Below are 72,089 nucleotides of genomic sequence, written 5' to 3' on the forward strand. Positions count from 1 at the left end.
TTAAAAAAATTTTGTGAATCTATTGAGATGATCATATGGTCTTAATGTGATGTATCAGATTGATTTTTTGTATATTTTAAAGTAACCTGGCATCACAGAGTTAATCCCATTTAGTCATGGTGTATGATCTTTTGAATCCATTGATTTCAGTTTGCAGAGCTTTAGTTCTTGAACAATTAAATTTATGAGTCTTTGTATGTTGACAATCTATTTATTTTATTCTTCTATTTGAATTGTGTATTGCATGATACGGAATTAGTTGTTACAGTCCTTTCCCTTGAGAACATTAAAAAAATTTTCATTTTCTCCCAATTTCTACTTTTGCTGGCAAAAATTTTGATGTCTGTCTGATTTTTAAAAACTTCTTTCATAGCCTGTTTTTATTTTATAGGTTTGGTGTTTCACTGAGTTTCTAATAATAGACCAACTGACATTTTTAGAGTTCTATTTTTTTTTTAAAGTGATGGCCTGAGGCACAGGCATTTTTCTTTTAAGATTTTATTTATTTATTTGACAGACAGAGATCACAAGTAGGCAGGGAGAGAGGGAGGAGGGGGAGAAATAGGCTCCCTGCTGAAAAGAGAGCCTGATGTGGGGTTCGATCCCACGACCCTGAGATCGAGACCTGAACTAAAGGCAGAGGCTTAACCCACTGAGCCATCTAGGCACCTCTAGAGTTCTATTTTAGGATCAAAAAAAATTTTTTTTTGTTTTCTTTCTAAAAATATCAAAATGGCTATTTGATAGACCACTGAAAACCACCCATAGTTGACCAAATCACACTCTCCATAGCTGATCTAATACTTCTATGTTTTTTTTAAAGATTTATTTATTTATTTGACAGAGGGACAGAGATCACAAGTAGGCAGAGAGGCAGGCAGAGAGAGAGGGGTAAGCAGGCTTCCTGCTGAGCAGAGAGCCTGATGTGGGACTCAATCCCAGGACCCTGAGATCATGACCTGGGCTGAAGGCAGAGGCTTAATCCACTGAGCCACCCAGGTGCCTCTTCTTTTATGGTTTTATTGGCCATCTATGTGTTCAAATTTTCTACATTTCTGTGGCCTACATCTTTCTGAGGATCAGAAACATATATTTAATTGTACATTGTTACTTAAAGATCATCCAACACATTAAAAAAACATTAATCTTTTCTCTGTTCCATGTATTTGGTAATCTATTCTAGAAACTGGGTATCATCGATGAATCCTCTCTCAAATCTTTATCCTGCATCAAATTCTTTTATTTGTAGTACCAAGTATTTCTTGAACACTTTTCTATCTCTGTGTTAGTTTGGGATCCCCAGATGCAGACTTTGAGATGGGAATTGGACACAGTTGTGTCCACCAAACTCTGCCTCCTCACTGGCACCATGAGACTTCAGACATCAATCCTTTTGCACCCAAATCACCACTGTGACCTCTTACTACTCTCCTGTGGGTAGTCTCATCCTCTTCAAACCATTTCCCACACTGTAGCCATAGTTACCATTCTAAAACTCAAAGATTTTTTTTTTTTTTTTTTTTAGATTTTATTTATACATTTGACAGAGAGAAACACAGCAAGAGAGAGAACACAAGCAGGGGGAGTGGGAGAGGGAAGCAAGCTTCCAGCTGAGGAGGGAGCCTGATGCAGGGCTTAACCCTAGGATCCTGAGATCATGACCTGAGCCAAAGGCAGACACTTAATGACTGAGCCACCTAGGCTCCCCTTAAAGCTTTTTTTTTTTTTCTTTTTTAAGATTTTATTTATTTATTTTACAGAGGGTGACTGAGCACAAAGCAGGGGGCATGGCAGGCAGAGGCAGAGGGAGAAGCGGACTTCCTACTGAGCTAAGAGCCCCATACAGGATTTGATCCCAGGACCTTAGGATCATAACCTGATCCAAAGGCAGATCCTTAACCAACTGAGTCACCCAGGCACCCCCACTAAAATTCAAATCTAACTGCATCATTCACTAGCTAAAATCAAACTTCCAGTGTTTTTGAATTGATTAACATATTGAATTGGTAAGGTTTCCTGTGTACTCTTTTTCACCTCCTGGCCTTTGTTATGTATTCCATCTTCTAGGACAGTCCACCAATCCCATTCCTATTCATTGTACCAGCGGACTTATTTTTACCACTGCTTTCTGTTTTTTACATCTTTTCATCTAGGCATCTTCTTTTGATCCTGTATCTCTCCAGTGTGGTTTCATAGCACCTTGTGATTCTGCTATCTTATCATTTAAGCTTGTTGTAATTTTCTGCTTCATCCTGGGAGACTTTCAATGGATTCTAAGCTCTGTGGAGGCAGAAACTGTTTCTTTTTTTGTTCACCACTGAGGGGCCAGCAACTATCAACCTGTCTGATACATTTCTTGGGCTCAAAAATATTTGCTGATTATGAAGATACGACAAAAGGGGTGAATGGAAAATATCCTGAGATAGTTTTGTGTGTAGAAAGAGCCACATATTTTAATAATGCCATGGTACCAAAAAGTAAACTGATTAACACAGAAACATAATATAAGCAGGCCACATTCATAAGGTAACAAAATGTCACTGAAAGCGGGAGAGTATCAAGTTAAACTATTTTGCATATTGTAGTTTCATATGCTGTGAAATGTAGTTTCAATTTCATTCTCATCCTTAGTATAAGCAAGAGTGAAAACAAGCTAGTCTAGTTTCCCCAAGAGGTCTAGCCAGAATTCTCCTTACAGTTGAATCAGATAAAAGTGGGGAAGAATTCCCCAGTCTCCAGTACTGCTTTCTTGCTCTTTATTTTTGAATTTATTCATCTTCCTTTATACTTTTAATTAATTAAGTAATTAATTCAATATTTACTGTGCAACAGACATTATGCTACCTTGGGGAGACTATTGTTACACAGTAGGTAAGTACTTTACAGAGTATGACTGTATATTCAGTAATAAGGAATTTCTGTCCAACATCAAAATTTTTGAGTCATTACTCTTTCTGATGGGGTATCAGCATAAAATGAGTGATATGAACAATGCAAAATGGTTCTGAAGCCTACAAGAGACCTGGAAACCTGGAATAGTCTTTATTACCTACCCTTCAGAGGTTAAACTGCTAATGGTTTTATAGCCCTAAATAGTTACCTACCATAATGTTATAGGCAACATATAAAATCAATTGTTATATGTAAAAACCAAGCAGTTATACATGAAAAATTATTAGGTTTTTGTTATAGATAATGAACTAATATATATATTGTGTCCAGTGCTGTCTCTGGCTCAGTAAATGTTAACTAGTATATTTATCGGTTCTTTTGATCATCATTGCCTGGCAGTTAACAGCAGTTAAGGACATGATCTGGGAAATCAGTCAGTTCTGGTTGCTGGTTTTCCAATATATCTGCTTTGGTACCTTTCCATTTCTATCAGTTTCCTCACCTGTAAAGTGGTGATAATTTCAGTGCCTACCTCCTTGGATTGTTAAAGAGATTATTGCTTGATAGCAATAAATTCTAGTATTTCTTTAAGTTGTTATTAGAAGGAAGGCATACGAATCCATATATTTGGTTGAAGCTAGCAAACTAAACTCCAACTTGGTAGAATTTTCTGAATAAGCAGTGGTCCTTGTTTATGTTTTCTCTCTTTTCTTGCATTTATTTCTGTTATCCTCAAAGCAAAATTTATGATTAATAGTGGTTAGTTTATTTCTCCATCCTTTAACTATTACTTGCTGAAATCATGCAAAATGTCCTTTTGAGCTTTCTTTCCACTGGATCAGTGTTGAGCTCCAGGCACATTTATTTGTCACCTGAAACAGTTTTCATACTACACAATTTCTTAATGGCATTTTTCATTTGGGCATTTCTCAAGGTGTAGATTAAGGGGTTTAACATGGGAGTTATAATAGTGTAGAACACTGCGACTGCTTTATCAATAGATAAAGTAGCTGCGGGTCTCATGTACACAAATATGCAGGGCACAAAGAATAGGACGACCACTGTGATGTGGGAGACACAGGTAGAGAGGGCTTTGCGCTTTGCCTCCAAGCTGTGATTCCGGAGGGAGCGCAGAATGACCACATAGGAGACCATTAAGAGGAGGAAGTTTAGCAGACAGATGAATCCACTGTTGGCAGCAACAAAGAGCCCTAGAGTGTGGGTATCAGTGCAGGCAAGATTGAGCAAGGGGTTCAGATCACACATAAAATGATCTATGACATTAGGGCCACAGAAGGGTAACCGGAAGATGAAAAGGATCTGTATGGTTGCATGAAGAAAGCCTCCCACCCACACTACTCCCATTAGCAGGCTACACACTCGCCGACTCATGATGGTTGTGTAGTGTAAAGGCTTGCAGATGGCCACATAGCGGTCATAGGCCATCACAGTAAGCAGGATGCCTTCAGCACCTCCAAAAAAATGTTCCCCAAATATTTGGGTCATGCATCCATTGTATCCTGTAGTCTTCTTTTCATGGAGGGAATCTATAATCAGTTTGGGAGTATTGACAGAGGAATAACAGGCATCAATAAAGGAGAGATAGACCAGGAAAAAGTACATGGGGGACCCCAACAATGGGCTGGCAGTGATGGTGATCACAATGAGCATATTACCTACCACAGTGATGGTGTAGATGACAAAAAACACGACAAATATAATTTTCTGCATCTTTGGATTCTCTGTAAGCCCCAGTAGAACAAACTCTGTCACATTGTTCCTATTCTCCATGTGTTTCACCTGATAGTTAATTACATTGCCTGAAAAGAAAATAATTTTTATTAACATAACCCTGAATTTACTAAACTTCCCATTTTAATATATAATGCATTCTTGGATTTTATTGAATCGTGAATGCTTTTGAGGTTCTGTGTGTGTTGGCAATAAAGATTCTGAGTTATTGGAAATTAATCAAACTACCCCCACTGAAGTTATTGTCAAGATTATGGACATGAAGAACTTTTGTAAACACATAGGCAGGAGGCCATATGTGCACTTAGTCATCCCAAATGACCAAGAGTCTACGTTGTAGTAGTAGATTGTACACATTGTGCTAGCCAAACCTGAAAAAGTGGTAGTAGATGGATGTAGAGCTTCCAAATGCAGAGCTTCAGAATTTTCCCTTTAATCTCTAGGAAATGGGGAACATGGAAGATAATTAAGAATATGAGTGGGAGGATAAAGAAGAATGTGAAGGGGGGAAATTTAGACATTTTTTATTCTCCTAAAGATCTTTGTGTTCTTTGGCTGAAATGGGTTGAAGTTCAGTGAGGGGGTGGAAGGAAGACACAGGAATCCCAGTAGCAAACTATTGATAGTAGTTGAATAAAGAGTAACAGGGCATCTGTGATGGGAATGTAATCGGATACAAGAGCTACTTAAAAGTACTCATAATGTATGTTTTCCAAGTCGAATAACTTTAAAATAGCTAGTAATATATACGTTTGAATGACTGATTGCTGTGTGCGTGGCATGTAACAAATGCTTTGTATGCATGGTAACTTTTCGTATGATTACCTGTGTGGATGGTATTATATCACTCATTTTGCAGAAGAGGAAACAATCTCAGAGACTAATATTTATAATTATAATAATGATGGCAATATTAACTAAAGCTTACTGAAAAGTTAGTAGTGTACTCTAAGTATTTTTGCAGACATTTGGTTATTTGATCCTCACTACAAACCTACAGAGTGGTTACTGCTATCATTTTTATCCCTATATTACACATTAGGGAATAAAAGCCTAGAGAAGAAGTTAAGGACCTTGCCCAAGATGATGAGCAGCTAATAAAGACTGGAGCCAAGAAAACTCAGGTTATATTTGCTAATTGTTTTACCTCCCAATTTTTAATCCATGCCCTATATTGTTACTTTATAATAAACAATGTTGAACTAGTAATCTCTTTTTTGATATGACCATGATACCTGTAATTACTTTAATACTACTTTAGAGTCAAGCCCATGTGGAGCAGTTTCATCGGAAGACACACAGCACACACAGTGGCATATTGGAACTCTCGAATATTAAGAAAAATGTGGCACAGCTTTCATCGAATAACCCTTTTATCTTGGCCTCTCCCCTAGCCCTAAGTGTTTCTTATTGTAATATCTATATCTATATCTATATCTATCTATATCTATATCTATATATAGATTTTATCTGTATCTATATATAGATATAGATATAGATATAGATACAGATAAAATGGGCCACCAGATTCTTCTGCAAAAATATCAAAACAAATGATCCCGTGGTTAATTGTATTGGTTTGGAAATCAGAAAGACTGAAGTAGATTCCTTGTTCTTCCACTTGTAGTTTCTTTTATCTGGGCTGCATTACTTTAGACCTTACAACTCTGTTTCCTCATCTATAAAGCCAGAATGATAATACCCACCTAAAAGTTATCACAACAATTATTTGAGACATTGACCACACCTGTTTAGGATGTACACAGGATTTTCATTTAATTTTATGACTGTGAATGCCCTTATAAGATAGGAAGAATTGGCAGTTTGGGCAATAATACAGAGAAACATTTAACTATGCAATTGAACTTAGGAAGGTTCATCACCAATTTTACTCTCAAAGGAAAGATAAAGACTTGTGCAAGACCTAGCAGTGGATCCCAGAAACTGTTCTCTATGTTTGTGCTTGGGTGAAATAGCTGGTGACCTATATCATTTAATTTTTGTATTTGTGTGTTTGAAATGTAGTAATTTTTTGTTTTCATTCTCATGATTTTTTTTTTCATTATTAGGAGGTGTCTCCTGGCCAAAGCATGGTATCTGGTGTCAGAAAGCTGGGTCCTACCATTTGCTTAATCTCTATGAGCCCCCAATTTTTTAACTGTCCAATTAGCTAATGATATTCATGAATTATCTTTTGAAGCATTGGGATAAGGATAAATTATTTTATTACTATGTCTGAAAAGTTGGAAAGTAATGAGTAGTATATGTGGAAAGTAACAATCTTTAATAAAGCATCAGCAGTATTGAAAAACTTACCTCAGCTCTCTTAGATGATCTTAATGATGTTTGAGGGTATTCAGAAATAGCTCCGTCTTCAAACTGGCCTCTTCTTGTAATAAGTAATTTTCAGTATGAGAAATGTGTCACACTTGGGAAGAGCCTATTCAGATAATTCACTCTCAACTGAATAGTTATTAAGTAATTGTATACATTGAATGTATCCACTTTTGGGAGCTATATATAACTCCATGAGTTTTATAACTCCACGAGTCTACTAAAATGAGTGTTCTTATGAGTCCAAATCTTTATATCTAGCCTAAAGCCTCAAAACTTTTTCACAGATAATTTGTTTGAAATGTGTTTCCTGGTTTTGAATTTAGAATGGATTCACTTAAGACACTACAGAGAAATGATCTATATATGGCTCTGGTCCTGCAGGGCAAGAGGCAAACAGTGTGGAGAAATCACATTCAGGTGGTTCACTCTGCCTACAATGAATTTTGCTCTGGAGAGGTGGAGAAAAACATTTTCACCTTGCCCGGTATGGATAGTTAAAGAGGTTTCCATCAAGGTTCAGGGACCTTGTCTTGTAGTTCTTGTTTCCTCTCCCAGGAATTAATTATCTCTTTTGATGAAGGGCTTTGTCTTAAAAAAAAAAAAAAAAGAAAAGAAACAGTATTCTAAAGAGACATGTTGAGAAACACTCATTCTTATGTGGGGAATTGTATTCTCTACACTTGGAACCTAAGCCTGTTAGTCTCTTTCCTCTATGTCCTGGATTTTTAAGAAAGCTGTGGAGTATAACAAATAGCATGGAGGACATGAGGAGTTAGAGAGGAGAAGGGAGTTGGGGGAATTTGGAAGGGGAGGTGAACCATGAGAGACTATGGACTCTAAAAAACAATCTGAGGGGTTTGAGTTGACGGGTGGGTGGGAGGTTGGGGTACCGGGTGGTGGGTATTATAGAGGGCATGGATTGCATGGAGCACTGGGTGTAGTGAAAAAAAAATGAATACTGTTATGCAGAAAATAAATAAATAAATTTAAATAAATAAATTTAAATAAATTAAAAAAAAAAAAAGAAAAGAAAGCTGAGTGCCACGTGAATAGCAAGGTGCCATAATTCCAGCGGTGCTGTGATGTGGTTTCCCTACAGGCTAATATCACAGAAGTTTCTTTTTTCTCATTTATATTAAACCTTTATTGGAAAACCATAACTGATTGCTTGACAGCTAGAGCAGTGAAAGCAAATGGAAATGGCTGCCATTTTAAAGTTCTTGGCTCTAATAGCTCTTTTTCTTTGATTTATTGAAGAATCACGAACAAACAAAATTGTGTGCATTTAAGATGTATAACTTGATATGTTAACATAAGAATGCATTGTGAAATAATCATCACAAATAAACTATTTAACATTTTCATCACTCACAGTTACTATTTGTGTGTGTGTGTTTGTGTAGTGAATAGTTAAGATCCACTCTTTCAGTAAATTTCATATATACGATAGAGTATTGTTAACTACATCACATTGCTGTATAATTATCCATTTTGCATAAGTGAAACTTTCTTTCCCTTGATCAATGTCTTTCTATTTGTCCCTCCCCCAGCCTCTGGCAATACTCATTCTGTTCTATGCTTCTGTAAGTTTGACTATTTTAGATTCCACATCTAAGCAGGATAATGTAGTATTTTACTTTCTTTCTCTGATTTATTTCACTTAGTATAATGTTCTGCAGGTTCATCCAGGTTGTCACAAATGGCATTTCCTTTTTTTAAAAGGTTATATATTCCATTGTATATATGTTTCAAATTTTCTTTATCCATTCATCCATCAAGGAACATACAGGTTGTTTCTCTGTCTTCCATATCTTGGTCATCATAAATGAAATTAGATGTAGAATAAATTCCCTAAATGTATGGTTTTTTTTTTTTGAGAATAATTAGCTATTCTAGGCACTTTTGAAATTCTACATTTCTGAATAAATTTCAGAACAGATTTATCAATTTTTCCAATAAGCCTGTTGGGGTCTTGATTGAAATTACATTGAAAATTTAGAAATAAAATGGTAAAAAATGGGTTTTTTATTCTATCAACATGGTACATCTCTCCACTTATGTATTTAATTTTTTTAGCAGTGTTTTCTAGTTTACATACACAGATGTTGAATATATTTTAAAAATGTAACCCTAACATTTCATTTTTAAAAAATAGTATTGGACATAATTTCAATTTCTAATTGTTTAATATTATTGCAGAAATATAGTTGATTTTTTATATAGATTCACAAAGTATGACTTTGCTAAGTTCACTGATTAGATCAACTATTTACCTTAGCACACTTAATATTTTCTCTGCACACAATTATGCCATCTGCACAAAAACATTTTTATAATTTTGCTTCTTCTTTTCTTATTTATTTGAGAGAAAGAGAGAGAAAACCAGTGGTGAGAAGGAACAGAGGGAGAGAGAGAGACCAGCAGATTGCCTGCTCAGTGGGGCTTGATTCCAGGACAGAGAGAGCATGACATGAGCTGAAGACAGATGCTTAACCAACTGAGACACTCAGGTGCCCCAGCTTCTTTGTTTCTAATCTCTGTGTGTTTTATTCCTTTTTATTTTCTTGTTTCAATGGCTAGACCTAGAGTACAATATATAATAGTAATAGTGAATGTATATCTCTACCTGTCTCCAAGATCAAGAGTGGCATGCTCTTAGGGAGAGAGTATTCATCATTAATGGGATGACAGTTACAGATTTTATAAAAATGTTCTTTATCAGGCCAAAAAAATAATTATCTATTGTTCATTTGCTAACTTCTAAAAGAAATCTTAAATCTGGGTTGAAATTTACCAATTTCTATGCATCTTTTGACGTGATCATGTAGTTCTTCTTTATTCTGTAGTGACTTATACTGAGGGATGGTTGGATGTTCAAACTCTGTATTATTATGGTGCATTATTATTTTTAGAAACTACTGATGGAATCGACTAACTGGTATTTTGTTAAATGTCTTTTGAACATGTTCATAATGGATATGTGTTTGTCAATTTCTTTCTAGTAATGTCATTTAGTATTTAGGGAATGCAGGGTGATATAATGAGTTGCATAATGTTTTATCCTCTATGTTTTGAACGAGTTTGTATGGGATTAGTTTTATTTATTTATTTATTTATTGGGTCTGTCAGTTTTTTTATCGAACATGTTACAAAAAAGTTTTAGTCAAAAAGACCAAAGTTCATGTCATCATCACACTCCTCAGATTCTTCTTTCTCTTCCCATTTTCTTCTCCTCAGCTGAGGCAGTGATGGAAGAGAGAGAAGGACCTCCTGCTGATGCGGAGGGAGCTGCTGGGCAGGTTCACCTGCCCTAATGTTGTTGGCGAAGCTCCTGATGACATTGTCCAGGGCCTTTACAAACAAGCCTGGCCAGAAAGGTTCTACTGACTGCTGAAATGATGTCATTGATCTTTTCCACATTCACCATATTGTGGTGCAGGATGAGGGCTGAATAGATGCAGGTAAGGCCTAAACACAGGTGATAGTGTGTGCAAGTGCTGGGTGGGCCCTGCTGGGTTTGGTGCTAGTTGCAGCATGAAGTTAGGGCCTCACCACAATGTAGACTTACTCTTTTCTGTATGACTGAGAATCTTAGCAGTAGCTAAGGAAAACAATAATACTTATTTCTATAAAATACCTAGTAAGTAAAAAAATATGTAATTAAAAAGTGAAGCCTTTGGGCCTGGAGTTGGTTTTGAGAAGGATTTTAACCACACATTGTATTTCTTTACTGATATAAGACTATTCTGGTTTTCTATTTCTTCTTCAGTCAGATTTAGTAATACTTTTAAAATAATTGGTTTTTAGGTTGTTGGATTTTTTGGCTTTAATTTGTCATAATATTTCCTACTATCCTCTTAGTGTCTGTAGAATCTGTAATGCTGTATTAGCTTTTATTCTTTTTTTTTTTTTTTAAGAGAGAGAGTGTGTGTGCACATGTGTGAGTGGTGGAGGGAAGGGCGAAGGGAGAGAAAGAGAGAGAGAATCTTAAGCAGACTCCACACCCAGTGTGGGTCCTAACCCTGGCTCTGTCTCACAACACTGAGATCATGACCTGAGCTGAAATCAAAAGGTGGACACTTAATTGACTGAGCCACCCAGGCGTCACATCTTTTATTCTTGATATGAGTAATTTGCCTATATTTTTTGCTCTTATCCTTTCTGACATTTCCTCTGTCCTTGTCCCCTCCTCCTCACTATTCTGGCTAAGACATTGTCAATTTTATTTAAGCTTTTCAAAGAACCAGCTTTTTGTTTCATTGATTTTTTTCTACTGTTTTTCATTTTTGGTTTAATCAGTTTTTATTCTTATCCTCATTATTTCCTATCATCTACTTTCTGTTTACTTTCCTCTTATTTTTCACCTCTTTAGGTCAAAATCTTTGATAATTGATTTTAGACATTATTTTTTTCTAATATATACATTTAATGGTCCAGATTTTCATCTAAGGACTTTTAATACTTTTAGATATTCTGATATGTTGTGCTTTCAATTTTATTTCCTTCAAATTTTTTTTTGTCTTGTGATTTTCTTTTTTAATTGAGGTAAAACTCACATATCATAAGAGTTAAGATTTTAAACATTTAAAACTTCACAATTCATCACAAATGTAGTACATTTACAATGTTGTGCAATCATCACCAACTACCTAGTTGCAGAACATTTTTCTCACTCAATATCAGTTAAATAGTCAATTTCTATTTCTCCCCTTTCCTAGCCCCTTGTAGTCACTAACCTGTTTTCTGTTTCTACAGATTTGTTCATTACAGATATTTTATATGCATAGAATCATACAGTATATGGATTTTGTGTCTGCCTTTTACTTAGCATAATGTTTTCAAGGTTCATCCATGTTGTAGCATGTAACAGTATTCTATTACTCTCTATGGCTGAATAATAATCTACTGTATGGGTATACTACAATTTAGTTATCCATTGATCAGTTGATAGAAATTTGAACTGTTTTAACCTTTTAGCTATTGTGAATGTTGCTGCTATGAAAATTTTTGTACAAATATGTTTGAACACCTGTTTTTAATTCTTTTGAGCATATATCTAGAAGTAGAATTGCTGAGTGGTATGATAATTTTATATTAAATTTTGAGGAACCACCAACTGTTTTTCCACATCTCTAGACCATTTATTTATTTATTTATTTATTTATTTAATTTATTTACATAGAGGGAGAGAGAGAGTAAAAGCAGGGAAGGAAGCAGGAAAAAGGAGAAGAAAGCTTCCACTGGGCAGAAAGCCTGATTCCAGGGCCCTGGCATCATGACCTGAGCTAAAGACAGATGCATAACTGATGAGCCAGGCAGGTGTCCCTCTAGACCATTTTACATTCTTATAAGTAATGTATCAGATTTCTAATTACTCCTTCCTTGCCAACACTTATTTATTTCCTTTTTTGGAAAAAAATATGGCTACTTGAAGGATGTTTGTTATCTTATTGTGAGTTTTATTTGAATTCCCCTGATTTGCAAATACAGATGGTTCTTTCTGTTCAATTTGGGTACCTTTTATTATTATTTTCTAAACCTAAATTCCATGGTAGGAACTTGTAATGAAATGTTGAATGGAAGTATTTAGAGTAGACACTCTTGTATTGTCCTGACTTTACGAAGGAGGCTTTTTGGTGGGGTGTAGTTGTTTGCTGGTTTAGTGTCTGTCTGAACTATTTTTGAGAAGACTAGAGGTCTTACTGAAATAAAGAAGAAAAAATGATATAGTTTGGAAGGGAATTAAACTATGGATTTCCAAACTTTGTGGTTTTCTATGTAGAAAAATTATGACTGCATAATAAGTGAATGTAGCCATATTGCTGTATAAAAGGTCAATATATGAAAATATGTTCTCTGTACCAAGAATAAAAACATTGGAAAATTAAATTGCAAAACACTATTGACATTAGATAAAAATGAAAACACTTAGGAATAAACTCAACAGATTATGCAAAAGAGCTTTGGAAAGTTTATACTACCTGATTTCAAGACTTCATATAAAGATACAACAATCAACATAAGATAAATATATACAAGTATATAGATATATAGAACAAAATAGAGAGTTCAAAAATAAGCCAGCACACACAGAATTAATCGATTTTCACAAAACATTGTCAAAAGAGTTATGGAGAAAGGAAAAGTCTTTCCACCAAAAGGTGCTGGAGTAAGTAAATATTCATTTGGATAATAATGAACCTTACCTTGTGAGTCACATCACATAAAAAATTAATTTGAGGTGAATCATGTACATAAGATAAGAGTAAAAGCTGTAAGTCTTCTAGAAGAAAGTTGGAGCATATCTATGAAGACTTGGGTTTAACAAAGATTTAAGTTAACATCAGTTAGTTTTAGAATTTAAATATCAATATCCAAACATCACCTATTTTCGAAGAAAATACAGGTGAATATCTTTGTGACCTTGAGGTGTGCAATTTTTTTCTCAAAGAAAATAAAAAGCCTTTTTTCATAGATAAAAGATATATAAACACCAATATTTAAACTCTGAAATGCTGTTAATTGGAAGAACCTTGAAATAAATGTAAGGACTAGAAAACATCTGTAAGCAATGATTATTGCTTACAATAATAATGACCTTATGTAAGTTGAAAACAGAGACAATTGGAAAATGGGCCAATGATACTAACAGGCATTTCAGCCAAAAGAAAGATGTGGTGAATAAACACGTGGAGTGATAATCAGCTTAATAGTAATTTTGGAAATCCCAAGGAAACCCACAATGAGATAACATTCTACAGTTGTTTAATTTGCAAAAATTAAGAAGTTCGAGACTACCATGTGATCCAGAGGATATGAACAAATGGGATGTATTTTACATTGCTGCTGGAAGTATATATATATATATATATATATATATATATATATATATATATATATTTAAATATTTTATTTATTTATTTCACAGAGATCACAAGTAGGCAGAGAGGCAGGCAGAGAGAGAAAGGAGAAAGCAGGCTCCCTGCTGAGCAGTAAGGCCGATGCGGGGCTCAATCCCAGGACCCTGGGATCTTTAACCCACTGAGCCACCCAGGAGCCCCTGCTGGAAGTATATATTAATGAAACTATTTTGGAAAATAATTAGGCATTATCTAATTATCTTGAACTTCCAATAACCTTGATTTATAGGTTCAACTCCTACATACATACTCAAGCAATAGTTGGCATGTGCCCATCTGTAATTGTGTACCAGAGTTGTCACAGCAGTCTGTCAGTAATACTGAAAACCTGGAATTACACAGAAGTCTGTCAACCAACATCAGCTGAAAACAGATTCTTAAAATTTTGGTGGAAATTTCATCTCAAGTTTGAGATTTTTTTCTTCTGGTAGGAATATGACTGTCAAATGTCTACAATAGTCAGACTGTGGAAAGGACTGAGATGTCCATTGACAGTGATGGTCAAACTGTGGAAAGAGCCAAGATTGTCCATCAATGAATGGATAAAGAAGATGTGGTATATCTATACACAATGGAATATTACTCAACTATCAGAAAGGATGAATATTTACCATTTACATTGATGTGGATGGAACTGGAGGGTACTATGCTGAGCAAAACAAGTCTGTCAGAGAAAGATAAGTATCATAAGGTCTTAACTCATATGTGTAATGTAAGAAACAGGGCAGAGGATCATAGGGGAAGGGAGGGAAAACAGAATGGGAAGTCATCAGAAAGGGAGAAAAACCATGAGAAACTCTTAACTATAGGAAAGAAACTGAGGGTTGCTTGAGGGGACGTGAGTGAGGGATTAGCTAACTGAGTGATGGGCATTAAGGAAGCACATGATGTGATGAGCACTGGGTGTTATATGAAACTGATAAATTATTGAACACTACATCTGAAACTAATGATGGAATATAAGTTGGCTAATTGAATTGAAATTTTAAAAAAGGAAAGAAAAAGAAATATGGCTGCCATTCATTCATTTATTAATTCCCATGGGTCTATTTAACCCTCAAAACAATAAGATGTACTGTTAGTCCCTTTTTGGAGATGAGAAAAATTAAGTCTGAGAAAGCTAAATAACTTATTTCAAGGTAAGGAAACACTTGACACTGCTTAAATTGGAGGCTGGGTCTGTGTTTATGTGAGGTCCAAGTGCTTTAAGTTGTCTTTGTTCCTCTTTCAAATGAGCCAGTTATAACTGGGGTTTTTCAGTTGCTTGATGTATTTTAACTCTTCTGCTCAAGTAATTTTCAGCTAATTGATAATGACAATGAAAGCTTATAGTCAACTTGAATATGTGATTGGAAAAGTACAATTGATTGGACTTACCTCTAACAGAATGAAACCACAAATGCTCTTGGTGGGCTCACACAGAGACCTTATTCATTGGTCACATTCACCACATGGTATAGTCCAGCTCAATCCCCTCTTCTATATATCTGTTCTCAACCTTGGGTAGTGGTTTTATTTTTGTTTGTTTTTTTTTTTGTTTTGTTTTTGTTTTTTTTTGGCTTCAACTTAAACATCACTTCGTCCCTGAACATTCTACCTTCACCCCAGTTTAATGCATGTTCCCATCACAGCACTATGTTCTTTTTTATAATGCTCACCACTGTTTTTTTTTTTTTAATTTTTTATTTTTTATAAACATATATTTTTCCCCAGGGGTACAGGTCTGTGAATCACCAGGTTTACACACTTCACAGCACTCACCAAAGCACATACCCTCCCCAATGTCCATAATCCCACCCGCGTCTCCCAAACCCCCTCCCCCCAGCAACCCTCAGTTTGTTTTGTGAGATTAAGAGTCACTAATGGTTTGTCTCCCTCCCAATCCCATCTTGTTTCATTTATTCTTCTCGTACCCACTTAAGCCCCCATGTTGCATCACCACTTCCTCATATCAGGGAGATCATATGATAGTTGTCTTTCTCTGCTTGACTTATTTTGCTAAGCATGACACGCTCTAGTTCCATCCATGTTGTCGCAAATGGCAAGATTTCATTTCTTTTGATGGCTGCATAGTATTCCATTGTGTATATATACCACATCTTCTTGATCCACTCATCTGTTGATGGACATCTAGGTTCTTTCCATAGGTTGGCTATTGTGGACATTGCTGCTATAAACATTGGGGTGCACGTGCCCCTTTGGATCACTACGTTTGTATCTTTAGGGTAAATACCCAGTAGTGCAATTGCTGGGTCATAGGGCAGTTCTATTTTCAACATTTTGAGGAACCTCCATGCTGTTTTCCAGAGTGGCTGCACCAGCTTGCATTCCCACCAACAGTGTAGGAGGGTTCCCCTTTCTCCGCATCCTCGCCAGCATCTGTCATTTCCTGACTTGTTGATTTTAGCCATTCTGACTGGTGTGAGGTGATATCGCATTGTGGTTTTGATTTGTATTTCCCTGATGCCGAGTGATATGGAGCACTTTTTCATGTGTCTGTTGGCCATCTGGATGTCTTCTTTGCAGAAATGTCTGTTCATGTCCTCTGCCCATTTCTTGATTGGATTATTTGTTCTTTGGGTGTTGAGTTTGCTAAGTTCTTTATAGATTCTGGACACTAGTCCTTTATCTGATATGTCGTTTGCAAATATCTTCTCCCATTCTGTCAGTTGTCTTTTGATTTTGTTAACTGTTTCCTTTGCTGTGCAAAAGCTTTTGATCTTGATGAAATCCCAATAGTTCATTTATGCCCTTGCTTCCCTTGCCTTTTGCGTTGTTCCTAGGAAGATGTTGCTGCGGCAGAGGTCGAAGAGGTTGCTGCCTGTGTTCTCCTCAAGGATTTTGATGGATTCCTTTCTCACATTGAGGTCCTTCATCCATTTTGAGTCTATTTTTGTGCGTGTAACCACTGTTTTTTTTTTAATAGTTGAATTCTTGCATGTGAGGGCAGTGACAATCTCTGGGCTATGGGGGCAGATATGTATTTAAATCCTAGTTTTATAGAGTGCCCGGGTGGCTCCATCAGTTAAGCCTCCAAATCTTGATTTTGGCTCAGGTCATGATCTTGGAGTCCTGAGATTGAGACCTGTGTTGGGGGTCTTCACTCAGTGGGGAGTCTGCTTCAGGATTCTCACCCTCTCCCTTTGCCCCTTGTCCCACTCCACACCTGCCCTCTCTTTCTCTGTGTCTAAAAATAAATAAATAAATAAATAAATAAATAAATAAACAAATAAATTTTAGTTCTGCCACTACTCACTTCTGATCTTGGGTATATTACCATACTCACAGTGCCTCAGTTTCCTCATCTGTAGAATGAAAATAAGAATAGTGCTCATCATAAAGCGCACCTCATGTAATGCATTTAATAAATGTTTAATGTATTTAGCACTCAATAGTTAGTTACTGTCATTATTAACATTGAACAGCACTATGCTTGGTACATTTTAGATCTTCCATGAACATTTATTGGAAAAAAAAATGAGACATCTAGGTTCTAACTGTAGCTTGATAATTATCTTATTCCTGTAGATCAATTCTAACCCTTGCAAAAAATGTCCTTCTGTGGTCAGAGAGAATATAGGAGCAAGGGAGAAGCATTTTGCTGCCATTTTGGCAAAGGCTGATAAAATTAACCACTCTTCCCTTGGGAAAACAGCATAGAGGTGAGTCACCACTTAAATAAAACTGGTGTCTTTTGACTGTGAGAACTGAAAGAGTTGAGAAACAGGACTCTGTGGATTCCTTGGCAGAGTGAACCACGAAGGCAGTGCCTTTCCCTGGCTATGTCTGTGGCTAGACATGGGGAGCTAGTGAAATTATGGGAGAAAGGGGGAGCATCCTCAGGACCAAAGTATGTAGCTCAGCACTGAGCATAGGTGTTCTGAAAAAAGGCTCAGAAGAATTGGCTTCAAGAGATTCCTCATCCCAGAGACTTTAAGTCAACTGCTGATGTTTTGGTAATTGGATTTTCTTTTTGGCTCTAGAAATGGCTGCCATGTTCTTATGGTCTATATTAAGTCTCTCACACCAAGTTCTGCAGAAAAAACTTAAAAAACCTATAGATTTCTGTGAATACCATAGAAATAGAAATGTGCTAAGTTGCTGAAATCTCCCCCACAGCCCCAACCCAAATTACATTTAAATACAAAGTGAATGTGTCTACTCTCTGGGTTTGCTTACTATCTGAACAAGTCAGGCCAGGATGAGAAGTCCCAGACATACAAGATATGGGGAGGATTGGTATATAAGAAGAGCACAATTTTCTTCTTCTTTTTTTTTATTTAAAGATTTTTTATTTATTAATTCGACAGAGAGAGAGAGAGAGAGAGACAAGCAGGCAGAGCAGAGCGGCAGGCAGAGGGGGGCGGGAAGCAGGCTCCCCACTGAACAGAGACCCCAATGCGGGGCTCGATCCCAGGACCCTGAGATCATGACCCAAGCCAAAGGCAGAGGTTTAAACCACTGAGCCACCCAGGCACCCCACAATTTTCTTCTTTTTGATTTTACTTCAGAATTTTCTTTTCTGGAGACACTTTTTTTTTTTTAACTTTAAGTTTACATAAATTAACATGACCAAGACTCTAGTTTTATATACCTTGGATTGAATGGAGTTTAAGTATTCTTGAGTCTGCGAAGGACCAACTATCGACAAGACAATTGTTTACAGCCCTCAGCACTGAGTTAGGCAAAAATGACTCTTTTTTTTTTTTTCCTGATAAGTTTGTATGTAAGGATAACCTATGACTTCTTGATTTGTCAGCATTTTTCTCTGATGTTGATCCTGAGGGCTATAATCAGCAAACAAGCTTGATAAAAAGTTTAGACTTTAAGTACAGCAGTTATTGGAAATTTTACAATATACTTAGTAAGTCTTTCTTAGATGACTTCGTAGTATGTCTACTTTTCTCTGCTTGTCTTTTTTTTTCTCTTTTCCTTTTTGGTTTTATGTTTTCTCCTCTTCTCCCTTTCTGTCTCTACATCCCCTTTAATGCTCTCTCTCTCAAATGCTTTCTAATATATTGGCTATCACTGTGGATGTAAAATTGAATAGGATTATAAAACTAGTAAAGCACAACACTGTACAAAGCCTTTATTTGAATAGTGAACAGGATCTACATTTAGATTCCTGTTTCCTGGAAAAATCTATACTTAGTCTAAGAGTCAAATTTGGAAGTACATTATTTTTTGTTTAGAATATGTCTTCAGCAAATCAATTAATGAATAGACAATAAATCCCCAAAACAAAGCAAGAAAATAAACAAAAAGTAAGTATTTATATTAAAGATTCTTTTAGTCACTTGCTGTAATTTTTTAAAAGATTTTATTTATTTATTTATTTATTTGACAGCCAAAGATCACAAGTAGGCAGAGAAGCAGGCAGAGAGAGAGGAGGAAGCAGGCTCCCTGCTGAGCAGAGGGCCCCATGCAGGGTTCGATCCCAGGACCCTGGGATCATGACCTGAGCCAAAGGCAGAGGCTTTAACCCACTAAGCCACCCAGGTGCCCCATAAAATTTTTTTTTTAATCTGATGACCTTTCTTTTTGACATTTGTCACTGTTTTTCTTTCTTTCTTTCTTTCTTTATTTCTTTCTCTTTTTAAAAGATTTTATTAATTTATTCGACAGAAAGAAAAATAGCAAGAGAGAACACAAACAGGGTAAGTGGGAGAGGGGGAAGCAGGCTTCCTGCTGAGCGGGGAGCCCAATGAGGGACTTGATCCTGGAACCCTGGGATCATGTCCAGAGCTGAAGGCAGATGCTAAATGACTGAGCTATTCAGGCATCCCTGTCACTATTTTTCTTATTCTCCTGTTTCTTCTAACTTGTTCAGCTTACATTTTCAGAATCTTTGCCTTTTGGAGATGTTCAGAGACAATTTTGAAATATTTCTTTGGTGATGCTCCTGTGAGAACAATAAAACCATATTAGCAATAATAGTAAATTTAAAATTATTTAACCTCACAACACTCCTAAATACAGATATATTTAGTCCCTAATTAAACAGATGAAAAAAGTTGAGGCACAAAGAGATAAAATAAATTGATGTTGTATAGTTAGTTAGTTAGGGGTGCATCCCAGATTCCAAGCTGTCTTTGGATTTTAAACCCATTTCTCTTTGCTCTTTTTCCTTTATTTCTGTCCCTCTTTCCATTGCCTCTTGTTTATCTTCTCCCTTTCTCAGAGAATGCTTTATGAGTGTTTACTTTTGGGGAATACAAAAATGAGTAAGTTACAATTTCAGTAAGGCACATTTTTGCCTTCAAGGATATACCCTGTTGAAGAAAAAGAGAAGAGTAGGAGACAATGTGGCCAGTACTCTAAGGGCCATTTGCCACCTTCTCTGATATTGGGAGGTGCTAGCAATACCATTTTTAGTCCCAAGGAAGTGGAGAAGCTACCAAACAGAGAAAGTAGGAAGTAAATATGGCTTGTGAAAGAATTTTTATATGTGTTTGAGTCTTTTCATTTGACCTCAATTAGAACAAATTAGATTTTTCACTAGTAAACATGTCCAGCAATGTTGGAGGTAAAATAGGTAAATCTTTGGGTATAAGTGAAGGTACCACATGTATGGCTATCTCATGGATTGGTTCTTCCATATTGTTGCATGATATTTTTGTGATTTTAAACGTTATACATTTTTGTTGTAGAAAATTAAAATAAGGAGTACCTGGGTGGCTCAGTTGGTTAAGTCTCTGACTCTTGTTTTCAGCTTAGGTTTTAATTTCAGGGTCATGGGTTTGAACCTGCCTTAGGTATGGAGCCAGCTTAAGATTCTCTCTCTCCCTCTGCCCATTGTGCTGTCTCTCTCTTTCTCTGTCTCTGTCTGTAAAAAAAAAAAAAATCAGGAAATTATAAAGAACAAAAAAATACCATCTATATTGTTATTTGTAATAATATAAGAAAATGAGACAGTTGATAGAATTTTGTGCTTGTTTTTGACTTCTGTAAAACTAGAAAAATAAGGCACTCCATGAATATTTATTCATTAGGTAAAGATGTCATTATTGAGGATGAGTGTGACTTTCTTTTCAGGGAAGTCACTTGTCGCTTAAACTGAATTGATGGAGTGCTTGCTTCAGCAGTGCATATACTAAAACTGAACTGATGGAGAAGATGAGTAATGTGACAGAATTCATCCTCCTGGGCTTGACTCAAAATGTGGACCTTCAGAAATTCTCATTTGTTGTGTTTTTAATTGTCTACTTGGTCACTTTGGGAGGCAACTTACTCATCATGATCACCATCAGCACTAACAGGACCCTGGAAACTCCCATGTACTTCTTCCTGTGTTACTTATCTCTTATAGATGGCTGCTGTTCTACCTCCATGACCCCTAAAATGCTTGCTGACACTCTTACTGTGAGAAAAATAATCTCTTTTAGGGGATGTATGACTCAAGTCTTTGCTGAGCATTTTTTTGGTGCTGCTGAGATTATCCTTCTCACAGTGATGGCCTATGATCGCTATGTGGCCATCTGCAAACCCTTGCACTATACAACCATCATGAGTCAACAGGTGTGTAGCCTCCTTGTGGGAGTGGCCTGGGCTGGAGCTTTTGTCCATGCAACCATTCAGATCTTCTTCACAGTCTGGCTGCCCTTCTGTGGCCCCAATGTCATAGATCATTTCATGTGTGACTTAAATCCTTTGTTGAAACTCGTCTGCATGGACACTCATATCCTTGGTCTCTTTGTTGCTGCCAATAGTGGGTTCATCTGTTTGTTAAACTTCCTCCTTTTGGTGGTCTCCTATGTAGTCATTTTGCACTCCTTAAGGACCTATAGCTTGGAGGGGAGGCGTAAAGCCCTCTCTACCTGTGTCTCTCACATCACCGTGGTAATATTATTCTTTGTGCCCTGCATATTTGTGTATCTGCGTCCAGTGATCACCTTTTCCATTGATAAAGCTGTGGCTGTGTTTTATACCATGATAACTCCCATGTTAAACCCTTTAATCTATACCTTGAGAAATTCAGAGGTGAAAAATGCTATAAAGAAGCTCTGGATCAAAAGTTGACTTCAGTGGAGAAATAATCACAATGGTGATTTGTGATAAAATGGCTTTATCTTTTAAATGGGAAAGAGAAAATATAATTTGTATGGTTCAGGGCCAAGCGAACACTATAAGTAAAAGTGTTTTGATGTTGGCATATAAATTCTCTGAGGAAAGGCCCCGGCAGGAAATTATGATTTAAAAATATCCCATTTAGATTATTTATTGCCCATTTAGTTGCCAAACTTTGATTACTTTCAGAATCAGTTGGAATTCTTATTAAAATGCACATTTCCAGGATACAGGCTCTAGAGATTTTAATTCAGTGGGACTGTTCCTGGATTGGCATATTTGCATTTTAAACAAATTATGCAGATGTTTCTAAGCAAGTGATGTATACATACACTAAGAGCAATATTGCTTTAGATTATGTTTGCGTCATTGGCCTATTAACAGATCACCTTGTTAAAGCATTTCCTGGGAAGTATCTTCCATAGCAGATGCTATGAGCCTCATGAAACTCAATTTTTCATAAGTCATACAATGCAAGATCTCTACCTTTTCCAAAAATGTAGTATTCTGTGAAGATATAAAAGCTTTCTGTATTCTTTATCTTCACTTTCCATACTTTTGAATCTTTTGCTACATCTGGCCTGATTCTCTCTTTTCCTCTTTTACATCCAAAGAGAAGGTCTATTATTCTCGCTGGATTATTTGGGCCAAAATTCATTGCTATTGTAATAGTAACTAGTCATTTACATTGGGAACATTCTTTCCATTATTTTGCTATGTAAAGGAGATTTTATATGCACATTTGGAAGAATGGGTTTAGTATATTACAATCATTAAGAGAATAGTTCTAAATAAGATAGTTCTGAGATCAAAACTCAATTTTACCACATACAGTGTGAATTTTAGCAAATCATAAAAAAAAAAGAAAGAAAGGTAAAATAACATTGCACTACCACACCACCTTCTCTAAACAAATATCTCACTTAATTCCATTCATATAGCAGTTGCCTGATATTGTTGACCTCAGGTCCATAATAAAATGACTTCTTTGGCCCTTCAATTCAGACTCTTCAGAAGAAAGTCATACCCATAAATGGACCACCCCAAGGCCTAGGAAGCATAAGGACAATGGAAATGAGAAAAACAGGAGATTGTGGGAAAGTAATGGCAAAGGATGTTAGGAAACATTCCAGCCCCCAAGAATTTTACAAGGCCAGTGAGCTCCAAGTATTATTCCTCACAGAAGGTATAAAGAAACTATGCATTATCCATTCTAATGCTTAAAAATAGACCAAGTAATTCTGTAATGTTATAGAGATTCCAGTAATAAATTTCATAATAGCTAACAGTTATCAAGAATTTATTGGTACTAAGAGATTCACAAGAATTATTTATTAATCCTGATAATATCTCTAACACAATCCTTTAACTCAAAGGCGCCCTTATTTTAACTTTCTATAACATTTTTTTTATTTGTAAAAATGGTAACAATAATAATACCTATTTCATAATATTTTGGGATATTTAAGTAGGCTTATATGTTAAGTGCTTATGAAAGTTCCTGGCACACAGTATACATTAAAAAAAGTATATTTAAGGGCACCTGGGAGGCTCAGTGGGTTAAGCCTCTGCCTTCAGCTCAGGTCATGATCTCAGGGTTCAGGGATTGAGTCCCGCAGCGGGCTCTCTGCTTGGCAGGGAGCCTGCTTCCTCCTCTCTCTCTCTCTGCTTGCCTCTCTGCCTACTTGTGATCTTTCTCTGTCAAATAAATAAAATCTTTTTTAAAAAATGTATATTTAAAAGGGAAAAAATCCTGGTGTTGGCCCTACTCTTAATATGGACAGATTTTTGCTTATATCTCTTGAACTTGCAAGACCCTTATAATGTCTGGGTCAGGACCTCTATGGATCTTGCCTTGGTCCCTGTCTTTTAGGTGAAGATGACATCTCCTTGTATGACCAATACTATGTCAGATAATGTTTCCCTTGAGCTTTACATAAGAGTGTTACTGACTTTTAGGTTATCATTCAGCCTCAGAAAGTTAGTGCTTGTGGCAGTTTTGGGTGATGTGAAGTAAACAGAATTAGTAGTGAAATCTGTCTTATTAGGTTTTTGTTACATGTGAATTTCATCAACTCTCAGGATTTTATTTTAATCTTAGTTCACATGGACAGTGAAATGGCAATACATTTTTCATACTATAGTTTTAAGCATTAGATGAGACATTGTATCTGAAATATCCAGGGCAATGCTTGTCACTCGGTTACTTAATAAATGTCATTGTCTTTGTTGCTCCCTCACTCATTTGTTTGTGTTCTATTTCTATCTGACTTAAAAAAAAAAAACCCTCTGATTTATACACATTATTCAGCTCCATGTACATATTTCTGTTAAGAGATCATGAGGCACTTCAAAATTCTGAGAGTAAAGCCTGCAGAATTACACAAGATGGATGAGATTCACTCTAAAAAATTCACCTTAAAAATGTGAATGTCTCCAAAGTTACAATTAGGTTAAGGAAGATACCAAAATTTAATACACTTTTTATGACAAATAAAAATCTGTAGTATAAAAATTAGTAATTATAGTAAAAGTGATTCCCTACTTATTACAATTTGGCTGATGCTACAAAGGCAAGTTACTGTTTAATCCCCTAAGATCTCTATGAAATAGGTGATGTTATTTCTGCTTTCTAGAAGAGCTGAAGTGTGGAAAATTTCAATAATTTATGGTAGGTCATACTAGAAAATGCCCAAGATGGGATTTAGAACTTGCACTCTTAAACACTGTGGTGTACTTCATAACAATGACAGATGACATAACACTTTCTAGTGGAGGGAAATAGGCAGTAAGCAAGTTAACATATATAAAAAATGTTACATTTAAGGAGAAAAGTGCTTAAAAATTGAAGGATGTGATGTGATAGTGAATCAGAATGCAGGGTCCCTCTCCAAGCTTTGAGTTCAAGAAAGACCTCAAAGCAAGAATTTATAGTGTTTATCTGTGTTTAGGCATGAAAGACAGTGAGCTGAAAGGTCACAAGTAAAACCACTAGAGGGGAGTTTCTGTATTCAGGAAGAGGAGTTCTATCTGACATGGGTGAGTGTCATTAACTACTCTCTTCGGAGATCACCTAAACCTTACAATTATTTTAGTGATAATTAAAATGAAGATGAAGTGAGGTGAGCATTGGTGGCTTGACGGTTAAACATCTGCCCTCAGATCAGGTCATGATCCCAGGGTCCTGGGATCGAATCTCATGTCAGACTCTGTTCAGCGGGGAGCCTGCTTCTTCCTTTCCCTCTACCTCTTCCCTCCTGCTTGTTCTCTCTCTCTCTCTCTCTCTCTCGCTCTCCTCACAAGCTCTCCCTCTTTCAAATAAATAAATAAATAAAATCATTTAAAAAATTAGGATAAGTCACTTATGGTTTGTCTCCCTCCCAATTCCATCTTGTTTCATTGATTCTTCTTCTACCCACTTAAGCCCCCATGTTGCATCACCACTTCCTCATAAGTGACTCTTAATCTCACAAAACAAACTGAAGGTTGCTGGGGGGAGGGGAGTTGGGAGAAGGGGGTCGGATTATGGACATTGGGGAGGGTGTGTGCTTTGGTGAGTGCTGTGAAGTGTGTAAACCTGGTGATTCACAGACCTGTACCCCTGGGGATAAAAATATATGTTTATAAAAATATCAGGATAAGTGAAATAAAACATCTGTACTCAAGCAGTGACCTTTCCCCAGAACTTGTGTGTGCTTTCTGGCAGATGCTTTCTTTGGTGGACTTGGTATAGTCAATGACATTGATCTCCACTTTGCCTCTTCATGGCTTCTTTATTTTCTACAATTTTTTCCCATGTGAAAGCATTTGCTTAAATGGTACATTTATGTACAGTTGTCCCACTCAAGCACATCTCTTTGACCCTATCATTTTATTTTCTCCCTTTTTCACTAGCTCCAGCTGCAATGGCCTCATTTTTGCCTTTAGGCCTTTGAACTAGTTCTTTATTCCCAGTGATCTTCCTCTAGACTTCCTATGCCTGGGTCATTATCCCCACTCAGTCTGCAACTCAGCTGCACCTCATTAGAAGTCTTCTTTAACCACCTTGTAAAGCCACTCTCTATCTCCCTGAGTTATTTTGTCACATCACTCACAACTTCTCTATAGCATCTTCACCATCTGATTATCTGATTAACTCATTTATTCTCTCTCTCTTCCAATTAGAATGTAAGTTCCATGAAAGTAGATGCATTGGCTGTTTTGTTCACTACTGTGTTTCCAGCAACTAGAGTAGATTTGACACATAGTAAATGCTTCCTACATGCTTACTAAATAAAAGGCCATCATCTCCACTTAACTCCCTTAAGAATAAATGCATTTGTAAAGGTACCCTTGTTAACTGGGAGCTCCTGAAATTGGTGACTGTTCATTCTTGGTGATAAATTGAAATGGAGAATTTTACATCAGTTAGTAGGTCAGCTGGGGTTCTTAGCTAATGATGCAGAATCTCTGTAGCTAACTTAAGTAGAAGGGATGTATAATATGCAATTAAATAACTTATGGCTATTTGGAAGAGTGGGAATCACAGATTCTAGGCTGAGCTATCAGGAAGTACTCGTAGAAGCACAGCTGACTGGACTGGCATGCTAAGGGAGCTACTGCCTGTCCCGTAATCAAGATCAGCCAGCCTTGTGATGGTACACACATTACTGACCTGAGAGCCACTCTGATGCTTGGAACCACCTAGATAACCGACTTCCAATCCAAGACTTGCACACATACTGTTGGTTGACAGAACCCACCACATGCCTGCACCAAAGTGACAGGGTGACAGGGAAAGCAAATGAGGTTCTTTGGATTTTACATTGGAAAGTGGATAATATTTTGGAAACTAACATGTGCAGGATGCTTATAAGAGATATTTGGGCAGCCACATACTCTGGATGTGCACAGTGGAAGATGGGAGGTCACAAAATGGATTTCATTTCTCCCATAGTTTTTAATTTCCACAGAATTTAAGGGTGTCCCAGTCTCTGTCCTACATCTAGGGGGAAGAGCAAAAATCAAGGACCACAAGGAAGCTGAGAGCAGGAAAATTGTTGATACCATACAGTTATTCATATCATTTATTTTTCCCAAATAGGGGCTGTGCTTAGTTGTGGTTAGTGCTGAAGTAGAAACACAAATGGACAGCATGGTCTTTCACCTTCTTCGTTAGCATAGTGTAGCATTTGATGCAGTGGCGCTTCCCAAATATCTCTTCTGCCCTAACTTTGAGCTGTTTATTAGGAGGAAGATTTCCTCAATAAGAAACAAAATGCTTGTCTTACTTTAGTGACCCTAATCCTTTAAAAAAATCACCCCCCAATATATTGTGTACTACCATGCATCAAGCACTTTGCATACATTATATCATCCGGTCATTGTAATTCCCAGAAGTACATACTATTCTCTTAAAGCTAAAAAATGAGGCTTAGAGATATTTAAAATAAGGTTCAAAATAAGTTCAAAATGGTACACTCATTCCATCTTACCTCATATCTCTGTCTGTTTGGACCTTGGCACTTAATGCAGGTCCCCAGGCCATCCAGCTTATCCACATGCACTTACATGCTTCCTCTTACTGGAAACACATCACCTTAAAAAACTAATAAACTTTATTTTTAGGAATGTTTTCAGCTTCTTGTTATTTGAGAAGAAAGTACAGAGAGTTCCTGTATAATCCTTGTTCCCACACATGCAAATTTCTCCCACTATGGACCTCTCATATGACAGTGGTACATTTGTTACAACTGATGAACTTATATTGAAACATTACTATCACACAAAGTCCATACTTTGCATTAGGGTTCTCTCCTGGTGCTGTACCTTCTATGGGTTTGGACACATGTATTATGACATGTACCCATCAGTAGTATCATAAAGAGTAGTTTCATGGCCCTAAAAATGCTCTGTGCATTGCCTGTTCATCCTTCCCTCTCTCCTAACTCCTTGATAGCCACTGATATTTTCACTGTCTCCATAGTTTTCCATATTTCCATAGTTTCCACAATTTCATGTCATTGAAATCATTCAGTATGTAGCCTTTTGAGATTGGCTTCTTTCACTTAGTAATACATATTTGAGTTTCAGCTATGTCTTTTCCTGACTTAATAGCTCATTCTTTTAGAGCTGAATAATATTTATTGTCTGGATGTACCACAGCTTGTTTATCCACTCATCTACCAAAAGGTGTCTTGGTTGCTTTCATGTTTTGACAATTATGAATAAAGTTGCTAGAAATATTCAGGTATAGATTTTTTTTCTTCTCAACTTGATTAAAATATAACTGACATATAATATTTTATAAGTTTAACATGTACAATGAGATTTGGTATACATACATATTGTGAAATTATTACCACAAAAAGGTAAGTTAAAGCATTGGTCACCACACATAATTACTTTTTTTGGGTGAGAATGTTTAAGATCTACTCTCAAATATATAACACAATATTGTTAACTATGTTACCATACTAATTATTAGATACCCTGACTTTATTTATCTTAAGCTGGAAGTTTGTAGTTTTTGATCAAAATCTTCCCCTTTTCCTGTTTCCAGGTCCTGGCAACCAATGTTCTACTCTGGATCTGAGTTTGACTTTTCTTCTTCACTTTTGAGGGATAATACACAGAGTACTAGAAATTTTGGTTGGTGTTTGTTTTTTCTCTCAACACTAAATACTTCACTCCATTCACTTCTTTCCTCCATGGTTTCTGAGGAAAAGCTGGATATAATCCTTGCCTTTGCTCCTTGTGGTGGTCCCAAACTACTGATAGTGATGATGTTGTCCAGGAATGCCTGTGGCACTCACCTGGGCCCATATTACTTGTAGCAAATCCCCACAAACATTTCCCCTGCTGAGGTGTTGTGGCTAGACTGGCTCTTGTGGTTCTTATTATGATTGCAGGATACACTTGACTGCAGTAGAAATAATCAGGGAACTTCAAAGTATGATTTATTATGCACTAGTCCCAGAGGGTGCATGGCATATCTGAGTGCCACACCACAGGTTGCAAGTAAAGAAAGCAGGAGAACACAGACCTGGTCCTCTGCCTTTATTAGGGTCTGGAGGTGGTGGAGAGGTAGTTAGGGTTTCGTGGGTTCAGTCTTTATTGGCTAAAGTAGAAGAGTGGGAATTAGAGCATGGAAAAGGAGAAGCAGGGTCATTCAAGTGGTCATTTATTGAAGTTACCCAGGGCTTTCTGAAAGAGGGAACTTCATGAATGGAGGTGACTTAATTCCTTATCCTGTTAATTTGCTAGTAGCAGTGTCATAAGCTGGCAATATGTTTATTCATGACGGATGCCTTTTGAAGTGGATGCTTCGGCAATCAAAAACTTAATGTCAAGCACTTACACTACAAGAGCTTAATGTCAGATACTCACCCTTCTACAGGTAAGAACTTTTTTCCTCTGGCTGTTTTCATGATTTAAAAATTTATTTTGATTTTCTGAAGTTTGATTATAACATACGTCTATAGTGTTTTGTTTGTTTGACATTCATCTTATGAGGTGTTCTCTGAGCTTCCAGAGACTTGGGATCAGTCATATTGCTTCAAATACTGCTTCTGTTCTTTTCACTTTTTTCTTCTTTTCCTGGTATTCCCATTACATGTATGTTACCCCTTGGATAGTTGTCCCAACTTTTTTGCATAATTTGTTCTGGTTTCTTTTTCAGGGACTGTATAGTTCAGCAGTAGTTCTTGTCCAACTTCTCCATAATGTAATAGGTCTGAAAGTATCCTTACATACAGATGCTCTTTTAAATTTTTTAAATTTGGGGGAAAATCATAGTGAATAAAATAAAGCAAGAGTCAGTCTTGGATATACTCCAAATTGTATGACTCGATGATATATCTGGTTAGAAGGTGAAAAATGACCTGTGATACTTGTCTTTACTGGGCATAAGACACTATTCTCTTCAGGACTGTTACAACTCTTTCAGGAGTAGATTTCATGAATGTCCTCTCAAGATCTCAGTCCAATTAGTTTTGCCATACTAACAGAATAAAATGGCTCCAAAATGTGGATGGTGATTTTTCTTTTTTGAGGGTACTAAAAATAAGTTCATTTCTAGGGAAAAGTTTCCCTTTTGAAAGAGCCTGTTATTGACTTCTTGTGTTACATAGGTTTGCCTGCCTTTATAAATTACCCTAATATTTTTATAATAATTATATTATCATATAATTTATTATTATTCTAATTAATAATAATGTGGAATATTTGTTTTTTCTGTTTGCATCATGGAATTCCTTTTAAATAGATCTACAATAAATAATAACAATTTTCTGATGTACTTACAGGCCTCTGTGTAGAAAATGGACATACATAGTCATGTGAAGCCAAAAATATCAATAAGGACTAATGCAGCTTTTTGTCCTTGGTAGTGACACCAAATGGAAGAGACATTGCCAGGTCTTTATGAGTTAGTTAAAAAGTCCTCTTGCTGACTGTGAACGAGTCTTCAAAAAGTAAGCCATTGAGGGGTAATAGTGGAAGCCACGTTTTTCAATTTGTGAATTATTTTATTATGCAGTAAATTCTTATAAATAAATAAATTATTATAAACTTGATTTATAAGAATTGAAAAGTTGAAAAGTTCTTTGGAATCACAGGAGATCTGAAGTCAATTGACGTTAGTTTTTAATTCCATCTCTGTTACTGAAGGGTGTATGACTTTAAGAAAATTAAATATTTTAAGCCCATTTCTTCAAATGTAAAATGGGGATGAAAATACTTGCTACTGTAAAGATAAAATGTGGTACATTAAATGTGATTCTATATAGATGTGCATATATAAATGTAGATATATATATATGTATAGGTGTGTATATATTATAAACACACATACAGTGTGTGTATTTTGTACACATATAATGTGATGAAAAATATTTTGTACCATATAATGAGATGGAGGTCATTTAGGAAGGAATAGGTTTATTGTGGAAAATGAAAAGATTATCTTAATAAATAATTAATTGATGCCTATTTGGAAATGTCAGTTACATAATTGTATACAGAGAGCCATTCATAAATTGTTCTCCCACTTTGCATATGTAAGTTACCTTAAGTGATTCTTCACTTAGGAATTACACTTTATGTACGACTTTTACATGGTGCATCTTTCATGGAATTTTCTTTTCGTCCTCTCTTGTTCTCTCATGTTTCCTTCAAAACTCAGCTAAAGCACTGAGTGTTATGTAAACAATGAATCTTGGAATACTATACCAAAAATTAATGATACACTGTATGGTGGCTAACGCAATACAAAAAAAACAACAACAACAACAACAAAAAAAAAACAAAAAAAACAACTCAGCTCAAGTATAACTCACGTAATACAATAAAAAAAAAAAAAAAAAACTCAGCTCAAGTACCGCTTTCTCTGGAAGCCTTCCCAGATCCGATGTTGATTTATGTATTCTGGCACAGGGAACCCTTAGTCTACATGAATGTACTTACAGTGACTCTTGTTAAACTGGTATGTAATGATCTGTCCCCTATATAGGAAATCACCGAGAGGAAGAAACCATTTTGTGTTCAACTGGGTGATATCAGTTATGACAGGTTTGACATAAATAGATTTTCTATGTGCATTGTTTATTGAGTAAATAAAAAATTAAGTTTATAATATAATAAACATTCCCCCCCCCCTTTTTTTTTTTAAGGGAAGCTGTTTCTGATAACTTAAATCAGCACCTATAAGGAATAGAGAGAGCCAAGGCATGGAACCAAAGAACAATGTTACTGACTTTGTCCTCTTGGGCCTCACACAGAATCCAAAGGAGCAGAAAGTACTTTTTGTTATGTTCTTGCTCTTCTACATTTTGACCATGGTGGGCAACCTGCTCATTGTGGTGACGGTTTCTTTCAGTAAGACCCTGGGATCACCTATGTACTTTTTTCTTGCTAGCTTATCATTTATGGATGTCATTTATTCCTCCTCTATTTCTCCTGAACTGATTTCAAGTTTGTTCCTTGGGGAAAATATCATATCCTTCCAATCTTGTATGATTCAGCTATTTACAGAACACTTTTTTGGTGGATCAGAGGTCTTTCTTCTGCTGGTGATGGCCTATGACCGCTATGTGGCCATCTGCAAGCCCTTGCATTACTTGGTGATCATGAGGCAGTGGGTGTGTGTTGTGCTGCTGGTAGTGTCCTGGGTTGGAGGTTTTCTGCATTCAGTAATTCAAGTTAGCACTATTTATAGGCTCCCATTTTGTGGCCCCAATGTCATTGATCATTTTTTCTGTGACATGTATCCCTTACTGAAACTGGTCTGTACTGACACGTATGTCATTGGCCTCTTAGTTGCAGCCAATGGAGGGCTGATCTGCAGTATTGTGTTTGTGCTCTTGCTCATCTCTTACGGTGTCATCTTGTACTCTCTAAAGAATCTTAGTTCAGAAGGGAGGCGGAAAGCCCTCCAGACCTGTGGTTCTCACATCACTGTGGTGGTCTTCTTCTTTGTTCCTTGTATTTTTATGTATGTAAGACCTGCTAAGACCTTCCCCATTGACAAATCATTGAGTGTGTTTTATACAGTCATAACCCCCATGCTGAACCCATTGATCTACACCCTGAGAAATTCTGAGATGACAAATGCTATGAAGAAGCTCTGGGGAAGAAATATCATATCTTGTAATAAATGATCACATCTTCCACCACAAAGAGAGTCATTTGGCATTACGGTTCATTTCCTTAGAATGCAGAGGTCTTCTTATATCTGATTCTGACTCTCCTTTCTTCAAAGAATTTCTGATAATTATGATTAAAGGATGGACTAGATGACTGTACTGTAATAAGCTTTCTTCCCTGCTGGAATATAAGGTCTATAATGTCTTCCGTATCACTTCACTTAGAATGGAGTAATGCCTTCATAGCAAGGAATCCATAACTAGGTAATGCATTAGTGAGGAAATTTTTATAAGATTGCACTAAATTTTTTAAAAGATTTTATTTACTTATTTGACAGACAGAGATCATAAGCAGGCAGAGAGGCAGGCAGAGAGAGAGAGGGGGAAGCAGGCTCTCTGCTGAGCAGACAGCCCCACGCAGGGCTCCATCCCAGGACCCTGAGATCAAGACCTGAGCTGAAGGCAGAGGCTAAACGCACTGAGACACCCAGGCACCCTTTTAATTATATCCTTGTCATTTAGATATTTTATTACACTATTTAAAATATTCAGTCATGGATGGAATGGCCTCCTTGTTAAATTTCAGTTACCTTATATAAGAAAAGCTGAAGTGTAATAGCTAATAATAGCAAAAATGAGAATCTTAGAAAATAAGATAAGGTGTAGCATAAATTTCTTACTTATTTCTCAGCATGGTCTCTAGTCCTCTTCCTCAGGGACAGTCACTTCATCAGTTTCTTAAAATTTGTCAGGTAATAATCTTTACAAATGCCTGTACATTTAATTATACCTATGTGTATTTTTTCTGTGTATGTAAATGTTTTCTTTTACTATGTAACATCTTTAAAAATATTTCTTTATTAGTTTATTTAAGTTCAATTAATTAACATATAGTATGTCATTAGTTTCAGATGGAGAGTTCAGTTATTCATCAATCCGCATATTATACCCAGTGCTCATTACATCATCCCCTGCTTGTTGCTTATGCAACATCTGCTTTTAAATACACTTTTAATTTTATGATTTTTTAATATACTTTTTATTTTTGTTTTTAATTGAAATTTACTTGCCATACTGTCTTAGGTTCAAGTAACATAGTGCTCTGACAATTATACAGATGACAGAATGCTCACTGTGATAAGCATAGTCACCATCTGTCACCATACAAAGGTATTAGGACAGCATTTATTATATTTCCTATGCTGCACTATACCGTTTGGCTTGAATATTTTATAACTGGAAGTTTGTACCTCTTAATCACCTTCACCTATTTTGCTGATCCCCTCAACACCTCCCCTTTTCCAATCATCAGTTTGTTCTCTGTATTTGAGTCTGTTTTTGTTTCCATTTTTTTTATTTTAGATTTTCAGTAAAGTAAAATCACCTGCAACATTGAAGACATTCCATACCATTCTATACAGATCTAAATCTAGTTTTCTTGTACTTGGTACAAGTATATATAAATATATACTGAAATTAATGTATGCATTTCTCTTTGGATCCTAAACTTTCAGTATGACAAACAATTTTGCAATACATATATATTTATTTTGCAATACATATATATATATATATATGTATTTTGCAATACATATATATATTTTTTTGAATATGTGCAAAGATGAGTTCCTAGGAGTACAGTTGTTGCTATATGTATTTGAGTCAATCAATGGTCACATAGTTAAATCTCATTGTTCACACTTATTGCCAAACTGCCATCCTTGAGGTGGTACTTACAGCTACACTGCTGCATCTGAGAGTCCTCCTATCCACATTCTCAAAAACATATGCCTATAAATACTTAAGGCATAGAACAATCTGATTAGAAATATTTTATTTCATTTTTATGCTTTAATCAAAATCCTTTTCTTTAAAATCCTTATTATATAATTGTTTGAACAATCTGATTAAAATTATTTTATTTCATTTTTATATCCTTTTTTTCAAAATCCTTTTAGTGTAATTGAGTTTGAGCACCTTGTCATATATTTAGCACGATTTGTATTTTTTATTCCTGTGGATCATCTATTAAAGCTTATTTCATTCAATTGTTGACCTTTCCCATGCTGATTTTTATGAGTCATTTGTGTACTAAAGAAATGATCCTTTTTACTGTTGTATATATAATTATTATTTTTCTGACTTGTGATATTTTAACTTTTTTATAGTAGATATATGTGATATTTTTAACTTTCGTATACTACTTTTTTTTTTAGTATGTTCAGTTAGCCAACATGTAGTACATTATTAGTTTTTGATATAGTGTTCAGTGAATCATGAGTTTTGTATAACACTAGTGCTCATCACAACATATGCCCTCCTTAATACCCATCACTGGGCTACCTCACCTCCCCCCTCCCACCTTTTTGTAACTGTCAGTTTGTTTCCCAGAGTCCAGAGTCTATATTTTGTCTTACGTTTTACATTTAATGTTTTTTTGCTTTGTATTTTGCTTAAAAAGACTTTCCTTACTTCTTTCATGCAAAATATTCTTCAGCTATTTCTAGTACTTAATTTTTAAGTACTTCTTTTGGTCTTATATTAAAATTGTTGATTCATTGGGAATTTATTGTGATATAGGGATTAACTGGGGTTTGAATTTTTTTTCTAATTTTTAGTTGTTCTTTTAAATAGTTGTATAATTATCTTTTTACCATTGATGTGAAATCCCGACTATTATATTCTAATGTCCCATTGGTATTTGGATCCAATTTAGGACTATTCTGTTTTATTGATGTCTTTATTCAAGTCCCAATTATGATACAATATGTGTTTCATATATATAACTCATATTGATATGTGATGAGACTAGTGGTGTCTCTTTTCTGTTCTTTTTAAGATTTATAATTAGTCTTGCATTTTTTGTGTCAAATTCAAGTTTAAAATAATAAGTTTATATGTAAATAAGATAAATGTTTAACATTAAAAATGTTAAAAAAAGTTAAAAAAAGTTGAACATGGTTTAGTTACATAACAAAGGCAGTTATTATGTTTAGGATGTTTCAGTTTAAGATTAATTTAAGAAGAGTTTATAGCTTTTCAGTACTGAGACTGTTATCCATGAGCAGGTCTTTTCATTTAACAAGTCATCTTTCATGACCTTGGGTACTGCTTCCATTTTCTTCCTGTATGAGTTATGCCTTCTAGATATCTCCTGTTTTTTATCCATGACCCTGAAATGCTGTTTGGCACTTTTGCTATAATAAAAACCATCTCTTTCAGGAAGTGTGTGACTGACATCTTTGCTGACTATCCATGTGGCCATCTGCAAACACATGTACTATATAATCATTACAAGTGACAGAGATAGGGCTGCTTCTTTGGGGAGACATGTACTAGAAGCTTTGTCCTTGCAACCATTCAGGTTCTCCTCACAGTGTGGCTGCTTGTGTGCAGCTCTATTGTCATACACCATTCATGCATGATGTAAACCCTTGGTTGAAACTCATTTGTATGGACACTCATACCCTTGGTCTCTTTGTTGATGTCAACAGTGGATTCATCTGCCTGTGAAAATTTTCCTCTTGATATAATAAGTTTATTATATTATATCTGTAGCTTGGAGTGGAGACGCAAAGCCGTGTCCACCTGTGTCTCTCACATCACTGTGGTGGTCTTAGTATTGTGTCCTGAATATTTATATATTTGCACCCAGTCACCACCTTCTCCACTGATAAAGCTGTGGCTGTGTAGTATAGCATGGTAACTCCTTTGTTAAACTTAAACCTGCAGACTCAGAAATTTGGAGGTGAAAAATGTCATGAGGAAGTTTTAGGGTAAAAATGGTAAGTTTAAGAGATATCCATAACTTTATAAGATAAATTTGTCTCTTAAATGGAACAGAGAAAAGGTAATTTCTATGTTACAGAGGCACATGAATACTATTTGTCCAAAGTGTATTTATTTTAGCATATAGACACTTGGAGGAAGGATCAGGGACAAATTATTTATCATAGTAAAAATACCCTATTTTAGATATATGTATTGTCGAATTGACTGTCAAAGTTTAATATACTGAGAGAATTAGAGTTCTCATAAAATCCAGATTGTCAGGACACAACTCTGGAGATTTTAATTTACCAGTTTTGTTGTTGGAGGACATATTTACTTTTAGAAAAATTACTCAGGTGTCTCTGAAGCCAGTAGTCTTTGCATATACTCTAGCTATTATGCTACAGTTTGTGTTCACATCATGAACCTATCAGTGAAATCAACTTAGTTCTTTTTTTGTGGTACTCTAAAATTTTTTTCCTATTTTGTGTATGTATTTTTGAAATTCCAGTATAATTAACATTTAGTGTTATATTAGTTTCAGGTGTACACTGTAGTGGTTCAACAGTTCTATGCAATACTCAGTGCTCATCTCAATAAGTGTATTATGGATTTCCTTCATCTATTTCACCCATCACCCCACCCACCTCCTCTTTGGTAACCACCAATTCTCTATATTTAAGAGTCTGTTTTGTTTATCTCTTTTTTCCCCATTGCTCATTTGTTTTCTTTCATAAATTCCACATGGGTGAAATCATATGGTACTTGTCTTTCTCTGACTGACTTATTTCATTTAGCATTATAACCTCTAGATCCATCTGTGTTGTTTCAAATAGCAAGATTTCATTCCTTTTTATGGCTGAATAATATTCCATTGTGTATACATACCACTTCTTTATCCATTCATCAATCAATGGACAGTTCCATAATTTGGGTATTGTAAATAATGTTGCAAAAAACCTAGGGGTGCATTTATCTTTACACACTAGTGTTTTTGTTGGGGTGCCTGGGTGGCTCAATCAAGTTACCCATCTAACTTTGGTTCAGGTCATGATGCAGGGTCCTGGGATCTAGCCTTGTGTCAGGTTCCCTGGTGCAGGGATCCTGCTTCTCCCCCTCTCCTAGCTCATGCTCTCTCTTGTTACTCTCCTTCTCTCAAATAAATAAAGAACTAAATAAATCTTCAAAAAATTGTGTTTTCATATTCTTTGGGTGAATTCTCAGTAGTGGGAGTACTAGATCATATGACAATTCTATTTTCAATTGTTTAAAGAGCTTCCATGCTATTTTTCACTGTGGTTGCACCAGTTTGCATTCTCACCAACAGTTCCCTTTTCTTTACATCCTTGCCAACACTTGTTATTTCTTGTGTTTTGATTTTAGCCATTCTGACAGGTGTGAGGTGATATCTCACTGTATTTTTTATTTGGATTTCCCTGATGATGAGTGATGTTAAGCATCTTTCCATCTGTTTGTTGGCCATCTTTATGTCTTCTTTGGAGAAATATCTGTTCATGCTTTTTGCTTATTTTTAGTTGGATTATTTGTGTGTGGGTTTTTTTTTTTGGCATTAAGTTGTATAAGTTCTTTATGTATTTTGGATACTAACCCATTATTAGATACGTCATTTGCAAATATCTTTTCTCATTCCTACGTTGTCTTTTAGTTTTGTTCATTATTTTCTTCATTGTGCAGATTTTTATTTTGATGTAATACCAGTAGTTTATTTATGGTTTTCTTTCTTTTGCCTCAGGATGGTCGGGTTTTAGAATATAGGTGAAATTTGGTGGGGTGAGTTCCAGAGCTGTCAGTCAAGAAAGAAATCTTGAGATGTCTCTGGTGCAAAGGTGGTTTTATTAAAACATGTGGACAGGACCCATAAGGAGAAAAATCTGCCCAGGGTTTGTGAGCTGTGGCTGATTATGTACTTCAGAGTTGGGGGAGGTAAGGAAAAAGGTGGTTTCAAAAGGATTTTTGTATGTTAAAGAAGACTCACAGGATACCAGAGGCCTTGTGAAATTAAAGTTGTTTTCCCTTCTAGTAAGGCATTAACAGTAAAAGAGTTGGGAGCTTCCTGGAGGAACAAAAATTTCACTTCACCTGCTTCAAGTTTCTGTCAATGGGCTGCAGATTATGAGGACCTTTAATTGTATTTACATTCACTTCTTGAAGCTATACCATTGATAGAAATGTTTCATTCCTGTACATTGATAAGATTTTTGTAAACTTAGGGAGACTCATGTCTTGCAGGATTGTAATCTTTATAAACTATTTTGTTTTTCCTTTAGGGCAGCCAGGAATGCCTGAGGACTGTCACATATATCCCATGGAGTGGTGGGCTGTGGACTGTCAGCTTCTGCCTGTCCTCAGTTAGTCTTCTGCTCCCTCATCAAGGAGACATATCTAGAAAAATGTAACTGTGGCTAATGCCATAGACAGTATTGCCATTGCTCTGTTTTAAAGTTTTTATGTTTTCAGTTTTCACATTTAGGCGTTTAATCTATTTTGAGTTTATTTTTGTGTATAGTGTAAGAAAGTGGTCCAGTTTCATTCTTTTTCATGTAGCTGCTGTCCAGTTTTTCCAGTTCCATTTGTTGAAGAGACTGCTTTTTCCTTACAACATATTCTTACCTCCTTTCTTATAGATTAACTTCCAATAATCATGAGTTTATTTCTGGGTTCTCTATTCTGTCTATTGAACTATGTTCTCTATTCTGTCTATTGAACTATGTGTCTAATTTTGTGCCAGTAACATACTGTTCTCATTGCTACAGCTTTGTAGTATATATTCATAGCTGGGATTGTGATACCTCATAATTTACATCCTTTTATTTTGCGAATTCCTTGACTGATTTTTATAGATATTTCATATACTGCTTATGGAAGTTATCTTAGTTTTTAAGTTTAGCTTTTAAATTGTGGTAAACTATATGTGGCAAATGTACAGTTTTAGCCATTTGTATGTTCATAGTTCAGGGGCATTAAGTTACTTCACTATTTTATAATAACATAACCACCATGTGTTTCTGGTTCTTATTCATTTTCCCAAACTGAAACCAGACACCCATTAAATACTAATTGCCATTCCCTCTCCCTGAGGCCTAGGCAACCACCGTTCTACATATGCTCTGTGAATTTGATATGCTAAGTACATCGTGTAAGTAGGAACAGACTGTGCTTGTCTTTTTGTGACTGCCTTATTTCACTTAGCAGAATCTATTATAGGTTAGTATGTTTTGGTGTGTGTCAGAATTTCCATCATATTTCAGGGCTTAATAGTATTCCACTGTGTGTGTACACCTCATTTTATTTATACAGTTACCTGCTAGTAAATGCTTTAGTTGCTTCTTCTTACTGGCTATTGTGAATAGTGCCATGAAAATGAGTGTAGAAATATTTGACTGAATTCCTAATTTCCATTACTTTGGGACTATACCTAGACATGAAATTGCTAGATCATGCAATAATTCTTTAAGTGTTTGAGAACTACCATAACATTTTCCATAGAGCAATATCATTTGACATTCCCAACAGTAATGCACAATTATTCCAGGTATTCCACATTCTCTCCTACATTTATGTGTGTGTGTGTGTTCTTTAATAGTTATCGTGTTGGTCTGAAGTGATATTTCATTATGATTTTAAAATCCATTTTCTAATGATTAATGATACTGAGATCTTTTCTTGTGCCCACAGGCCATTTATATATTTTCTTCTGAGAAATGTCTATGCAAGTTCTTTGTTTTAATCTAGTTGTTTATTTCATTATATTTTTAATTTTATTTATTTATTTATTTTTCTTTAAAGTTTTTTTATTTATTTGAGAGAGAGAGAGAGCTCACACAAACTAAGGGAAGAGGCAGAGCAAGAAGCAGACTCATCGCTGAGCAGGGAGCCTGATGCAGGGCTCAATCCCAAAAGCCTGGGTCCAAGACCTGAGCCAAGCCTAAGGCAGATGCTCAACCAACTGAGCATCATTGTGTTTTAAGATGCAGAAATTCCTTATGTACTCTGGATATTAATACCTTATCAAATATATTATTTGCAATTATTTTCTCCACTTTTATGTGTTGTTTCACATTGTTGGTGGTGTTGCTTGATGCACAAAAGTTCTTTATATTGATAAAGTACAATTTATCTATTTCTTTTTGTCTGTGTTTTTGGAATCATTGCCAAATCAAAGGTCATAGTTTCTCTTCTATGTTTTCTTATAAGAGTTTTATAGTTTTAGCTAGATTTTAGATCTTGATCTATATTGAGTTAATTTTTGCATATGATATGCATTAAGGGCTCAATTTCATTCCTGTCTATACGGCTATCCAGTTTCACAGCACCATTTTTTGAACCACCTGTCTCTACCCCATGACTACTCTTGACATCTTTGTTGAAAATCATTGAATACATATGCAAAGGTTTATTTCTAGGCTCTGAATTTTGTTCCATTACTATGTCTGTTTTTATGTCAATATCACACTCTTTTGATTACCATAGCTTTGTAGTAAGTTTTACATCCAGGAAGTTTTCCAACTTTGTTCTTTTTATTTTCCCTTTTTTTCTTTCCAATATTATTTTCTCTGCTTGTGTTCCTTGACATTCCATGTGAGTTTTTTAATGGATTTTTCTATTTCTCAAAGAACATTTCCTTTTTGATGGGGGGTTTATAGGGATTACACTGAATCTATAGATAAGATTAGGTAGCATTGACATCTTAATGGCATGAACTATATAAGTCCATGAAAGCCTTTCCATTTATTTGTATCTTTCAGATTATCTTTCAGCAACATTTTATAGTTTTGCACTGTAGAAGACTTTTGCCTCCTTACTTATCTTTTTTTCTTAAATATTTATTATTTTTGATGTCGTAAAAGGAATTGTTTCCCAAATCCTCTCTGGGCTATTCACCGGTAACATAGAAATTCAATATATTTTCATTAAAAAAGTAACCTCTCAACAAATTGGGTAGAGAAGGAATGTACCTCAACATAAAAGGCCATATATGACAGATCCATGTGTAACATCACTCTCAAGAAGGAAAGGTTGAAAGCTTTCCCACCACACTCAGGAATAAGATGAGAGTGCCCACTCTCACCCCTCCTTCTCCAAAAAGCATTGGAATAAAAATCCCTGTGATATTTTTTAGCAATTTCTACATGTATATCAGGCCATCAGTGAAGTGACTTCACTTACTTTTTACTTAAAATTACTAGCTGTGACTATGTTTCTTTATTTTTTTTCTTTTTAAATATTTTATTTATTTGTTTGACAGAGATCACAAGTAGGCAGAGAGGCAGGCAGATATTGGAGGGAAGCAGGCCCCCTGACCATGACCCCAGCTGAAGGCAGAAGCCCCAACCCAAAGAGCCACCCCCCCGTGACAGTGTTTCTGATGTTGGCAACTATCTCAGATTAAACATTATCTTTGAAAAAAGGCCTTCAGTGATCATCTTCTTCATAGTAGAATTCTCCCTGAGTACCTTGTTTTCCTTATTATTAGCACTGAAAAGATTATGAATAGTATGCTAAATTGTTCCTTTATTTATTGTCTGATTCTATTATGAGAAAATAAGGTCCATGGAGGAAGGACCTTTGCATAATTTTTGCTTATTTCATTAATTGCTGTGTCCTCACTCATAGCACGGTTCTTGGCAGTAAATAAGTGCTCCAAATTTAAAATTAAAAATTTTAAAATAAAAAAATAACAATTGAATAATTATTATGTCTAAATCTGTGAATAAATATCTAGAACATCTATCCAAACTGCAAGGTAACATAAATTGACTATTAAATGAAAGGAAAGAAAAACTTGCTATGACAAGTGGGGAAAGACATGATAAATTAATTTTCCCTAACACAACATGGCAGGGCTGAAATTTTATTCTTGATTGGTGGTAGTCTTACAATGGCTCTAAGGATATATATATTTTTTAATCACCCTAACTATGTGATTTGACTTAATACCTTCCTCCTAAAGATATTTTTAAAGTTTTTGTGGAAATTCCCAGCGAATTTAATTAAGTAAGAATTAGTCTTGGACACTTCCCAATTCTAGAACTTAATGAGGAGTTTGGTTAGAAGGCATAAAATGTTCAGTGATCTTTGCTTGTATTGGGAAGAAGATGCTATGCTCCTAACTACTGATATATATTTTTTAGGGGGGTTCTGTTAGGCTTACAGCATTACCTAAAGAAAAGCACAGAATGTCTCTTAAAATATCAAGTCAGCTAATCTGAGCAAACTGACAGGACAGAATGAAGTTGACTAAAGAGCTGAATGGTATTTTTCCATTTAGACATTAGTAGGAGAGAAGTTACTTGAGAAAAGACTCCCTTGGGAATGTCTGGTTGCTATCTCCTTATCTCAGAATAGGAATTCCTTGTATTTTTGGTAAATTCTTCTAATTTGCTAAATTTTTGATTTCTGTGTGGATCCTGGATTTCCTAGGAAGTATTTTACAGTACAAATAAAAGCAAACTTCTGAATAACCAGAAGACCCCACGGAGAGAACGAACAGACAGTTGAATGAAATAAAATATGTCCTCAAGTAATAATGCAACTTTTTACCTTTTCTTGTCAGACTGGATGATAGAAGAATTCCATATTCCTGTGAATGAGTAAAAAGTGTTCCTTCAGATTGTGGACTTTCCTACCTAAGGTAAGAATAACAGTAAATAGTGGAAACCAGGCATTGCAATTGTGTGAGTATATTTATTCCGTAAAAGATTACTTTAGATAAAGCAAACTTGGATTGCAATTCTAGCTTTATCACTTAAAAATGAATGACTTTGGAAAAATTAATTAGATGTTTTAAGCCTCTGTTTTTCAACTATAAATGAGGATTATAGTTCCTGTTACTATAATAGAAATGTGATTCCTTAAGTTGTGAGCCTGTGAGTGAAATCCCCTATAGTTGTTGTGAGCAGTGGCATTATCAGATCAGAATCAGATTTAAAAAGGATCATTTGGACTGCATCAGGGCCACAAACTGATGGAAGCCAGAATGAAAGGGGAGGGATGTTGTGGGAGGCTAGTGCAGTGGACCAGAAGTGGTGCGGGGAGGGGAATGATCAAGTAAGTGATCTATTTTAGAGGGGGTGAATAAGATTTATTAAAGGTATCAGTAAGCGATACAAGAGCAAGAATGGCATGAAGGACATGGCGATATTTCTTGTCTGAGCAATGATATGGGAGGTGGTAACATTTAATTAGATGGGAAACACAATACGTTTATTGATGAAAACTAAAAATTTGGTTTTAAAAGTACTGAATTAATATCCAAGTGGAAATGTTCAAAGTTGGAGACTATATATAGTCTCCAACTCTGGAGATATCTATATCTATATCTATATCTATATCTATATCTATATCTATATAGATAGATAATATGTATTTTTATATATAATATGTGTATAATAATATGTGTATAATATATAATATAATGATATGTGTATAATATATAATATGTATATAATATGTGTATAATTTCAGGACTTCTTCCTGAAAGAAGTCTCAGGAAAGATGCAATCCAGGGCCACAAACTTCCATTCCTAGTTTGATCCACTCACTTCAAATATGTCAGTTACCTTAAAGGGGCCTCAAGTATTTAGTTTTATGACTTTATAAGCTGTGTATCTTTGCATGGAATTCCCTTGCCTTCTTTTCTTGTCCTTTCAGTTTTCCTTTGCTACTCAGTTAAAGCGTTGCTTCCTCTGGGAAGCCTTCTCTGACTGCTGTTTGCTTATGACCTTCACACTGTGCAACTATTTTTATAGTATCACTTATTACATTGGTGAGTATTACGTATGTTATCACTGAGTGTTGAAAACCATGGCTTATTCAACTTGGAAATCACAATGTCTATGACACATGTGACATAAACAGGTACTTCTGCCACAATCTTTTAATTGAATGAGTCAAAAAAGAGTAATCTTATAATGCATTTAAAATTTTCCCCTTTCTTTTGTAGATCACTTGCTTCTAATAAAAGAAGTCAGTTCCTAATGCAGATAGATGGAACCAAATAGCAATGTAACTTACTTTGTCCTCTAGGGCCTCACCCAGGATCCAAAGGAACAAAAGATCCTTTTTGTTATGTTCTTAGTCTTTTATATTTTGACTGTGGTGGGAAACCTGCTCATTGTGGTGACTGTAACTGTTAGTAAGTCCCTGGACTCACCTATGTACTTTTTTCTTGCTAGCTTATCATTTATGGATGTCATTTATTCATCTTCTATTTCTCCCAGATTGATTTCAGACTTATTGTTTGCAGAAAATACAATATCCTTCCATGCTTGTATGACTCAGCTATTAACAGAACACTTCTTTGGTGGATCAGAGGTCTTTCTTCTGTTGGCAATGGCCTATGACCGCTATGTGGCCATCTGCAAGCCCTTGCATTACTTGGTGATCATGAAGCAGTGGGTGTGTGTTGTGCTGCTGGTAGTGTCCTGGGTTGGAGGTTTTCTGCATTCAGTAATTCAAGTTAGCACTATTTATAGGCTCCCATTTTGTGGCCCCAATGTCATTGATCATTTTTTGTGTGACATGTATCCCTTATTGAAACTTGTCTGTACTGACACATATGTCATTGGCCTGTTAGTGGTGGCCAATGGAGGGCTGATATGCAGTATTGTGTTTGTGCTCTTGCTCATCTCTTATGGTGTCATCTTGCACTCTCTAAAGAACCTTAGTTCAGAAGGGAGGCGGAAAGCCCTCCAGACCTGTGGTTCTCACATCACTGTGGTGGTCTTCTTCTTTGTTCCTTGTATTTTCATGTATGCAAGACCTGCTAAGACCTTCCCCATTGACAAATCATTGAGTGTGTTTTATACAGTCATAACCCCCATGCTGAACCCACTGATCTACACTCTGAGAAATTCCGAGATGACAAATGCCATGAAGAAGCTCTGGGGAAGAAATATTATATCTTTGAGTAGATAAATGTATCATTCACCATGAAGAGAATTATTTGCCTTTAGGATCTATATCTTTGGACTGTAGAAGTCCTCTTAAGTTTGATTTTTACTTCCTTTATTGTAAGAATTTTAAGTAAATTATTATTAAAGTGAAAAATTTCCCTTGAGGCTAGAATGTAAGGTCCATAACACCTTGTCAATCTCTAATTAGAAATGTGTGATGCCTCTATAGCAAGGAATTCATACTAGGTAATGAATCACTGAGGACATTTTTATATGATTACACTAATTTTTGGTTATTTAAAAATTTTTTAAAAACATTTTTTCTGACACAGTATTTTTTTTTTAGATTCAATCAGTTAAGTTTATCCTTTTTATATTATTTGAAATAATGCTATGTAGAGTTTTCCTTATTAATTTTTGGTTGCTTTACATAAAAATATTTAGATTAATACTTTTAGTTTACATAAGAAAAATTGAAGTGTAATAGCCAAAAATAGATAAAAATAATAATATTGAAAGCCTTACAAAAAGAGATACAGTGTAAGATTAAGTTCTGTTTTACTCTCAGCATTGTTTCCAATTCTCTTCTCCAGAGGCAGTTGCTTGATCTGTATCTTTAAACTCATCAGGTAATCTTTACAAATGCAAGTGTAAATTTAAATATTTATGCGTGAGTCTTTCAATGTGTATGTAAATGCTTTCCTATAGAAATTTTTATAAATCTATAAAATTTTATAAATAAAAATAATTTTATTATTTTTATTATTATATTATTAATTTATAATAAATTATAAATTTATTATTTTAATATTTATTAATAAATATTTGTAAATTCTAGAAATAAAATTTATAAAATTTTAATTTATAATAGCTTTGTTAATTGATTTATTTAAAGATTTTATTTGTTTATTTGGCAGACAGAGATCACAAGTAGGCAGAGAGGCAGGCAGAGATAGAGAGGGGGAAGCAAGCTCCCAGGTGAGAGAGAGCCTGATACAGGGCTAGATCCCAGGACCCTGAGATCATGACCTGAGTGGAAGGCAGAGGCTTAACCCAGTGAGCCACCCAAGCACCCCTATTGATCCCTATTGATTTATGTTTAATTGAAATATAGCTGACATACAATATTATACTGGTTTCAGGTTTATACCATCGTGATTCAACAGTTATGTACATTATGATAGTGTGTGGGATGAGGGAGGGAGAGAGGTGTTGAACAGTCTCTTGGAGAGCCCTCATTTTTCCAGACCCCTTGGTTTGGGCTCCTTCTGTTCCCCATGGCAGGGGAATGACTTGGCATTCTTGTATCCACAAGGGGATGGGAGTGGACTGGATGGGCCAGGAGCGCTAAAGTCCTACTGGGTTGACCCTCTCACCTGGCTGACCATCTGTTACCCTCCTGGTGGGTCAGGAATAGAATCAGGGTTTAGGTCAGATGTGGAATTTTGGGGGGTTCCCCTATGCCTCCCTGCCATATGAGTTCTGCAGAAGGACAGCATTCTGTGGCCATGAGGTTAAGGTGGAGTGGGTGCTTCAAGGCAGCCTGGAGACCTCTCAGGCGGAGGGCAAGCTAGGAGCTGAAGTGGAAAGCCAGCTCCAAGGATTCTTTCCCTGAGCAGAGGAAAAGCTGGAGCTAAATCCTGCAGAGTCCCAGGACATCAAAGTTCTGCTGAAAGACGTGAAACAATTTGCCAAGCCCTTGAGGCAGAAGAGGATCACTCTAGGATATATACTCAGGCCCATGTGGGGCTCACCCTGAAGATTCTTTTGGGAAAGTGTTTCGCCAAATAATCTTATCTGACCCTTTGAGCCTCAGCAGCTCAGTTTCTACAACACATGTACGCTGTGGCCCCTGCTGTAGAAGTGGGTGGTGGAAGCTGACAACAACAAAAATCTGCAGGAGATATACAAAGCAGGGACCCCTGTGTAGGAATGAAAGCACAAGTGAACAAGTCTGGAGCACCATATGAGGTAACCTGGAGAACATGTTCCTGTAGTGCCTGAAACCCACCCAGGTGCAGATCAGCCCCATTGCCCAGAAGCTGGGGCGTGAGAAGCATGTGGTCTGAGTATACATCTGCAATGGTCTTCAGTAGGGACTACTGGCCAGGATAGGATTTTGAGGGTGCTGGGTCTCTTTTTTCAGGGGTACCCGTATCCTTTCTTTCAGCACCAGGGCCCGGCTAGGTACCCCAGGCCATGGGACCCCCACTTCACTACCCTATACTCCTCGATTTGTTTCCCTGAGGGTGGAGCCTTTCCCTCAGTATCTGTCACCACTCTGGGCTCTCCCATGCTTTCAAACTGAGGTGCCCTTCCCAGGATTGGGGGGGGCAGAGGAGAGGGGAGAGCTAGGGAACAAGTACCTGGGGTTTGTCTCAGGTCTTTGGGATCAAGTTCTTCATTCACTGAGAAAGGATTTGGGAACACAAAAGATGTGGGGGCAGGAAGTTTGAGAGGTCTATTTGGAGGGAAGTCAAAGTTCAAGGATGCTTTTTTTTTTTTTTTTAATCCCTGCATCACTCATCACTTTGTTCTTAAAGAAACCTGGGATGCAATAAAACAAAAAGTACATTACAGAATGCTGATCATGAAAAGCGTAGCTTCCATCTGTTACCATCTGTTATCAGCCAAAGTCGCTACAACATTATTGGTTATATCCACTAGGCTGTACTTTTCATGCTTGTGAGTTATTTATTTTATTCCCCAGATATTGTACCTTTCAGCCCCTTCACCTACTTCCCAAATCCCTCCTCTCCCTTCCCTTTGGCAGCAGGCATTTGTTCTCTGTATTTATGAGTCTGTTTTTGTTTTTTGTTTGTTTTGGTGAGATGATTAAATTCCACATAAATGTGAAATCTTTTGTAACATCTTGAAGATATGCCATACTAGTCTATATAGATCTCTTCATTTTTCTTATACTCCTTGTTACTCACTTGTAAATATATACTAAAAAAATATCTCCATTCCTGTTCATGTTATTACTTTTTTCTGTAATGAAGATTTTTATAATTGTGTGTTTGTGAATATGAGCAATATGAGTTTGTAGGAGAGGACTTTTTAGGAATGTATTTGAGTCAATGTTCAGATAGCTAAATGTTGAATTTCATAGTTATTGCTAAACTGTTGTCCTTGAGATTGTACTAATAGCTACCCTGCTGCTCAGTCTGTGAAAGTACTTCTGTCCATATTCTCCACAACCACTCCCAGATACATACTTATGGTATAAGGCAACCAGAAAACTTACAATCTTTCTCATATTATTGAGTTTGGGTATCTTTTCATGTGTTTAATGAATCATCTGTTTTTTTTAAAATCTGTTTTGTGTAATTGTTGATCTTTTTCATACTGATATTAGTGAGTGCTGTCTTTTACTGAGGAAATGATCTCTTCTACTGTTGTATAAGTAATTGATATTTTTCAAGTAATTGAACCTGTGATGTGTTTTAATACTTGTATACATTATAGAATGCTTTTAGAATGTAAGTAATGTCCTTATTAATTTAATATTAAGTTATTTTTGGCTTATATATCTTGCTTAAAAAGACTTTCCCCATTTCATTCATATCATACCAAAATATTCTTCAACTGCTTTTTTAGCTCTTAATTTTAAAGCATTGTTGAGCCTGCATAATTACATTAAAACTTTTGATCCATCTAGAATTTATTTTTATATAGGCATTAAAGAGGTATGGATTTTTTAGTTGGTTTTCTAAATTTCAGGGTTTTTTAAAATAGTTTCATAGTTTTCTTTTTGCCATTGACTTGAAGTCCTATTATATCTAAAGCTCCATATACACTTGGATCCCATTTAAGATTTAATTCTGTTTCGTTGATCTCTATTCATTCCCATTTGGTACACAATAAAATTGCTTTCATATGTAACATATTTTGTATGTTATACCTCATTTTTTATTCAGATTTATGCCTATTCTTGTGTATTTACATTTCAAAGAGAAGTTTAAAATAAAAAAATGATTTTATATTGAAATAAGTAAGATAAATAATTTTAACATTAAAATAAATTGACAAATTAAAATAAGTTTAAATAAAATAATTAAAATTTAAGTTTAAAATAGTTTAGATACAAAACAGTTTTATTTTTAAGAAGATTCAATTTAAGAAGATTAATTTAGGAAGAGTTTATAGCTTTCTAGTACTGAGAACTGCTATCCATGAGTAGGTTTTTTCATCAACAAGTTATCTTTCATGACCTTGGGTACTGCTTCTGTTTCTGCCTGTGTGAGTTATGCCTTCTAGGTATCTGCTGTTGTCCATTCATGGCCCCTGAAATGCTGCTTTGCACTTTTGCTTTAAGGAAAACCATCTCTTTCAGGAAGTGTGTGGCTGACGTCTTTGCTGAGTATCCATGTGGCCATGTGCAAACCTCTGTATTCTGAAATTATCACAAGTGATGGGGATAAGGCTTCCTCTTTCAGTTGGCATGGGCTGGAGGCTTTGCCCTTGCAACCATTCAGGTTCTCTTCACAGTGTGGCTGCCTGTGTGTGGCTCCACTGTCATAGACCACTCATGCATGACATAAACCTTTGCCTGAAACTCATCTACATGGACAATCATTCTCTTGGTCTCTCTCTTTTTTAAAAAAAAAGATTTTTATTTATTTATTTATTTATTTATTTATTTGACAGACGGAGATCACAGGTAGGCAGAGAGGCAGGCAGAGAGAGAGGGGGAAGCAGGCTGCCTGCTGAGCAGAGAGCCCGATGTGGGGCTCGATCCCAGGACCCTGGGATCATGACCTGAGCTGAAGGCAGAGGCTTTAACCCACTGAGCCACCCAGGTGCTCCCTCTTGGTCTCTTTGTTGGTGTCAACAGTGGGTTCATACCCCCAATAGCCAAAGTAATGTTGAAAAAGAATACCAAGAGAGCCTGCTTCTCCCTCTCCCTCGGCCACTCTCCCTGTTTGTGCTCTCTCTCTCTCTGTCAAGTAAAGAAATAAAAAATCTTAAAAAAAAGAAAAGAAAAAAAGAAAAACAAAAAAAAAAAAAAAGAAAAAGAAAACCAAAACTGGAAGCATCAAATTCCAGACTTCAAGCTGTATTAAAAAGCTATAATCATCAAGACAGTTTGGTACTTGTATAAAAACACACAAGCAGATCAATGAAACAGAATAGAGAATCCGGAAATGTACCTCAATTCTAGGTCAACTAATCTTGAACAAAGCAGGGAAGTATATCCAAGGGAAAAAAGACAGTCTTTCAAGAAATGTTGTTGGGAAAATTAGACAGCCACGTGCAGAAGAATGAAACTTTCTTATACCATACACAAAAATAAACTCAAAATGGATGAAAGACCTAAACTTGAGGCAGGAATCCATCAAAATCCAGAGGGAAACATGGGCAGCAATGACCATTGCTCATTATCCTTGGCCTCTGATGCAGTAACTTCTTACTAGACACATGTCAAGAGGCAAAGGAAACAAAAGCAAAAATGAACTCTTAGGACTTCACCAAAAAGTGTCTGCAAGCAAAGGAAATAATTTAAAAAGCAACCTCTGGAATGGGAAACAATATTTGTATGTAACATATTTGAGAAAGGGTTAGTGTTGAAAATATATAAAGAAGTTATCAAATTGAGCACACACAAAATAATCCAGTCAAGAAATGCTGAGAAGACATCCAGATGTCTAACAGACATATGAAAAGATGCTCAACAGCTCTCATCGTTAGGGAAATACAATTCAAAACCATGATGAAAAACCACCTCACATTTGTCAGAATGGCTAAAATGAACAACACAAGAAACACAGGTGTTGGTGAGGATGGGAGAAAAGAACCCTCTTACAGTGTTGGTGAAACACAAAGTGGTACAGTCACTCTGGAAAACAGTATGAAGTCTTCTCAGAAACTTAAAATGGAACTATCTTATGATACAGCAATTGCTCTACTAGGTATTTACCCAAAGGACAGAAAAACACTGACTTGAAGGCACACATCCATTCTGATGTTTATAGCAGCATTATCAACAGTAGCCAAATTATGGAATGAGCACAAATATTCATTGATTAATGAGTGGATAAAATAGATATGGTGTGGGTACACACACACACACACACACACACACTCTGAAATATTACTCAGCCACCAAAAAGAATGAAGTTCTGCCATTTGCAGTGAGGTGGTTGGATCTAGAGTGCATTATTCTAAAGGAAATAAGTCAGTCAGAGAAAGATAAATACCATATGATTCCACTCATATGTGGATTTTAAGAAACAAAGCAGGTGAGCATAAGGGAAGGGGAGACATAAGAAAGGGAGGCAAACCATAAGAGACTCTTAACTATAGAGACAAACTGAGGGTTGTGAAGGGGAGGAGGGTGGAGGATGGGTTAGATGGGTGGTGACTAGTATTAAGGTGGGCATTTCTTGTGATGAGCACTGGGTGTTATATGTAAGTGATGAATCATTAAATTGTACTCCTGAAACTAATACTACACTATATGTTAACTAACTAGAATTTAAATTAAAAACTTAAAAGGGAAATAAAGGAAAAAAGAAATAAAAAGAAACCGATTTACATAAGGAAATGGAGTCCACAGGAGAAGAGGTAAATTAAGTCAAAATAAAATATTTTTTATCTTAAGAATAAATTTAAACTTTGAAAGAATTTCAAAAATAATTTAAATTCTATATACTTTTGCCAGTAGAACAAGAAATTAGATGCTCTGTAAACATACTAAAATGTAAAATAAAAATCATTTACAGAGAGAAATTAAAAAACCCATATTAACAAGCTGGGAATAGAATGAATTTACTTCAACATATAAAGGCCATATATGGCATATCTGTAGCTAACATCATACTCAACAGGGAAAGGTTGAAAGCTTTCCCACTATAATTGGGCACAAGATAAGTGAGCCCAGCTCCCACCTCCTTTTCACATAGCAATGGGCTAAAAATTCCTGTGAAAACTTAGCCTGTTGTACAAATAGGTCATGCCATCAGTGAAATGAGAACAAATTACTTAGGATGTTTAGTTAACTTTACTACCTATAGCAGTGTTTCTGATCATATAGTATTAGTTTCAGGAGTAGAATTTGGAGATATATCCTTTGCATTGCAGCTTTAACATTCCCTTCAAAGGAAGGCCTTTCCTGATCAACTTCTCCATAGTAGAAATCTCCATGAGTTCCCTGTTTGCTTATTAGCCTTGATGAAGACTATACTTAGTTTAGTAAATTGTCTCCTTATTTACTGTCTGACTCTCTTATGAGAATATAAGGTCCATGTAGAAGGACCATTTATATAATTTTTTCCTCTATTTCCTTAGTTGCTATGTCTTTACAGCATGTTTCCTGGCAGTAAATAGGAACTCCAAATTAAATAAATTATTAATTTAACAATAGTCTTTATGCCTAAATCTGTGAGTAAATAAAATGCCTAACCACACTAAAATTGACTATTAAATAAAAGGAAAGAAAAACTTGCTATGATAAGAAGGGAAATCCATGATGAATTAATCTTCCCTAACACAAAATGGCTGGGCTGAAATTTTGTTCTTGACTTGGTAGTAGTTTTACCATGGTTCTAAAGGTATGTTTTTTGTTTGTTTGTTTATGTTACCTCTTTCTGATCCTAATCATGTGATTTGGCCTTATAGTGTTAGGGTCGGTGATCAAAGGAACAAGACTGATACAAAGCGAAGGTCAAGCAAAGCTTTATTTTGTGCCAAGCATCAAGAATCCAACTGACTGGTCAGGGCTGTCTCTTACGAAAAGGCGAAGACGATGATCCCGACAAGGTCACTCCCAAGAAGGCTGCTCCGGACAAGGCTGCTCTAGGCAAGGCTGCTCCACAGATGAGGCCGCTCGCCGGTCGAAGCCGCTCCCAAGAAGAGGCCACTCTGGACAAGGCCACTCCCAGGACGAGGCTGCTCCCGACGATGACGAGGCAACAATGACAGCGACAATGACAAGGAGGACAACCCTGATGACACAGACTCTGCTCCCCACGATGCCACTCTGACAAGGCTGCCCCCCAGAGAAGGCCACCGCTGCAGATGAGGCCGCTCACTGATGAGGCTGCACCCCAGACAAGGCTGCTCCCAAAAAGAGGCCACTCTGGACCCCTCACCGAGGGGGCCTCTTCCCAGATCAAGCCACTCCCCAGAACGATGCAGCTCTGGCAAGGCTGCGGCTCAGGGTGACGAGGCATTTCATGGTGAGGCTGCTGGTGGCTAGGGGCTGCTGGCGTCTCCAGGCCGCTGGTGTCGGGACCACTGGCGTGTTGGGACCGCTGGCGTCTGTACCGCTGGGTACCGCTGGCGTCTCAGGGCTGCAGGCATCGGGACCGCTGAGGCCAGGCCACAGACAGCTTAGGGCCGCTGGAGGCAGGACCGCAGGCGGCTGGAGGCTGTAGGCGGCTCAGGGCCGCTGGAGGCGGGACCGCAGGTGGCTCGGGGTTGCAGGTGGCTGGAGGCTGCAGGAGGTGGGACCTCTGGTGGTGATTATAAACTCTTACAAGAGCTGTTACAGCCTTTTCTGCTCCCACCGACTCTTCAGCTCCCAGCTCCCGAGGACTCTTCAGCTCCCCTGCTTCCACCCTCTTCTTCCTCGGACAGCTCTCCTGCTTCTTACCCCTGATAGCCTCGCACACCAACCTTTACGGGGTTGGTTGAGCCCCGCCCCTACACAGGTGGCCAATCGAATCTTAATTCACCCCAGTGGATATACACGCGTCCCACCGATTGGACGTCTCCACCCTGCCTGGCCCGCCCCTACATCCGGGGTCCACAAGCAAGTTCCTCTGAGAGGGGCAGGCCCTTACAATAGTATCTGTTTTTTCTCTCCCCCCCCCCTCCAAGATTTTATTCATTTATTTGGCAGAGAGAGACATAGTGAGAGAGGGAACACAAGCAGGGAGAGTGAGAGAGGGAGAAGCAGGCTTCTCCCTGAGCAGGGAGCAGGATGCCAGCTCTCCAGGACCCTGAGATCATAATCTAAGCCCAAGGTAGACACTTAACCAACTGAGCCACCCAGGCACCTGGCCTAACAGTATCTTTCTAGAGATATTTTTAAAAGTTTTTAATGGAAATTTCCAGTGAATTTAATTAAGTAAGAATCAGTCTTGGACACTTTCCAATTCTAGGAGTTAATGAGGAATGTGGTTAGAAGGGATAAAATGTCCAGTGGTCTTTGGTTGTGTTGGGAAGAAGATACTATGCTCCTAACAACTGATACTCATTTTTTAGGAGGTTTCTGTTAGGCTTAAAGCATTACCTAATGAAAAGCACAAGAATGTCTTTTAAAAATCTCAAATCAGCTAATCTGAGCAAGCCAACAGGACAGAAAAAAGATGACTAAAGTGTTGAATGATACTTTCCTATTTATAAATTAGTAGGAAAGAAATTACTTGAAAGAAATCTCCCTGGGAAATGACTAGCTGTTCCCTTCTTGTGTAAGTATGGGGTTTACTTGTCTTTTTGATAAATTATCCTAATGTGCCAATTTTTTGTTTTTCTTTGCAGACCCTGGAATTCCTAGGAAGTAATATACAATGTAAATAAAAGCAACCTTCTGAGTAACTGGAAGGCTCCATGGGGTAAATAGCTGGAGAGTCGATTGAAATTAATACATCCTCAAGTAATAATGCAGTTTTTTTGCCCTCTCTTGTCAAACTGGATGATATAAAGATCCCAGGTCCCTGCGAATGAGTAAAATGTGTTCCTTCAAATTGTGGATATGCCTACACAAGTTAAGACAAACAAAAAATGGCAGAGACCAGGCTTTGCAATTGTATGACTTTTCTTTATTATGTAAATGTAGATTACTTTGAGATAAAGCCAAGTTGGATTCTGATCCTAGTTTTATCACTCAAAACTGTGTGACATTGGAGAAGTTAATAGGGATTACAATTCCTTTACTGTAATAGAAGATGTGATTCATTAAGTTGTGAGTGAGTGATTGGAATCTACTCTAGTATTGTGAACAGTGGAGCGATACATCAGAATCAGATTTAAAAAGGACCATTTGGCTGCATCATTACAACAAACTGAAGGAAGACAGAATGCCAGGTGAAAGATGTGGCAGGATCCAGAGTACAGTGAGAGAGAAGTGAGGGGGGAAGGGAAATGATTATGTTTGTGATATATTTTAAAGGGAGTTAAAAGGATTTGTTAAAGGTATCAGTATGTGATATGAGATCAAGAAATAAATAAAGGACACTGTGATATTTCTTGTCTAAGCAATGATGTGGAAAGTGGTACCATTTAGTGAGCTGAAAACGCCTATGTTTATCATGGAAAATTAAAATTTAATTTCATAAGTCCTGGAATGATATCTGTTTGGAGATATTCGTAGGTAGAGATATCATATATATGAAGTTCAAGAATTAAGGGAGAGGCACAACACTGGCATGCTTTCCCATTTATTGGTCAGGAAGAGGAGACATATCCAACCAAAGACCATAAGAAGGAAATCTCAGTGAGGGATGAGACAGTCGAAGGCAGTGATCTTCCATTCCTAGTTGATCCATTCACTTTAAATATGTCAATTACCCTAAATGGGTCTCAAGTATTTCACTTTTGTAACTATGCACCTTTGTGTGGAATTCCTTTGCCTTCTTTTCTTGTTTTTCTTCTTTTCCTTTGAAACTCAACTAAAGAGTTGCTTCTCTGGGAAGTCTTCCTTGACTGATGTTTGGTAATGTATTCCTACCCCTGATCTTTCATTGTGTGGTTATTTTTGTAATGGCACTTATTTCATTGGTGATTAATATGTATGCTATCACCAAGGGGAGGAAACCATGGCTTGTTCAACTGGAAATTATAACGTCCATTACACACTTGACACAAACAGATATGCCTTCCACATTCTTTTAATTGAATGAGTCAATAGAAGATTAATCTTGTAATGCATTTAAAAGATTTCCCCCTTGTTTTGTAGATCACTTCCTTCTTTTTTTTTTTAATATAATTTTTTATTTTTTATAAACATATATTTTTATCCCCAGGGGTACAGGTCTGTGAGTCACCACGTTTACACACTTCACAGCACTCACCAAAACACATACCCTCCCCAATGTCCATAATACCACCCCCTTCTCCCAAACCCCCTCCCCCCAACAACCCTCAGTTTGTTTTGTGAGATTAAGAGTCACTTATGGTTTGTCTCCCTCCCAATCCCATCTTCTTTCATTTATTCTTCTCGTACCCACTTAAGCCCCCATGTTGCATCACCACTTCCTCATATCAGGGAGATCATATGATAGTTGTCTTTCTCCGCTTGACTTATTTTGCTAAGCATGATACGCACTAGTTCCTCCAGTTTCCATTTCATTTCTTTTGATGGTTAGTCGCCAATGTGCAATATACCACATCTTCTTGATTCATTTCTTTTGATGGCTGTTCTTTCCATAGTATTCCATTTGTGTATATATACCACATCTTCTTGATCCATTCATCTGTTGATGGACATCTAGGTTCTTTCCATAGTTTGGCTATTGTGGACATTGCTGCTATAAACATTCGGGTGCATGTGCCCCCTTTGGATCACTACATTTGTATCTTTAGGGGTAAATACCCAATAGTGCAATTGCTGGGTCATAGGGCAGTTCTATTTTCAACATTTTGAGGAACCTCCATGCTGTTTTCCAGAGTGGCTGCACCAGCTTGCATTCCCACCAACAGTGTAGGAGGGTTCCCCTTTCTCCGCATCCTCGCCAGCATCAGTCATTTCCTGACTTGTTGATTTTAGCCATTCTGACTGGTGTGAGGTGATATCTCATTGTGGTTTTGATTTGTATTTCCCTGATGCCGAGTGATATGGAGCACTTTTTCATGTGTCTGTTGGCCATCTGGATGTCTTCTTTGCAGAAATGTCTGCTCATGTCCTCTGCCCATTTCTTGATTGGATTATTTGTTCTTTGGGTGTTGAGTTTGCTAAGTTCTTTATAGATTCTGGACACTAGTCCTTTATCTGATATGTCGTTTGCAAATATCTTCTCCCATTCTGTCAGTTGTCTTTTGATTTTGTTAACTGTTTCCTTTGCTGTGCAAAAGCTTTTGATCTTGATGAAATCCCAATCGTTCATTTTTGCCCTTGCTTCCCTTGCCTTTGGCCTTGTTCCTAGGAAGATGTTGCTGCGGCAGAGGTCGAAGAGGTTGCTGCCTGTGTTCTCCTCAAGGATTTTGATGGATTCCTTTCGCACATTGAGGTCCTTCATCCATTTTGAGTCTATTTCCATGTGTGGTGTAAGGAAATGGTCCAATTTCATTTTTCTGCATGTGGCTGTCCAATTTTCCCAGCACCATTTATTGAAAAGGCTGTCTTTTTTCCATTGGACATTCTTTCCTGCTTTGTCGAAGATTAGTTGACCATAGAGTTGAGAGTCTATTTCTGGGCTCTCTATTCTGTTCCATTGATCTATGGGTCTGTTTTTGTGCCAGTACCATGCTGTCTTGATGATGACAGCTTTGTAATAGAGCTTGAAGTCCGGGATTGTGATGCCACCAACGTTGGCTTTCTTTTTCAATATCCCTTTGGCTATTAGAGGTCATTTCTGGTTCCATATAAATTTTAGAATTATTTGTTCCATTTCTTTGAAAAATATGGATGGTACTTTGATAGGAATTGCATTAAATGTGTAGATTGCTTTAGGTAGCATAGACATTTTCACAATATTTATTCTTCCAATCCAGGAGCATGGAACATTTTTCCATTTCTTTGTGTCTTCCTCAATTTCTTTCATGAGTACTTTAAAGTTTTCTGAGTATAGATTCTGTGTCTCTTTGGTTAGGTTTATTCCTAGGTATCTTATGGTTTTGGGTGCAATTGTAAATGGGATTGACTCCTTAATTTCTCTTTCTTCTGTCTTGCTGTTGGTTGTAGAGAAATGCAACTGATTTCTGTGCATTGATTTTATATCCTGACACTTTACTGAATTCCTGTATAAGTTCTAGCAGTTTTGGAGTGGAGTCTTTTGGGTTTTCCACATATAGTATCATATCATCTGCGAAGAGTGATAATTTAACTTCTTCTTTGCTGATTTGGATGCCTTTAATTTCCTTTTGTTGTCTGATTGCTGAGGCTAGGACCTCTAGTACGATGTTGAATAGCAGTGGTGATAATGGACATCCCTGCCGTGTTCCTGACCTTAGTGGAAAAGCTTTCAGTTTTTCTCCATTGAGAATGATATTTGCGGTGGGTTTTTCATAGATGGCTTTGATGATATTGAGGTATGTGCCCTCTATCCCTACACTTTGAAGAGTTTTGATCAGGAAGGGATGCTGTACTTTGTCAAATGCTTTTTCAGCATCTATTGAGAGTATCATATGGTTCTTGTTCTTACTTTTATTGATGTGTTGTATCACATTGACTGATTTGCAGATGTTGAACCAACCTTGCAGCCCTGGAATAAATCCCACTTGGTCGTGGTGAATAATCTTTTTAATGTACTGTTGAATCCTAATGGCTAGTATTTTGTTGAGTATTTTCGCATCTGTGTTCATCAAGGATATTGGTCTATAGCTCTCTTTTTTGGTGGGATCCTTGTCTGGTTTGGGGATCAAGGTGATGCTGGCCTCATAAAATGAGTTTGGAAGTTTTCCTTCCATTTCTATTTTTTGGAACAGTTTTAGGAGAATAGGAATTAGTTCTTCTTTAAATGTTTGGTAGAATTCCCCCGGGAAGCTGTCTGGCCCTGGGCTTTTGTTTGTTTGGAGATTTTTAATGACTGTTTCAATCTCCTTACTGGTGATGGGTCTGTTCAGGCTTTCTATTTCTTCCTGGTTCAGTTTTGGTAGTTTATATGTTTCTAGGAATGCATCCATTTCTTCCAGATTGTCAAATTTATTGCCGTAGAGTTGCTCATAGTATGTTCTTATAATAGTTTGTATTTCTTTGGTGTTAGTTGTGATCTCTTCTCTTTCATTCATGATTTTATTTATTTGGGTCATTCCTCTTTTTGATAAGTCTGGCCAGGGGTTTATCAATTTTATTAATTCTTTCAAAGAACCAGCTCCTACTTTCGTTGATTTGTTCTATTGTTTTTTTGGTTTCTTTTCATTGATTTCTGCTCTGATCTTTAGGATTTCTCTTCTCCTGCTAGGCTTAGTGTTTCTTTCTTGTTCTTTCTCCAGCTCCTTTAGGTGTAGGGTTAGATTGTGTACCTGAGACCTTTCTTGTTTCTTGAGAAAGGCTTGTACCGCTATATATTTTCCTCTCAGGACTGCCTTTGTTGTGTCCCACAGATTTTGAACCGTTGTATTTTCATTATCATTTGTTTCCATGATTTTTTTCAATTCTTCTTTAATTTCCCGGTTGACCCATTCATTCTTTAGAAGGATACTGTTTAGTCTCCATGTATTTTGGTTCTTTTCAAACTTCCTTTTGTGGTTGAGTTCTAGCTTTAGAGCATTGTGGTCTGAAAATATGCAGGGAATGATCCCAATCTTTTTGATACCGGTTGAGTCCTGATTTAGGACCCAGGATGTGATCTATTCTGGAGAATGTTCCATGTGCACTAGAGAAGAATGTGTATTCTGTTGCTTTGGGATGAAATGTTCTGAATATATCTGTAATGTCCATCTGGTCCAGTGTGTCGTTTAAGGCCTTTATTTCCTTGCTGATCTTTTGCTTGGATGATCTGTCCATTTCAGTGAGGGGAGTGTTAAAGTCCCCTACTATTATTGTATTATTGTTGATGTGTTTCTTTGATTTTGTTATTAATTGGTTTATATAGTTGGCTGCTCCCACGTTGGGGGCATAGATATTTAAAATTGTTAAATCTTCTTGTTGGACAGACCCTTTGAGTATGATATAGTGTCCTTCCTCATCTCTTATTATAGTCTTTGGCTTAAAATCTAATTGATCTGATATAAGGATTGCCCCACTCCTGCTTTCTTCTGATGTCCATTAGCATGGTAAATTCTTTTTTCCACCCCCTCACTTTAAATCTGGAGGTGTCTTCGGGTTTAAAATGAGTTTCTTGGAGGCAAACATATAGATGGGTTTTGTTTTTTTATCCATTCTGATACCCTGTGTCTTTTGACAGGGGCATTTAGCCCATTAACATTCAGGGTAACTATTGAGAGATATGAATTTAGTGCCATTGTTTTGCCTGTAAGGTGACTGTTACTGTATATGGTCTCTGTTCCTTTCTGATCTACCACTTGTAGGCTCTCTCTTTGCTTAGAGGACCCCTTTCAAGATTTCCTGTAGAGCTGGTTTGGTGTTTGCAAATTCTTTCAGTTGTATTTTTGTCCTGAAAGCTTTTAATCTCTCCTTCTATTTTCAATGATAGCCTAGCTGGATATAGTATTCTGGGCTGCATGTTTTTCTCATTTAGTGCTCTGAAAATATGCCAGCTCTTTCTGGCCTGCCAGGTCTCTGTGGATAAGTCAGCTGCCAATCTAATATTTTTACCATTGTATGTTACAGACTTCTTTTCCCGGGCTGTTTTCAGGATTTTTTCTTTGTCACTGAGACTTGTAAATTTTACTATTAGGTGACGGGGTGTGGGCCTATTCTTATTGATTTTGAGGGGTGTTCTCTGAACCTCCTGAATTTTGATGCTCGTTCCCTTTGCCATATTGGGGAAATTCTCCCCAATAATTCTCTCTAGTATACCTTCTGCTCCCCTCTCTCTTTCTTCTTCTTCTGGAATCCCAATTATTCTAATGTTGTTTCATCTTATGGTGTCACTTATCTCTCGAATTCTCCCCTTGTGGTCCAGTAGCTGTTTGTCCCTCTTTTGCTCAGCTTCTTTATTCTCTGTCATTTGGTCTTCTATATCACTAATTCTTTCTTCTGCCTCATTTATCCTAGCAGTGAGAGCCTCCATTTTTGATTGCACCTCATTAATAGCTTTTTTGATTTCACCTTGGTTAGATTTTAGTTCTTTTATTTCTCCAGAAAGGGCTTTTATATCTCTCGAGAGGGTTTCTCTAATATCTTCCATGCCTTTTTCGAGCCTGGCTAGAACCTTGAGAATTGTCATTCTGAAGTCTAGATCTGACATATTACCAATGTCTGTATTGATTAGGTCCCTAGCCTTCGGTACTGCCTCTTGTTCTTTTTTTTGTGTTGAATTTTTCCGTCTTGTCATTTTGTCCAGAGAAGAGTATATGAGGGGGCAAGTAAAATACTAAAAGGGTGGCAACAACCCCAGGAAAATATGCTTTAACCAAATTAGATGAGATCCCAAATCGTGAGGGGGGAGAAAGGGGATAAAAAGAGGTTCAAAAAGGAAGAAAGAAAAAAAAGAAAAAGAAAAAGAAAAAAGAAAGAAAAAAAAAAGAAAAGAATTTAAAAAAAAAAGAAAACACCTTTCAGAAAGTGGTTGTTTTCTGTTTCCAGAATTGCTGTTCTTCTTCTCTTCGATCTGCCGATGGATTTTCAGGTGTTTGCAATCTTTAGATAAGCTATCTAGCTGATCTCCGGCTAGCTGAAGTAGTCTCGGCCTGCTATTTCTCCGCCATCTTGACTCCAGCTCAGATCACTTCCTTCTAATAGGAGAAGTCAGCTCCTATGCAGACTAGATGGAACCAAGAAATAATGTAACTTACTTTGTCCTCTTGGGCTTCACCCAGGATCCAAAGGAACAGAAGGTCCTTTTTGTTATGTTCTTGCTCTTCTATATTTTTTCTGTGGTAAGAAACATGCTCATTGTGGTGACTGTAAGTGTCAGTAAGACCTTGGGCTCACCTATGTATTTATTTCTTGCTAAATTATCATTTATGGATGTCATTTATTCATCTTCTGTTAGCCCTAGATTGATTTCAGACTTATTGTCTGGAGAAAATAGAATATCCTTCCATGCTTGTATGACTCAGCTATATACAGGGCACCTTTTTGGTGCAACAGAAATCTTTCTTCTGCTGGTGATGTCCTATGACCGCTATGTGGCCATCTGCAAGCCCTTGCATTATTTGGTGATCATGGGGCAGTGGGTATGTGTTGTGCTGCTGGTAGTGTCCTGGGTGGGAGGTTTTCTGCATTCAGTAATTCAGGTTAGTACTGTTTATGTGCTTCCATTTTGTGGTCTCAATATCACTGACCATTTTTCCTGTGACATGTACCCCTTATTGAAACTGGTCTATACTGACACGTATGTCATTGGCCTGTTAGTGGTGGCCAATGGAGGGCTGATATGCACTAATTTGTTTGCATTCTTGCTTATCTCTTATGGTGTCATCCTGCATTCTCTAAAGAACCTTAGTCTGGAAGGGAGGTGGAAAGCCCTCCAGACCTGTGGTTCCCACATCACTGTGGTGGTCTTCTTCTTTGTTCCTTGTATTTTCATGTATGCAAGACCTGCTAAGACCTTCCCCATTGACAAATCATTGAGTGTGTTCTACACAGTCATAACCCCCATGCTGAACCCACTGAACTACACTTTGAGAAATTCTGAGATGACAAATGCTATGAAGAAGCTCTGGAGAAGAAATATCATGTCTTTTAGTCAATAAGTGTATCATCCACCACGAAGAGAATTATTTTACATTGGATCCCATTTTCATAATATGTAAAAGTCTTCTTAAAATGATTAAGACTCTTTGTTTCAAGTGAATTAAGTTAAAGAATGGATAGGATGATTGTGCTATAATAACATTTCCCTTCTTGCTAGAATGTAAGGGCTATAGTGTCTTGTTGATCACTTTATTTATAAAGGTATAATACCTTTTTCTCAAGGAGTTACCAATGGGTAATAAATTAGTGAGGAAATTTTTATATGATTACAATAATTTTTAATTAAGTTATGTTTTAAAATTTGTTTTCTGAGATGTGTTTCATTTTTCATTAGATTCTTGTCATTTAAGGTAATCTTTTTATTATACTCTTTATAATATTTAATAAAGTATGGACTGTCTTGTATATTAAGTTTCTGCTGCCTTAGATATAAAATAAGTGTTTTTATAAGAAAAACTGAAGTGTAATGGATAATAAGGAGTACAAGAGTAGATCTCACACAATTGGAAACAATGTTGAATAAATTACCTACTTCTCTCTCAGTGTGGTCTCTATTCTTCCCCAGACTTAGTCTTGATCTGTTAAAGACTCATGAGGTAAAAACTGCAAATGCATTTCGATTTAAATATATGTATGTAATTTTTTCTCTGTGTATTTAAATGTTTGCCCTTCTTTGAAAGTTTGGTAGAATTCCCCAGGGATTCAATCAGGTCCTGGGTTCTTGTTTTTTGGGAGGTTTTTGATCACCGCTTCAATCTTGTTACTAGATATTGGTCTATTCACTTTGTCAATTTCTTCCTGGTTCAATTTTGGGAGTTTACAGTTTTCCAGGAATGCATCCATTTCATCTAGGTTGCTTAGCTTATTGGCATATAACTGTTGATAATAACTTCTGATGATTGTTTCTACTTCCTTGGTGTTCGTTGTGATCTCTCCCTTTTCATTCATAATTTTATAAACTTGGCCTTTCTCTCTTTTCTTTTGGATTAGTCTCACCAGAGGTTTATCGATCTTATTGATTCTTTCAAAAAACCAGCTTCTAGTTTCATTGTTACGTTCTATTGTATCTCTCGTTTCTACCTCATCGATCTCAGCTCTAATCTTGATTATTTCCCTTCTTATATGTGGAGTTGGTTTGATTTGTTGTTGATTCTCCAGTTCTTTAAGGTGTAGAGATAGCTGCTGTGTTCTGGATTTTTCAATTATTTTGCCCTTATTGTGCAACTTCTTTTGTAAACATAAACCTTTAAGTTGGCATAGTTTTGCTTATTTCTAAATTTTTAACTCAAGTATAGTTATCATACAACATTACAGTAGTTTCAGGAATATAGCATAGTAAGTCAACAATCATGTGCATTAGAGATGATCATCATGATAAGGGTAGTTTTGATGTGTTACCATACAAAGTTGCTATGTTGTTTGTGTTTGTGTTTCCTATGCTGTCCTTTTCATTCTTGTGACATATTTAATCACTGAAACTTTGTACCTTTCATCCCCTCACCTATTTTTGCCTATCCCTTCATCCCCCTCTGTTTTGGCAATGACCAGTTTGTTCTCTGTATGTATAAGTACATTTCTGGGTTTTGTTTGTTTCACTGTTTTTTTTTTTTTAATTCCACATATAAGTGAAATCTCTTGCAGCATTTTGAAGATATTCCGTACTAGTCCATAAGATCTCTTAGTTTTTCTTGTACTCCATATTACTCATTTATAAACATTTACTAAAATAAATGTATTCATTTCTTTTCATGTTTTTACTAACCTTTTCCTACAAAAATATATGCTTGTGAACATGTGCGAGTATGCATTTCTATGAGTGGAATTGTTGATGTATGTATTTGAAACAATGATCAGATAGTTAAATGTCAGTATTCATAGTTATTATCAAACTGTCATGCTTGAGATTGTAGTATTAGCTAAACTGCTTCTCACAATCTGTGAGAATATTTGTGTCCACATTCTCAACAAGCTATATCTGATAAATATTCATGGCAGAAAATAATCTGATTAAAATGTAACCTTTTTTGTTTTATTGAGTTTATCTTTAATATGATTTATTTTTGTTTTTCTGTGAATCACCTATAAATGCTTTTACATATTTCATTCAATCATTGATCTTTTCCATAGTGATTTTTATGATTGATTAGATTCTGAGGAAAGGATCCTTTTATTGTTGTGTATGCAACAATTGTCTTTCTGGCTTGTGATGTGTTTTTAGCTTTTGTATAATTTGTAAAATCCTTTTGGCATGCAAAAAATGGTCATAAAAGAAGTTGCTGTGGCTGATATTGAAGAGATTACTGCCTGTGTTTTCCTCTAGGATTCTGATGGATTCCTGTCTCACGTTGAGGTCTTTTATCCATTTTGAGTTGATCTTTGTATATGGTGTAAGAGAATGGTCGAATTTCATTCTTCTACATATAGCTGCCAAGTTTTCCCAGCTTATTGAAGAGACTGTCTTTTTTCCATTGCATATTTTTTCCCTGCTTTGTCGATTTAATTTTGTTTTGGATTGTTATTTTGAAAGATTTTTCCACTTCACTTATACCAAAATATTCTTAAACTGTTTTTCAGGAGTTAATTTTTCTTGTTTCCTTTTTTTTAAAAAATTCTTTTCAGTGTTCCAGAATTCAGCAGGTAATTTTTAAAGCATTTTTGAGGTTGTATATCTTACATTAAAACTTTAGACTCATCTGAAAATTTTTGGTGCAGGCATTGAAGAAGTATGGAGGAATAGTCAGTTTTATGAACTTTAGGTTTTCTTTTTTTTTTTTTTTTTTTTTTTTTTTTTTTTTTTTAAAGATTTTATTTTTTTATTTGACAGAGAGAGATTACAAGTAGGCAGAGAGGCAGGCAGAGAGAGAGAGGAGGAAGCAGGCTCCCTGTGGAGCAGAGAGCCCGTCGATGGAGGACCTGATAGGCAGTTAACCCACTATGAACTTTAGGTTTTCTTTAAAAAATCTGCATACTTTTCTTTTTGCCATTGATGTGAATCCTGAGTATTATATTCTAAAGTGTAATTTTTATTTGGATCCAAATCAGGACTCCTGTTTCATTCATCTCTTTGTTCATGTCCTCACTGATACACAACATTATTGCTTTCATATATAACATATTTGTGTTACACATAGGTTTGCAGATGACCACATGGATGCTCAGCAAAAACATAAATCACACACTTCCTGAAAAAGATGGTATCTTTTCACCATAACAGAATTCATTGTTTATGGTGCATAAACATGCAATACGTGCCCTCCATAATACCCACAACCTGGGCTCCCCCTACCTCCCATCTTTCACCCCTTCAAAACCCTCAGATTGTTTTTCAGAGTCCATAGTCTCTCATGGTTCATCTCCTCTTCCAATTTCCCTCAACTCCTTTCTCTTGTCCATCTCCCCATGTCCTCCATGTTATTTGTTATGCTCCACAAATAAGTGAAACCATATGATAATTGACTCTCTCTGCTTGATTTATTTCACTCAGCATAATCTCTTCCAGTCCTGTCTGTGTTGCTACAAAAGTTGGATATTCGTCCTTTCTGATGGAGGCATAATACTTCATAGTGTATATGGACCACATCTTTCTTATCCATTCATCCATTGAAGGACATCTTGGTTCTTTCCACAGTTTGGCAACTGTGGCCATTGCTGCTATAAACATTGGAGTATAGATGGCTCTTCTTTTCATTACATCTGTATCTTTGGGGTAAATACCCAGGAGTGCAATTGCAGGGTCATAGGGAAGTTCTATTTTTAATTTCTTGAGGAATCTCCACACTGTTCTCCAAAGAGGCTGCACCAACTTGCATTCCCACCCACAGTGGAAGAGGGTTCCTTTGTCCACATCCTCTCCAACACAGGTTGTTTCCTGTCTTGCTAATTTTGGCCATTCTAACTGGTGTAAGGTGGTATCTCAATGTAGTTTTAATTTGCATCTCCCTGATGGCTAGTGATGATGAACATTTTTTCATGTGTCTGATAGCCATTTGGATGTCTTCATTGGAGGTATCTGTTCATGTCTTCTGCTCATTTTCTGACATGATTATCTGTTTTGTGTGTATTGATTTTTAGAAGTTCTGTATAGATCCTGGATATCAGCCTTTTGTCTGTACTGTCATTTGCAAATATCTCCTACCATTCTGTGGGTTGCCTCTTTGTTTTGTTGACTATTTCCTGTGCTGCGCAGAAGCTTTTGATCTTGATGAAGTCCCCAAAATTCATTTTTTGTTTTTTTTTTTCCTTTGCCTTTGGAGACATATCTTGAAAGAAGTTGCTGTGGCTGATATCAAAAAGGTTACTGCCTATGTTCTCCTCTAGGATTCTGATGGATTCCTGTCTCACGTTGTGGTCTTTTATCTATTTTGAGTTTATCTTTGTGTGCAGTGTAAGAGAATGGTTGAGTTCCATTCTTCTACATGTAGCTGTCCAATTTTCCCAAAACCATTTATTGAAGAGACTGTCTTTTTTCCACTGGATATTTTTTCCTGCTTTGTCGAAGATTATTTGACCATAGAGTTGAGGGTCCATATCTGGGCTCTCTACTATGTTCCACTGGTCTATGTGTCTGTATTTATGCAAGTACCATGCTGTCTTGGTGATCACAGCTTTGTAGTAAAGCTTGAAATCAGGTAACGTGATCCCCCCAGTTTTGTTTTTCTTTATCAACATTTCCTTAGCAATTCAGGGTCTCTTCTGATTCCATACAAATTTTAGGATTATTTGCTCCAGCTCTTTGAAAAATTCCAGTGGAATTTTGATCAGAATAGCATTAAAAGTATAGATTGCTCTAGGCAGTATAGACATTTTAACAATGTTTATTTTTCTGATCCAAGAGCATGGAATAGTCTTCCATCTTTTTGTGTCTTCTTCAATTTCTTTCATGAGTGTTCTGTAGTTCCTCGAGTACAGATCCTTTACCTCTTTGGTTAGGTTTATTCCCAGGTATTATGGTTCTTGGTGCTATAGTAAATGGAATCGATTCTCTAATTTCCCTTTCTGTATTTTCATTGTTAGTGTATAAGAAAGTCACTTGGGGTGCCTGGGTGGCCTAGTGGGTTAAGCTTCTGCCTTCAGCTCAGGTCATGACCTCAGGGTTCTGGGATCGAGCCTTGCATCAGGCTCTCTGCTCAGCAGGAAGCCTGCTTCCCCCTCTCTCTGCCTGCCTCTCTCCCTACTTGTGATCTTTCTCTCTGTCAAATAAATATGTCAAATAAATAAATACAATTTTTAAAAAAGCCACTAATTTCTGTACACTGACTTTGTATCCTGCCACATTACTGAATTGTTTTATGAGTTCTAGTGGTTTGGGGATGATTTTTCTTACAAAAAAATGCAAAGCAGCATTTCAGGGGGGACATAGATGAAGAACAGTAGATATCTAGAAGGCATAACTCTCACAGGCAGAAAATGGAAGCAGTACTGAAGTTCATGAAAGATGACTTGTTGAATGAAAAGACCTGCTCGTGGATATCAGTTCTCAGTACTGGAAAACTTTAACTGTTTCTAAATTAATCTTCTTAAATTCAATCTTGTTAAAAATAATAACTGACTTTTGTTTTATATCTCAACTATTTTAAATTTACTTTAACTTATATATAACACATTTGTTTTATATATGTTAACACATACTTCATGAGATGAGCACTCTTTCATTACTATTACTTTTCAGATTAATGCCTATTCTTCCATATTACCTTTCAAAAACAAGTCTAAAATAAAATAATACGTTTACATTGAAATATGATAAGTTTAACTTGAAAAGAAGTTGATAAGTTAAAAGCAGATGAGAATAGTTTAGTCACAAAACAAGTCATATATTATTTTTAGGAGATGCACTTAAGGATTCATTTAGGAAGAGGTTTTTTTTTTTTTTTAAGGTTTATTTATTTTGAGGGAGAGAGAAAGAGAGAGATAGCTTGGCGGGAGGGGCAGACAGAGAGGGAGATGACGACTCTCCACTAGAGAGGGGAACCTGATGTGGGGCTCAGTTCCAGGGCCCTGGGATCACGACCTGAGTTAAAGGCAGATGTTTAACCGACTGAGCTACCCAGGCACCCCTAATTTAGGAAGCTTTCTAGTAATAAGAACTGTTATTCATGAGTGGGTCTTTTCATTCAACAAGTCATCTTTCATGACATTGGGTACTGCTTCCATTTTCTGCCTGTGTAACTCAACCTTTCTAGTATCTGCTGTTCTTCATCCATGACCCTTAAAATGCTGTTTGGCACCTTTGTTGTAAGAAAAACCATCTCTTTCAGGAAGTATGTGACTGAAGTCTCTGCTGAGCATCCATGTAGGCATCTGCAAACCCCTGTACAATGAAATCATAAAGAGTGGCAGGGATATGGCTTCCTCTTTCAGGTGACATGTACTAGAGGCTTTGTCCTTGCAACCATTCAGGTCCTCTTCACAGTGTGGCTACCTGTGTGTGGCTCCACTGTCATAGACCATTGCGCATGACATAAATCTTTGGCTGAAACTCATCTGCATTCATACCCTTGGTGTCTCTGTTGCTGTCAAAAGTGGGTTCATCTGCTTGTGAAAATTTTCCTCTTGATTGTCTCCTAGTTGGTTATCATATGCTCATGGAAGACCTATAGTTTGGAGGGGAGACACAAAGCTGTGTCCACTTGTGTCTCTCACATCAGTGTGGTGGTTCTAATATTGCATCCTGAATATTTGTATATTTGCACCCAATCACCACGTTCTCCACTGATCAAGCTGTGACTCTGTTGTATAGCATGATAATTCCCTTGTTAAACTTAAACCTGCACACTCAGAAATTTGGAGGTGAAAATGCCATGAGGAAGTTCTGGGGTAGAAAAGGTAACTTTGAGAGATATCCACCACTTTATAAAATAAATTTGTATATTAAATAGAATAGAGAAAAGAAGATAATGGGTACATAGGCCCAGGATCATTATTTGTTCAAAGTATGTTTATTTTGACATATACACACTTTGAGGAAAGGTCCAGGGAGGAAATAATTTACCATTATACAAATATCTTATTTTGGTTTATGTATTATTCAGTTGATGGTCAAAGTTCAGTGTGCTGGGAGTATTAGTTAGAGTTCTTCTACAAAGCAGATTGTCAAGACACAGATCTGGAGATTTTAATTAACAGTTTTGCTGTTAGATGACATACCTACTTTTTATACAGGTGTATGTTTAAAGCCAGTGATATGTGATATAGTGTAGCCATGGTGCTGTAGTTTATGCTGACAGCTTGCACTTATTAATGAAGTGAACTTAGTTTTTATTTTTATTTATTTTTATTTTTTTAAAGATTGTATTTATTTACTTTGTATTTATATAATTTGACAGAGATCACAAGTAGGCAGAGAGGCAGGAAGACAGAGAGGGAGAAGCAGGCCCCCTGCTGAGTAGAGAGTCCAATGTGGGACTCTATCCCAGGACCCTGGGATCATTACCTGAGCCAAAGCCAGAGGCTTAACCCACTGAGCCACCCAGGCCCCCCTCAACTTAGTTTTTAAATGTAGTTTTTAACTTGTAGTAAAATCCAAATAACAAAAATTGAAGTTTTAATCATTTGTATTTGCAAAGTGTCAGTGGCATTGAGTCAATTCACATTGATATGATGATTAAGTAAGTTATTTGACATTTGTAATGCAGACACCAATGCCATGTGTCACCAGAGCTTTTTCATCTTCCCAAAGTGAAATTCCACATTCATTGGACATTGATTTCACCTTCCTTCTCTTTGGGCCTTAGCAAACACTGTTCTTTTTTTTTTTTTTTTTTTTTAAATTTCTGTATCATTGATTTCTCCTCTAATCTTTATTATTTCTCTTCTCCTGCTGGCTTTAAGCCTTATTTGCTGTTGTTTCTAGTTCTTTTAGCTGTAAGGTTATGTTGTGTATTTGAGACTTCTCTTGCTCCTTCTAGAAGGGCTGTATTGCTACATACTTCCCTGTTAGGACCACCTTTGCTGCATCCCAAAGGTTTTTTTTTTTTTTTTTTAAATATTTTATTTATTTATTTAACAGAGAGAGATTACAAGTAGGCAGAGAGAGAGGAGGAAGCAGGCTCCCTGCTGAGCAGAGAGCCCGATGCGGGACTCGATCCCAGGAGCCTGAGACCATAACCTGAGCCGAAGGCAGCGGCTTAACCCACTGAGCCACCCAGGCGTCCATCCCAAAGGTTGTGAACTGTTGTGTTTTCAGTTTCATTTGCTTCCATGTATTTTTTTAAATTCTTTTTCAATTTCCTGATAGTCCTATTTGTTCTTTAGTAGGATGCTCTTTGAAACGTGTATTTGTGGTCTTTCCAAATTTCTACTTGTGATTGACTTCTAGTTTTCTAGCATTGTGGTCTGAAAATATGCATTGTATGACTTCAGTCTTATTGTATCAGTTGTGACCCAGTATGTGATTTATTGTGGAAAATGATGCATATGCACTTGGAAGAATGTGTATTCTTCTGCTTTAAGATGGAATGCTCTGAATATATCTGTGATATCCATCTGGTCCAGTGTGTCATTCAAGGCCCCTTTGTTTCCTTGTTGATCTTCTGCTTGGATGATATGTCCTTTGCTGTGAATGGGGTGCTAAATTCCCCTGTTATTACTGTATTATCATCAATGAGTTCTTTAATTTTGTTATTAATTTGTTTACATATTTGGCTTTTCCTAAGTTGGAGGCATAAATATTTAGAATCATTAAATCTTCTTGTTGGATGTACCCTTTTAGTATGGTGTAGTGTCGTTGTTTGGTTACAGTCTTTGGTTTAAAATCTATTTGCCTCATATAAAGGTGGTCACTTCAGCTTTCTTTTGATGTCCATTAGTATGTAAATAGTTCTCTGCCTCTTCACTTTGAATCTGGAGGTGACTTTTGGTCTAAGATGAGTCTCTTGTAAACAGTATATATATGGGTCTTATGGGGTGTTTGTTTGTTTTATTTTGTTTTTAATCTATCTAACACCTTATATCTTTTGTTTGGAGCATTTACTCCATTTACCTTCAGAGTAATTTTTGATACATATGTATTATGCTATTTTATTTCTTATTTTGTCATTGTTTATGGAATTTCTTCATTTCTCTAGTTTTTGTCTCTTTTGGTCTTTCTTTCCCAGTCAAAGTGTCTCCTTTAATATTTCTCACATGCTGGTTTAGTGGTCATTAACTGCTTTGGTGTTTGTCTGGGAAACTCTTTATCTCTTTTTCTGTTTTAAATGACTACCTTGCTGGATAGAGTATTCATGGCTGCAGATTTTCCCCATTCAGCATGGTGAATATAGCATTTCCATCTCTTCAGTCTTGCCAACTTTCTGTGGAGAGCACTGCTGTTAACCTTATTGCCCCTCCAATTGTCAGTAAGGGACCTCTTTTGTCTCATTGCTTTTAGGATTATTCTTTATCTCAA

General features: G+C 36.5%; 4 protein-coding genes and 3 pseudogenes across 4 annotated transcripts; 5 read left to right on the forward strand and 2 right to left on the reverse strand.

Moving 5' to 3' along the window:
- Positions 1 to 3,753: 3,753 nt before the first annotated feature.
- LOC101684635 (olfactory receptor 4C46) lies at positions 3,754 to 4,683 on the reverse strand. Its single transcript, XM_004782055.1, has one exon. It carries the CDS (start codon positions 4,681 to 4,683, stop codon positions 3,754 to 3,756), a length of 930 nt encoding a protein of 309 aa, XP_004782112.1.
- A 5,457-nt stretch (positions 4,684 to 10,140) lies between these two features.
- Positions 10,141 to 17,239, reverse strand: LOC101686670 (annotated as a pseudogene).
- A 3,766-nt stretch (positions 17,240 to 21,005) lies between these two features.
- On the forward strand, positions 21,006 to 21,920 carry LOC101686384 (olfactory receptor 4C12-like). Its single transcript, XM_004782060.3, has one exon. It carries the CDS (start codon positions 21,009 to 21,011, stop codon positions 21,918 to 21,920), a length of 912 nt encoding a protein of 303 aa, XP_004782117.3. The 5' UTR covers positions 21,006 to 21,008.
- Positions 21,921 to 31,669: 9,749 nt separating this feature from the next.
- LOC101684357 (olfactory receptor 4A47) lies at positions 31,670 to 32,605 on the forward strand. The gene has a single exon (XM_004782054.3). It carries the CDS (start codon positions 31,676 to 31,678, stop codon positions 32,603 to 32,605), a length of 930 nt encoding a protein of 309 aa, XP_004782111.2. The 5' UTR covers positions 31,670 to 31,675.
- Positions 32,606 to 44,368: 11,763 nt separating this feature from the next.
- On the forward strand, positions 44,369 to 45,298 carry LOC101684063 (annotated as a pseudogene).
- Positions 45,299 to 46,444: 1,146 nt separating this feature from the next.
- LOC101686109 lies at positions 46,445 to 47,584 on the forward strand (annotated as a pseudogene).
- A 14,189-nt stretch (positions 47,585 to 61,773) lies between these two features.
- On the forward strand, positions 61,774 to 62,703 carry LOC101683795 (olfactory receptor 4A47-like). Its single transcript, XM_004782053.2, has one exon. It carries the CDS (start codon positions 61,774 to 61,776, stop codon positions 62,701 to 62,703), a length of 930 nt encoding a protein of 309 aa, XP_004782110.2.
- The last annotated feature ends 9,386 nt before the right edge of the window (positions 62,704 to 72,089 follow it).

Source organism: Mustela putorius, unplaced genomic scaffold (assembly GCF_011764305.1).
Source record: "Mustela putorius furo isolate JIRA1106 unplaced genomic scaffold, ASM1176430v1.1 tig00000127_pilon_pilon_pilon, whole genome shotgun sequence".
Lineage (NCBI taxonomy): Eukaryota > Metazoa > Chordata > Mammalia > Carnivora > Mustelidae > Mustela > Mustela putorius.

What these genes read in the sequence shown, in the direction of transcription:
- LOC101684635 (XM_004782055.1), bottom strand. Translation starts at nt 4,683, where the DNA reads ATGGAGAATAGGAACAATGTGACAGAGTTTGTTCTACTGGGGCTTACA.
- LOC101686384 (XM_004782060.3), top strand. Translation starts at nt 21,009, where the DNA reads ATGGAGAAGATGAGTAATGTGACAGAATTCATCCTCCTGGGCTTGACT.
- LOC101684357 (XM_004782054.3), top strand. Translation starts at nt 31,676, where the DNA reads ATGGAACCAAAGAACAATGTTACTGACTTTGTCCTCTTGGGCCTCACA.
- LOC101683795 (XM_004782053.2), top strand. Translation starts at nt 61,774, where the DNA reads ATGGAACCAAGAAATAATGTAACTTACTTTGTCCTCTTGGGCTTCACC.